The sequence below is a fragment of the Chionomys nivalis genome, chromosome 19, assembly GCF_950005125.1.
Source record: "Chionomys nivalis chromosome 19, mChiNiv1.1, whole genome shotgun sequence".
In the NCBI taxonomy this organism is placed as follows: domain Eukaryota; kingdom Metazoa; phylum Chordata; class Mammalia; order Rodentia; family Cricetidae; genus Chionomys; species Chionomys nivalis.
This window is the reverse complement of record NC_080104.1, coordinates 33,462,530-33,529,290: the sequence shown is the minus strand read 5'-3', so window position 1 is coordinate 33,529,290 and position 66,761 is coordinate 33,462,530. Positions and strand designations below refer to the sequence as shown.

At 45.5% G+C, this 66,761-nt stretch overlaps 1 protein-coding gene across 1 annotated transcript; it reads left to right on the top strand.

Moving 5' to 3' along the window:
- Positions 1–7,977: 7,977 nt before the first annotated feature.
- Lonrf2 (LON peptidase N-terminal domain and ring finger 2) lies at positions 7,978–42,637 on the top strand. Its single transcript, XM_057751413.1, has 12 exons — positions 7,978–8,787; positions 20,554–20,672; positions 23,252–23,374; positions 24,311–24,463; positions 25,208–25,412; positions 25,766–25,859; positions 26,658–26,772; positions 28,405–28,526; positions 29,199–29,357; positions 32,291–32,453; positions 35,986–36,135; positions 39,667–42,637. Exons 1-12 carry the CDS (start codon positions 8,121–8,123, stop codon positions 39,859–39,861), a joined length of 2,265 nt encoding a protein of 754 aa, XP_057607396.1. The 5' UTR covers positions 7,978–8,120; the 3' UTR covers positions 39,862–42,637.
- The last annotated feature ends 24,124 nt before the right edge of the window (positions 42,638–66,761 follow it).

Sequence of the window (66,761 nt, the reverse complement as noted above, 5' to 3'; positions counted from 1 at the left end):
TGGCAGGGAGGGGAGGTTGAAAAAGAGTGAGGAAGGGCAAGTTAAGAAATGTAAAAGAATTCTTGGGCTTTGGACGGCATCAGAGAAAGGAGGAAGAGAAGAAAGGAGAAATTTAGACCTAAGAAAGGCAGGAAGCCCATGGCTGCTCTTAGGGTCTACACAATGGCCTTTCCCAAGAGTAAGGGTTGGGGGTAGGGCATGGGGTGTGGGGCTTGAGGTGTGCATGGGATGTGGAAAGGACTCTTGGGAGAAAAAGAACATTATAAGGTGAGCTGACCCTCTGAAAAGTGTCTGAGTCAGGTCCCTGACTTACCCCGCTGGATTAACCCTTAAAGGACAAGACAAACAAATATCTCCATCTTGAGCAGTGATTCTCAACTTGTGGGTCATGACCCCTTTGAGGGTCACATATCAGAGATCCTACATATTGGATTCATAACAGTAGCAAAATTTCAGTTATGAAGTAGCAGTGAAAGAATTTTATGGTTGGGAAGTCACCACAACATGAGGACTGCATTAAAGGACCACAGCATTAGGAAGGTTGAGAACACCGCTCTAAAGGTAATTTTATTCTTTATATTTCTCTGTTTTAGTCCAGTAGGCCTCAAAGAAGGATTTTTTTCAGTCCTCCTCTTGACAGCTTGATCTTTTTCCATATGCTAATTTTAAATCTCTAACCAGGGCTTCCCAAACCTAACCCTCCAGTCTATCCTCTTCCTCACTTTGTCAGTCAAACGCTCAACTCTCCACCCCAAACAGCCCTGCCACACTAAAGAAAAAAAACAAAGTTCTTTTTTTAATTTTAATTTAATTTTTTTTATTGCTCTCCTCCCTTTCTCTCTCCTCTCTTTCTACCCTCTCCCATGATCCCCATGCTCCCAATTTACTCAGGAGATCTTGTCTTTTTCTACTTCCCATGTAGATTAGGTCCATGTATGTCTCGTTTAGGGTCCTCTTTGTCCTCTAGGTTCTCTGGGATTGTGAATTGTAGGCTGTTTTTATTTCTTTATGTCTAAAATCACTTATGAGTGAGTACATATAATATTTGTCTTTCTGGGTCTGGGTTACCTCACTCTATATGTTGCTAGATCCATCCATTTGCCCACAAATTTCAAGATGTCATTTTTTTTCCTGCTGTGTAGTACTCCATTGTGTAAATGTACCACATTTTCCTTATCCATTCCTTGGTCAAGGGGCATCTAGGTTGTTTCCAGGTTCTGGCTATGACAAACAATGCTGCTATAAACATAGTTGAGCTCATGTCCTTGAGGTAAGATTGAGCATCCTTTGGGTATATACCCAAGAGTGGTATTGCTGGGTCTTGAGGAAGGTTGTTTCCTAATTTTCTGAGAAATCGCCATACTGAAATTCAAAGCGGCTGTACCAGTTTGCACTCCCACCAACAATGCAGGAGTGTTCCCTTCACCTCACATCCTCTCCAGCATAAGTTGTCATCAGTGTTTTCTGTCTTAAAATCCAGATTTCCTATAGCAGCTACAGAGCTGGATATTATCTGGACCTCCCCAGCTCTCTTTCCTTCCCCTGGTCATGTGAACTCAATAATTAATACATTGGCAAAACATTGTGTTAACACATCTTTTATATTTTTAATTCTTCTTTTCAACTTTTTCATTCTGTGTGTCTGTGTGTGGATATTTGTAGGTAAGTGCAAATACCTGTGGGATCCAGAAGAGGATGACCGGTGCCCTGGAGACAAAGCTACGAATGACTTTGAGCCAGCCAGTGTGGGCGCTAGGAACCAACCTCAGGTCCTCTGCCAGAGCAACAAGTTCTCTCCAACACTAAGCCATCTTTCCAAATGCCCTATTTTAGGATTTCCATCAAGAGTTTGTTGTTACCTTTTTTTTCCTGAAAATTATGAAACATAACTTTATAAAATAAAGGCCATGCCAACTAATGCCAACCTTCTTGACAGTATATGAATCCCTAGAAGTAAATTCTGTGTTGTTATTGTTTTCTGGTTCCCACAAAAGTGAACATCCCAACAGGCATGATCCTATCATGCTCATAGGAAATCCTAGGGCTCAGGGAAAGCTGGCGGTTCTGTCTGCCATCAGGTGTAGCAGCGAAACAGGAAACCACGGACAGCAGCTGGAAGCCCAATCTGGTGACTCAGAAGACAGCAACCGTGCACGTCCGCTGTTTTATTTTTGACAGTTTATAAAGCATGGGTTTAACTAAAGCTTTCTAGAATTAGGAGTGGGAAGAATTTTAAGGATGCTCCTCGCCAGTCCACTAACTGTGGGCTCCAGGAGGAGGCCCAACTTTACACATTGCCAGCAGCTAGCAAATCATTCTTCGATCGGCACAGCCATATCTGATGGCAGTGGGCAAAGTCATAAAGCCCGCACAGCTGCTTGGCAAAGATCCAGCGAAGCTGGATGACCAAGCCACATAATGGCTGCTGTGCCCCTTTTGGTTTTGATCTCCATTGGGGGGGAGGAGGCTTTTAATATTCGTACAACCTGGTGATATTGAATTACTAGGTGTACGAGATGGTTTTCTGTGTCAGCGTGACATAAGCTAGAGTCATCAGAGAAAGGAGCCTCGGCTGAGGAAATGATACCTTGCTGTAGGGCATTTTCTCATTTAGTAATCAACCTTCTCGCCTACTCCTTGCTTCCTCTCTGGAACCTGTCAATCACAGCCAGGGCTAGCCCCCCGCAATATGTATCTTTTACCTCTGCTTTAACGTTTTCATGTTGATCCGACTCATATTTACATCTTACACATCCGCACCTGGCTCTGATACTGGTTGAACACCAAAATCACTTGCCAAAATTTGTAGCAGCTGCTGTAATTAATGTGTGTTTGAAATATAATCCAACGAAGTGTTTCTTAGCATCTCCAGTTTTATTCCCAGCAGGATGGGAAATATCATACCTAATTAAATGCACTGACTTGACGTTTCTGTCATCCTGGCCTGCCGGAGCTACAGTCAGCCAGCTACCCTGTAAACACCGCTCTCACAGAAGGCGTCATCTGCAGTGAAGGACTTGTTTTCAACATGATCTTAAGATTATATTAGAGGTCCCAAGTAAATTATAAAAAGGAAGCACTCATAGGAATGTTTTCATAAGAGGAACATGCCGTGCCAAAGCTGATGAGGGAGCGAGAACATTCCGATTGGATCACCATACATTCTTACTATGACTTCAGTAACTGCAGAGGACCAAGTCATGGGCATGGGATTAATGGTTGAGATCCAAGACCGCAGGAGCCTGCCTGCTTGGATGTAGTTCTCAGCACCAGCCTTTAACAGGTCTCTCAAGTGAGGTGCCTTGATTTCCTCAGTTTTACTTTTATCGTAAAATATGTATTAGATTTTTGGTACTGTAACAAAATACCCAAGAGAAACAGTATAGAGGAGGAAAGATTAATTTTGACTCCTAGCTTTAGAGCAGTGATTCTTAACCTGTGGGTCACAACCCATGGGAAGGAGTCAAGTGACCCATTCACAGGGGTCACCTGAGACCATTGGAAAACACAGATGTTTACATTATAATTAATAACAGTAGCAAGATCCAGCTATGAAGTAGCAACAAAAGTACTTTTATTGTTGGGGTTACCACAATATGAGGAACTGTATTAAAGGGCCATGGTATTAGGAATGTTGAGAACCACTCTTACCTCAAGGAAGCCAGGAAGAAGGAAAACAGAAGGGGTCAAAGGCAGACGGACAGTTCCAAGTCACTTTCCCAGTGCCCACTGTTAGTGATTTGGCTTGTAATAAAAAGACACCCTGACAGAGCAACTTAAAGAAAGGGTTTTCTGACTCACAGTTTCAGTGTATAGTTCTTCATGGTGGGCAATTCTTGTGGTGGTTTGAATAAGAATGGACCCCTTAGGCTGCATATTTGAATGGCTAGTCACCAGGGGGAGGTACTATTTGAAAGGACTAGAAAGATTAGGAGGTGTGGTCTTATTGGAGGAAGTGTTGTAGGGGTGGACTTTGAGGTTTCAGAAGCTCATGCCAGGCCTAGTCTCTCTCTCTCTCTCTCTCTCTCTCTCTCTCTCTCTTTCTCTCTCTCTGTGTGTGTGTGTGTGTGTGTGTGTGTTTGTGTGTATGTATCTCCCTGCTGCCTGTGGATCAGGATGTAGACCTCTTAGCTCCTTCTCTAGCACCATGTCTGCCTGCATGCTGCCATGCTCCCTGCCATGATAACAACAGACTAAACCTCTGAAATGACAAGCAAGTCCCTAATTAAATGGTTTTTTGTTTTATTTTATAGAAGAGTTCCCTTGGTCATGGTATCTCCTCACAGCAATAGAACAGTGACTAGCACAAAAGTTGGTATCAGGAGTGGGATATTGCTGTGACAGACCTGATCATGCTAACTTTATGTCAGCGTGACACAAGCTAGAGTCATCAGAGAGGAGGGAACCTCAGTTGAGAAAATGTACCTCATAAGATGAGGCTGTCTTAGGGCATTTTCTTAGTAAGTGATTGATCAGGGAAGGTTCAGCTCGTTGTAGACGGGTTCACCCCTGAGACAGTGGTACTGGGGTCTATAAGAAAGCAGGCTGAGAAAGCCATGGGGAGCAAGGCAGTAAGCAGCTGGCCATGGCCTCTGCCTCGACTCCAGTCTCTTGTTGTTTCCTGGCCAGCTTGAGCTCCTGCCCTGACTGTTTCTGATGATAAACCATTATAAGGAACTGTGAGTGACACAGATCCTTTCCTTCCCATGATGCTCTCGGCCATGGCATCTCACACGACAATAGTCAACCCTAAGACGGTCATGGTGACAGGAGTTACAGGCAGCTGATCTCACTGTGTCAGAGTCAGGAAGCAGACGGAGATGAATGCTGGTGCCTAGTGAGTGTCTCCTTTTTATTCAGCCCAGGACCCCATCCCATGCAGTAGTGACACCCACAATGACTGTGGTTTTCCATGTTTCTCTTAACCTAATTTAGAAACTCCTCCACAGACGTGCCCAGAGGCATGTTCTCATGGTGAGTCTAAATCTCCCTGTGTTGACAACGTAACCACCACCCCTACTCTCTCCAAGTAGGCTTTGCCTTTTACTTTCCACCACTTCTCAATAATACCCTCAGATTCTGAATCCTTCAGAGCTCCAGAACCCAGCCATGTCCTCAAAGCCCAACAGCTGGCCTTTAGCATGTGAGCCTTTGGGGACCATTTCAGATTCAAACTATCGCCTAAGAGAAGTATAGGGGACAGTGAGGAGGGCACGGGGGCTCCTTTGTTCCTCTTTCCAAGGGAAAGGAACTTGTCAACACTGGAGGAGGTTTGTGAGCCCAAAGATTGTGCAAATGGAGCTTTGCCCATCTGTAGCAGGCTGACACAGGTGTTGCGGTGTCCCACTGTGATGCCTGAATATTCATGTCTGAAGTCTTAGCTAAGGGATTGGTTCAGCTTGGCCCTGGGTGCTCAGCTGCTTATAGACCTGGGACGGAGACAGCTTGCAGACCCACATCACCAGTCCAAGTTGGCTCATGGGCTCTTTGGTCTGGCTCCCCAAACCATTATTTCCTCTTGGAAACCTTCAGAAGTAAGAGAGCCAGGTGGCTTGGCACTGCTGGAAGAGTGCTCTCTCCCCAGGTCTGAGCATGGTGGGACTGAGGCTCGGGTGATGGACTTACGTTGATAAATTCAGGAGATAATGCAATCTCCTGCTCAAGTCGGGATCACTGGACATAGCACATCTGGGTAACAAATTCATTTCCTCGACACCAGCCAAGCTGCAAGATGGACCAAGGAGACTTCATCATTTAGTCCTCTCTACTCCAGTATTGTGGAAGGGTCCCTTCAGGCTTTAAGGGAGGCAGGGAAGATGATCAAGGGGAGGTAAGAATAAAACTTGGAGCTGGGCGGTGGTAGCGCACGCCTTTAATCCCAGCACTCAGGAAGCAGAGGCAGGTGGGATCTCTGTGAGTTCGAGGCCAGCCTGGTCTACAAGAGCTAGTTCCAAAGCTACAGAGAAACCCTGTCTCAAAAAACAAACAACAGCAGCAGCAACAACAACAACAAAAAAAGAATGAAACTCACATCAGCCAGATGTTTGTAGCAGTGCTAAGCCAGGACTTCTAGAGTCTGGCCCGGATCACTTACCCATATTTAAGCATAGCACAATTTGGGGAAAGAGTTTTCTGATAGCAATTCAGTCCCAAGTGCACAACAAATTTAAGACGCATTTACACTGAAATTCTTCACAGAGTACATCTGGCTTCTTTTTCTAAGATGGGCATTGCTGACTCAGAAATAGTGCCCAAGATTTGGAGTCCAGGGAGATTGACTGAGGCAAACATCATGCCTGTGGGTGTCAGGATTGGCCTGCCCCTGGGATAACATGAAAGTCTCTTAGGCTGTTGTAAAGTACAAGTGAAAATACTCATTTGAATGAGTTTTATGGCCTAGGAGCAATGCTTAAGATTTAGGGGGAAAGGGTCTGGGATAAGTAAACACATATTCTGGGAGATACAGGTGGAGCCTGGCTCATCAGAAGGCAGAGGATTGCCAGGTTGTAAACTACTTCCTTTTTACCAGCATTCCAAGAGGAAGACAGGCTAAACATCTCCTTCCTTTGGATGATGCCCGTGTGTGTGTGTGTGTGTGTGTGTGTGTGTATTAGAGTCAATTACTTTGGGATTCCAATGTAGACTGGAGATCAGAAGCCTTCCAGAACTTATGGGACTGCAGAGACATACAGCCTCATGGAGCGAACAGCTACAGGACTTCCGGCCTTTCCATCATGAGATAACCATTATTGAGCTACCAGATTATGTGCCATAAGCCAGACTATGACTTTGAACATAGTCATTCTATCAGTTCACCCTAATGCAGTAGATTAATGGACTCTCACTTGATCATCTCATTCAGCCAACTTCATGGTTCTTCGCCCATTCCAAGACAAAGATTTCAAATCTCCAACCAGGGGTCTCTTCTGGTAGGAATCAGTCTGCTTCCCTTTCTTCCTCTGGATTTTCTAATCCCCTGCTATAGCCCAAACCAGACAATTCTGAGGGAGAAGACCCCTATCCTACCCACAGACATGAAAGCTTTTTGACTTTGCCAGACAAACACAGATTCTAGAGTTCAGATCCCCTCCTCCCTAGGGAGTCTGTTCCTTTGCGGGGCTCTGCATTGTGCCTGGGCTTTTGCTTTCAACAAAACCTGCCTGGGCCTGAAGTCTTGCTTTTCCTGCGTTTTTTTTTTATTCTTTATATTAGCAGAGAAAAAGATTCAGCTCTTGCCAACCTCACTGACCTCATCATGACAGCATCACTTCCGGTTTTTTATATATAAATTTTTAATTTTAGCTTTTTCTTTAATTCGTTAATGCACTCGCGTGTGGGAAATGTCCGGGTGCTTTGGTTTTTCATTTAGTGAGAGCAAGAGCTGTGGTTTCCTTGGTTACCTCGTCTGACTGCTCTCTTACCTGTTATCAAGACCAGCACGACCATCAAGATATGGCCCCTAAAGATTTCCTCATGTGACTTTGCATACACGTCCTTTCTCCCAGTCCCACATGACCTTCAGTCCGCTTCCTATTACTGTAGCTTCATTTGTACTTTCAAGACATTTAACGTAAATTGGATTATTTGTGTGTGTGTGTGTGTGCGTGTGTGTGTGTGTGTGTGTGTGATCTTTATTGTCTGGATTCTTGTGTTATTGGAGAGCGCAGGGGCAGGATCTCTTTTGCAGGGTTTTATTCTCTTGGGGATGATTGAAGGGTTTGGAAACTTCAGGAGCCCAGGGTCGTCTAGGCAACTGAATCCTGGGAAACAGGCAGGTTCGGAGATGCAGGAGGACACTAGGACATTCGCATGAGCACGCGCAGTGACTTGGCGGCGGCGGCGAGATGCGCGTGCACAGGCGCGGGCCGCCAGCCGGGAGCAGAAAAAGGTTCAGTCAAGAAGCTGTGAGGGGGTCGCCAAGCTCCCACGGTCACTTCGCTGACGTGAGCCACTGGGGCGCGCACGGCGCCTCGCACGAGCTGGGGCTGAGCCGCGTGCGCTGCGCATCCTGCGGTTCCTGCGTGGTCACCGCGGCTCGGAGCACCCGATCCGCTGGCGCGCGTGTCTGACAGCAAAGGCGAAGGCCGTGCTCTCGTCGCCGGACACCCCCTCTTCGCACGATGAGCCCCGAGCCGGCACCCCAGCCTCCGGAGCCCCAGGGCGTGCGCTGCAGCCTCGAGGAGCAGGAGCTCTCGGCTGAGAGCCTGGTGGAGGAAGCCGAGGCCTCCCTCATCAAAGAGTACCAGGCGGCGGCCGAGCTCCTCCGCTCGCTGATGGCCGGCCTGGCGCAGCCGGACCGTGCCCTGTGCCTGCACCTTGGGGAAACGCTGGCTCGCGCCGGCCTCCTCCCCGATGCCATCGGCGCCTTCCGCGGGGCCGCCCTGCTCGGCCCCCTGAAGCCCGAGGAGCTGGATGAGCTGGCGAGAGGCCTGGCGCGCGCCCAAGGCCTGCACAAGAAGCGGCTGCCGGAGGTGGCAAGGTCCGGTTGCGCGGCTGGCTCCCCGGGGCCGGTGGCGCCCCGCGACCTGCTGGGCTGTCCGCGCTGCAGGCGGCTGCTCTACAAGCCCGTGACGCTGGCCAGCGGGCTCACGGTGTGCAAGCGCTGCGTGGAGCTGGTTCCCGGGCGGCCGCAGGCCCGGCGCGTGAACGTGATGCTGAGCGGGCTGCTGGAGAGATGCTTCCCCGCGGAATGTCGGCTGCGCAGGATGGCGTGTCAGGCGCGGGGGCTTCAACGCCAGCAGCAGACCGAGGCCGCGCTGCTCAGGTGCCAGCAGGCCCTGGACATGGGTGAGTCAGCCTCGAGGGTGACCACGGGCTGGGCGGTGGCCGGTGGCGTTTTAATGTCAAAGGTAGTGAGGTGCACAAGGCTAACCAGCCTCACCCTGCAGGGTGAAGTCACATGCCAGGTGAATCGTTCTTGTGACTTTTCCAAGACTGGTGTATGATGTAAAGCAATGTTAGTCAAAGAGCTGTAGTGTTAGTCATAGAACTTTTAAAATTTCTGGTAGGTATGTTAAATAGGGTGACGAAAAGCAAGTGATATCTATTTTAACAGTGCTTTCCACTCTATATCCAAAATATCCTTTACATATCTTCAGTATTTAAAAAAAATCAATATTTATCTTTTGTCCATGTGGTTTTGAATTCACTGCACTCCCCAATTCAGACATGATTTTTTTTTCTTTTGAAACACTTCACCCGTGTTTAGATGTTGGAGAAGATGAGAACTGTCCCATGCACATACCCTGGAAATCTGGTAGCGTCCATGTGTTCAATAGGACTGGTTGCTAATAGTTTTAAAGGTACATATACATGGGCCCCAAATGACTGTAAAGTTACTCCCGGGGCTGGGGAGATGGCTCACTGATTAAGAGCACTAGCTGCTCTCCAAGGGGACCTAGGTTTGGGTCCCTTCATTCACATTGGGGAATACAACCTGCTCCAGTCCCAGGGTATCTTGGCGCCCCCATCTGACTGCCTTGGAAACTGTGCAGGCTCAAAGTGCACACGAGTAGGCAAAGCATTCATACACATACAATAAAAACTAAAGCAAAAAGCAACATTTTTTTTGAGTGAGAGCAGAACGGGTCACTATATCCTAATACCTCCATAGAATACCACAGGAAAGAAAACCAGCCAGCTGCAGTTACAGACTATACATACGTGCTGAACCCACAAACACAATGCAAAGTGAAAGCGGCTAGACTTGCCGGGCCTGGCAGAACAGATCTGTCTGTAATCCCAGCTACTGGGGGACTTGGCTAGTTCAATATCTGCCTGGGCTGTAGTGTGAGTTCGTAGCCCTGTCTTAAAATGAAAAGCTGGTGGGGGGAATATAGCTCGGTGTCTGAATGCCTACTGATCGTGTGTTAGATTCAATATTCAGTACCACCCCCCTCCAAAAAAAAAAAAGCTGAATAAAGAGAAGAAACAACAACCAAACACACAGGCACCTTTACTGTGTGGTTCCAGTTGTTAGAAGGGGAGCATGCAAATCACTGCAGGGCAGTGTTTCTCAACCTGGGGATCATGACCCTTCTGGGTGTCACCTAAGACCATCAGAAAACACAAATATTTATGTTAAGATTCAAAACAGCAAGATTACAGTTACAAAGTAGCAAGGAAAATAATCTTACGGTTGGGGGGTCACCACAGCATGAGGAAGTGTATTTTAAAAAAGGTACCAGCATTAGGAAGGTTGGAACCACTGCTATGGTGTTAGAAGCAAGAATTATGGTGATTGAAAGGGACTGTTGATGGTGAGGAAGCACAGGAGGACCTGTGTGGGTAGTGACGCAGTATTTCGTGACTTTGGGGAGGGAGACATGTGTTAACTTTCTGGTAGTTTCGTAAAGTCTGTGTCTTACGCTGTTTATGTACGTTATACATTTTAGAACTCGACCGACGACTGTAAAGTTTTGGCTAGTTCAGTCCTTTCATGTGGCAACTTATATTAAACACGTCCCATATTTGCTTTCTCTTCAGAGTAGAAGATTAAACTTGGGTTTCCTAGTTTCAAAGATTATGAATGAAAAAGGAGATTGAGGCTCAGTGGTAGAATGAGTGCTTCTCATTCGTGAAGCCGTGAGTTCAATTCCCAGCACTGCACAAGACACACACGCAGGCACGCAGGCACATACACACACAGACACACACACATACAGACACACACACACATGCGCACTGTTACATTTCATGATAATGTTAGCTCAAATTAGAGGTTTGGGTTCAGTAAATAAGGTCATAAATGTTTGGAATTAGAATGCTTGTGTTTGTAGTAGTCATTAGCACCGTGTCCCAATACTTCTTTCTTGATTCCTTTCAAAGACAAGAGCGAATGTTCTGATTCACCCAAGTAGAGGCCTTGTAAGTAATCTTTGGCAATAACTTGTGAATGAAATTAAATAAATACATATGTTAAAGAGAACAGATACATGTAGGAGGAGAGAGCCACTTGTTGGTTCCTGGCCGCTTAGCCCTGAAATAATTACACAGAAACTGTATTAATTAAATCACTGCTTGGCCCACTAGCTCTAATTTCTTATTGGCTAATTCTTACATCTTAATTTAACCCATTTCTAGTAATCTGTATATTGCCAACCAGCATCTGTCTCTGGCGGGGCTACATGGCTTCTCTCTGACTCAGCCCTTCTTTTTGCCAGCATTCAGTTTAGTTTCCCCTGCCTACCTCTATTCTTTTGCCCTATCAGGCCAAGCCAGTTTTCTTTATTAATTAACTAGTCATATTCATAGCATACAAAGGGGAATCCCACATCACCTCCCCCTTTCGGTTTAAATTAAAAAGGAAGGTTTTAACTTTAACATAGTAAAAGTACAAAAAAACAGTTATCAAATAAGAATTACAGTTACATCTATTTTATCTTTTATCATAACTAAGGAAAACTATAAATTCTTCAACTCCATCAAAGACTCCAGAAGGCTATAATATTACCTAGGTAAAGTGCATTGTAAGCAACTTTCAAAACTCTAAAATTGACAGAGATTTCTGGCTACCTGGACAGTCACCCAAAGTTCTTCTGTACCCTTGGGGCATCCATATTCAGCCTACAGGCCCATAGTATTCAGCAGACTTTTCCATGAAGCAGGAAATTTCAAAGACAGTTCTGCCTGTATTGGCAGTTTGTCAGTCATTTTCTTTTGTGTCCTGTAGAATATCTGGCAGACTCTTTCATGAAGCAGGAACCCTGAAGGGCAGTGGTCTCACCTTTAGGCAAGTTTAGCAGTCATTTCTCTGTGGATCCTGCATGTGCAGTTCATCAGGAAGTCCAGGCAAGAGCAGTTTCTTGCCCAAATGGCTAACCAACTCCATAAGGAGCCGCTTTGATGCCCATCTTCCTCTTGAAGTAATTGGTGCTGCCAGGAGCAGATGTGTCTCATTGTCATGAAAAGTCCTAAATTCTTAAAACATTTTAAATGCCATATTCTGTAGTCTTTGAAAGGTTTGAAGAATGCCTATCCATCTGAAATACATCTCTATAAATCTAGAAAATCTAACTAACATGACTACAAGCTTGACTATTATAGATTACTATCTATTAATCTATATTTCTTAATTATACATTACATTTTAAATGAACTACACAGTCATGATAGTTTAATAAAGAGCAGAAATACACACACACACACACACACACACACACACACATATAACAAAATTGACCTAAAATTTGTATCAGTAAACCAAGATCCATACCAATGCAAATCTCTATAGCATATCCCCTTTAAATGCAAACAAACATTTATAAGTAATATTTGGGAATATGGATGTAGTTTTTCTCCAAACTGCTTCCTGCTTTTTTTTGGCAAAGTAATTTTTTTCAGGGGTGTTTATAGCAACCTTTAGAGGAGTCTTGGTTCATGCTCCCCCCCCCCCCCAGTACAGGGTTTCTCTGTGTAGTCCTGGCTGTCCTGGACTGGAACTCACTTTGTAGACCAAGCTGGCCTAGAACTCATAGGGATCCACCTGCCTCTACCTTCTTTTGTTTTGTTTTGTTTTGTTTGTTTGTTTGTGGCAATACACAGATTACTAGAAATGGGTTCAATTAAGATGTAAGAGTTAGCCCATAAGAAGTTAAAGCTAATGGGCCAAGCAGTGATATAATTAATACAGTTTCCGTGTGATTATTTCAGTTCGGGACAGTCAGGATGAATAAGCAGTCCTCCCACCAATAGATATGAGCTAGGCAGTGGTGGCACATACCTTTAATCCCACTACTTGGGAGTCATATACGTTTAATCCCAGCACTAGGGAAGTAGAGACAGGAGCTCAAGGCATTCAGTCTGAGGACTTGCAGAGACAGAATACCCCATTTGGTCTGAGGATTTCATAGAGGTAAGGACTGACTGTTCTGTTTCTCTGATCTTTTGGTTTTTACCCCAATATCTGACTCCAGGTTCTAGTAAGACCAATTAGAATTCACACTACAAAATTGTATGAAAGATAATGAATTCGGCAGATAATTGGCTTCTCTCTCTCTCTCTCTCTCTCTCTCTCTCTCTCTCTCTCTCTCTCTTTCACACACACACACACCACAAAGGTGGATGTTCTAAGATTTTGTTTGAAGTTGGAAGTTAATTAGATGTGTTTAAAAAAAAAAAAAGCAAAAAGCAGACTGCAAACATTGGAAGTTAGGATGAAAAATCGCGGGGACAAGCTATGTAGGTTTGGGTTTTTGCTGACTTACTTAACAGAACTAGAGTTGTCTGAGAAAGGGAATATCAATTGAAAAATGCCCCCATCTTGGTCTGTAGGCAAGCATGAGAACATTTTCCAAAGTGATGACTGATGTAGAAGGGTACAGCTCACTGTGGGCGGGGCCACTCCTGGGGAGGTCATTTTGAGGTATGTAAGAAAGAAAACCGAGCAAGCCAGAGGGGAACAAGCTCGTAACTAATATCCTCCACTGTTTCTGCATCAATTCCTGCCTTGAGTTCCTGCCTTGGTCCTCAATGGACTGTGGCCTGGGATATGTAAGCCAAATTAACCCTTTTCTTCCCCACGTTGCTTTTGGTTGTGGTGTTTATCACTGCCGTAGAAAGCAAACTAAGACACAAACTAATAGAACATTTCTGTGCTGGATCACGAGACAATGATGAAACAGAGCATAAGTTTACGGGACACAGACAAAGGTTCTGAAGTCTCTGAGGTCAGAACCCAAAGGAAGAGGGAAAAGAAAGGGAAACATTTAAAGGGGGGAAGAAAAGGGCCAAGAATTTTCCACAGAAGATGAAAAATTGTGACTCACTGAATCAAGATTCCCTAAGTAATGAAGGAGAAGTTTGGAATCAGAGAAGACGGACTAGGCTTTTGTTAGATTGCTGAAAGAATAAAATGTAAAATTAAGAATAAAAAGGCCTATCCAGAAGTTGTTTTCCATCTCAAATACCTTTCACAGGTGAAAGGGACTCAAGATGCTATAGGCCAAAGCTGTGGGCAACACCAAAGGACATTTTTGGTAGTGGGATTATGCCACGTAGACTCCTAAGGGAAAGGCTTCACTGATTAAAAAAAAAAAAAAAAATTACCCATGTAAAAGCATGGGACCAAGGAAGGAATGAAGACCAGAAATGTAACCCTACAAATGAAAGTGGCATCTCAATAAAATGATGTTTTGTGGCATTTATAATTTATATAAAAGCGAATCTGGGAGGTAGCACAAAGCTGGGATGAGCGATAAACATTGTGTGGCGAATGTGTGTCTTGGGTGTGGTAAAAATACTGGAAGTAATACTGATAGCCTTTTATGTTGCATTCGATTGAGTAACCAGCAAAAGGATTAATAGGTGAAATGTAAAAGCTCTAGTGAGATAGCAGATATTTGACCCATTCAAAATATAGAGGACCCCAGGTGGCTCAGCAGGTAAAAGACATCAAAATCTGAGTTCTAGTCCCAGAAACCACCTGAACATAAAAGGAGAGGACTAACCACAAAGTCAGTCGCCTCCACAGCAAGGCAACCCCTCCCCACCCCCAGTCTAAACACACAATAAAATTTTAGAAGTGAAAAACAAAGTAACGGAGAACAAATGAGACACCCAGAAAGGTGACGATTTGCTTCAGCGTTAAGTGATCTGAATATCCCTCTAGAATGGTGACAGGCTGGACTAAATGAAGCATGACTGTGTGGTGCCCCCAGAAGAAGAAGAAGAAGAAGAAGAAGAAGAAGAAGAAGAAGAAGAAGAAGAAGAAGAAGAAGAAGGAAGAAGGAAGAAGGAAGAAGGAAGAAGGAAGAAGGAAGAAGGAAGAAGGAAGAAGGAAGAAGGAAGAAGGAAGAAGGAAGAAGGAAGAAGGAAGAAGGAAGAAGGAAGAAGAAGCAACAGCGTATAAAGACTGAGAGTGCTCTGATGTGTATTAAGAGGGATGGAGATATCTAGGATCTATGATCTGGTTAAACAGAAAACATAAAAGCAGCGCTCCCGAGCATTCTGAATCTAATGAGTATGTAAGCACACACACCAAGAATATAAGGTGATAGAAATACACTTTTGTTTTAAAGAATTTAAACAAAACTTTTAGTAATTGATAAAACATGAATAGAAAAGTAGTTAAGAATCCATGTTGGAATAGATACATTGGCATTTTTATTTCATAGTGTTGGACCCTAAAGCCCACTTTCCAAGGAGGGGGTCACCCCAAGAGACCACTCTCACACTGCAGTTGCTGCAAAAAGCAAGAGGAATTTTATTTACTGCCATGACAGGGCCCCTCAGCCTCGGGAGGAGAAGGACCCTGAGTGGCTGTTACAGGCTACTTTTAAAGGAAAAAAACCGCAGAAGCAAAGAGGGAGTCCAGGAGTCGCTTGTCAACTATTGTGACTAGCTCATTTAATGGTCAGCTAACTATAATTGATCAATGCCATGGCGGCTGCTGGGTTGGTTGAGCAAGGAGAAACACTTGCAGGTCATCTGCTGGTCGTTTTTCCCCAGTTCTAGGGCCTGAGTTTATTGAAGAAAAACTGCAAAGGGGATAGAGAGTTCCAGGGGAAAGTACTCAAAGTTCCAGTGCATGCGTGGGTGATTATCAGGTTCCTGGTTCCGGGGCGAGGGGCAGTAATGCTGAGATGCCCAGAGTCTTTCAATAGGTGTTACTACATGGAGTACCCACAGAATATATCACTTGTTTGAATTCACAGGACCTGTTGCTGTGTAGGCCAATGCCTAGGTTAGACTATAAAATAAATGCAATAAATTAAAAGGTTGAAATCAAACAGAGGTGTTACTCGAACACTAAAGGAAAATTAAGCAATGGGTAAGTAGGCAGTCGCCGATATTTGGAAACAAAGCAATGCATGTTTAACGTTAACATGTAACGTGTCTTAGTCTGTCTTCTGCCGCCATAACAAAATACCACAAACTGGCCAATTTATAAAAGAAAGACACTGATTTCACTTAGTTGTGAAGGCTGAGAAATCCAGTATCAGAGGTTCTTGCTCTGCTGTAGCAGAGGGAATTGTAAAACAAGACACAGCAGGGAGCACAGAGCTTGCTTAGATGTCCTAACTAACCTGCCCTTGTGTTAGCCTCTTTAGCCTGTCCATGCGAGCAAAGCCCTCTGGCCTGATCTCTTCATTCAGCCCCATCTCTTAATACTCCTTAACAATACAGCAGAATTTCTGTGTACACCTGGGGAGCTTTCAACCACACTGTTACCAACAGGTCAGATAAAAAAATCACAATTAAAAACCAGGAAACATTTGTCCTGAATGGTAATGAGAACACTGTACTGAGCTGGTGAGATGACACGGTGGGTAGGATCACTTGTGCACAGACCTACTTTGATCCTCCGTTCTTACAGGGTCTCAGGAGAAAGTTCCTAAGAGTTGTTATCTGCCATCCACATGTGCACTGTGATACCCACATTCACTAACTGATTAGTTAGAAAACATGTGTTGCAATACATTGGCTCCTAAACACTACTGCAGTGGTACCCAGTCATGTTGGCATCAACTGCCAGTGACCGTCAGAGTGGTGGTCACTCTTACCAGGGGTCTGCCAAGTGGGAAAGCACAAAGGGAGCATCTTCAGTCCTGGGTATGTCCTGGGTGGTCACTGCAGGTTACACGAATAAATGTCCAAAATACACACGGAAGACATGGAGTCTCTTCATGCGGGGCTCAAGAGTGCAGGATTTTCAAGACAAAACACATAGTTACATCAGTGTCCAGGAGGGAGGAGGGGGGTCAGAACAACATCTGCCTTTTTTGCAGGGCTTAATGGTATTTTCCAGACACTACATGGCAATTATTTCTAATTTTCACTTCCACGTAGTTATTTTAGTTTTAGCCTGCACAGACATCAGCTATTCTGGTTAATATGTCTAGACCATGTTCGAGGTCATGGACAGTCTCACAGAAAGTATTACCAATGTGGATGTGGCTATTGGGGTGGCAGGCAGAGGAATGCCACGAAATAAAGTCAGGGCAAGATGGCATCTCCATTTCACATGTATGAGCATGTTGTGCCACCAGACGCCAGAAGAGGGCATCAGATCCCCCTAGAACTGGAGTTGCAGATGGTTGTGAACTACCGTGTGGGTGCTGGCAATTGAACCCAGGTCCTCTAGAAGAGCAGCAGTGCTCTCAGCTACTGAGCCATCTCCCCAGGCCTTTTTGAAGTCAAGAATGGGAGGGGGGAGATGTGTGGGTCTGTGGATTAAATCCCTACTGGGGGGAGAGGATGCGGATTTGCTGTCAATACTTTTGCAACATGAGAGTGAAGGGACATGGGGGCTGGAAATACAACAGTCAAAGAAATCTAATTATCTGTGTATGATACGGCTGTGTGGGAAACTCAAGAGAACCAGTTGGCAAACCATCGGGATCCATGAGAAACTCATGTAGTGAGCACAGGGTATGAAGTCCATGAATGACTTGTCTTTGAAGCTCAGTTTGCAATTCCAGTAGCTTCTTTTGTTTAGATCTCTCAAAACCTCCAAAGGGAAGATATCAAAACGCACGTAACTGCAGTTAAGGAACTTTTACCTCATCTTTCAGGTAGAAGTTGTTAGTCTGCGGTTCTATTTCCCATATAATGACACACTTTTAAAAGAGGCAGATCCTCTGAGAATTAAGAATAATTTTCTTCCAGGCAGTGAAAAGTCTCCTTTTAAAATACGTTTGTTCATTTTTTTCTTATACTCACTGAATACAATGAATGCCAAAGTTAGCCATATGTACATGGAAGAATTAATAAAGCTGAGAATGATATTAGTGAAGTTGGAGGGGACATGGGGTGTATATGATCTTATTTCACCGTATACATGTATGAAATTCTCAAAAATAAAGAAAGCATATATTTTTTAAAAAAAATAATCATACACTCGGAGCAGGAGAGATGACTCAGAAGTTAAGAGCACTGGCTGCTCTTGCAGAGGACCTGGGTTTGATTTCCAGAGTGCACATGGCAGTGCACAACCGTCTGTAACTACAGTTGCAGAGGATTTGATGCCCAGTTGTGACCTCTGAGGGCACCAAGCATGCATGCGGTGCACAGACTTACATGTACGCAAATCACCCATACACACACAATAAAACGTTTTTAAAGATCACACACTTATGAGCTCTGTCAGTGCCTCTCAGTCTGGATGTACATTTTCAAAGATGGAACATCTAAGATCTCATTATGGATCATAGCTAACAGATGGACATATTCACTTGATGGTGTGGATGGGAGAGCTTTGAGCCTTAAGGGAAATATTCTCCCTTTACCAAAACATTTCATAATAGGCCTGTGTTACCAGAGACGAACAAGAGAGTGACAAGACTTTCCCTGGGGAGATGTAACACACACCAAAACACAGATACAGTCAAAGTTCAAATCGTAGAACCAATGAGTTTTACTTAAAGGAGGCGTTACTTACAGTAGCAGAAATAACTCAAAGACAGGTGGAACACGAAAGCCCACACTAGCTTGGGTGACATCTCATAAAAACTGGATATTTATACTATACTGTACAACTCGAAGGCAGCTCCAGGTGGCTCTGTCTACATCTCTTCCTGGCAGCTTGACTAGTTTCTGATCCTTCCAGGCTTCTTGGCTGATTCCTGTTTCTTGCTTGCAGCTTGGCTCATCTGAGAGTCATCATAGCTTGTCTGAGAGTTCTGGCAGCTTGGCTCTCAGCAGTCTTTATTGTTTACTATTGAGAGGGAGGGGTTAGCGAGTCTTGCCAGTTTCAGGAACTTCCTGAAGATATTTTGTGTTGTTTACCTTGTCTTAAAAATTACAACAGGGTGTTTCAGTCACAGTTCAGTGAGAAACAATTGCTGTTATGTTTTGATTTGTTTCAGTTAAAAAAAAAAACCCAAAACCTTGTGAATATCTTCCTGTGGCTCCTGCTCCCCATTGCCCCACCCTTTCCCTGCCACGCCTCTCAATAGCATGTGTCCATAACACATTTTTTTTTGCAGCTTACCATGCCTTCAGCTCTGTCTTGCATGAGTTTTTCCCTGCACATTTGCTTGGTTATCTACATAAACTAATAGGAAGCCTGCTGACCTTTGCAAAGGCCCAGGTGAGACTTTTGAGGTCAAAGTCAGGGTTTCAAGGCAATCCACAGCTGTGTTCAGGAAGAGAGAAAGGAATATGTCTAAGTGCTCAGCATAGTTATCAACGGGAAAGGGCAGCTGCTAGGATCCTGAGAAGATGGGGGTGGAGTGAGCAGAGTCCAGAGGTGGAGTTTCAGCTTTTGGAGGCTCTGGCCTCTTCGAGTTTCCACGGCACCCTGCCACATCAGCACTTGGTATGTGCTATGTGACATCCCACAGAGAGAATCACTCCTGGACTTCTCTGAGAGCTGTGTTTGACTGTAATGTCACAGGAATGGTCATCAGTGTATCTTCTGTGTGAGGAACATGGGGAGGAGAGTTGAGAAGGTTCTGAGGTATATATAATACAGTTGCATAGGTGAATTGGCATGCACATGGTTAGGTAGGGAAAAAGTTATGTTTTACTCTTCTGATCCAGTTTCTTGCTGTGTGGCACGTGTGTATGCATGTGTTGCTGTGTGTGCATAGTGTCAGTGCGTGTGAATGTGGAGGCCGGAAGCTGGTGTCAGGTGTTTTTCTCAATTGCTCTCTACCTTAGTTTTCATCCATGGCCTCTTACTGAGCCTGGAGCTCCATTTTGGCTGTATTTGGTGGACTGGAGAGCCTCCTGCCTTTGCTTCTCCAGTGTTGTGATGCAGGAATGCTCCACTGTACCTTGTGACTTCGGTGCTGGGGTTCAGACTGAGGTCCCAGTGCTTGGGTGGCAAGCGCTTGACTGACCGAGCCATCACCCCCTCCCTCTCTATTAGGTCTTAAAGCATGGATTTCTTAGTGTGCTTCCCATGAAATGTATTTCATATGTCCCTTTTAAATACCTACTTTTACACATGAATTTCTGCAGTCCAAAAGAGCTGAATCTATAAGTGTTTCACGTTTTATAAAGGCTCTCTTTTTTTTATATTTATTTATTTATTTATTTATTTATTTATTTATTTATTATGTATACAATATTCTGTCTGTGTGCATGTCTGCAGGTCAGAAGAGGGCACCAGACCTCCTTACAGATGGTTGTGAGCCACCATGTGGTTGCTGGGAATTGAACTCAGGACCTTTGGAAGAGCAAGCAGTGCTCTTAACCGCTGAGCCATCTCTCCAGCCCCTCTCTTTCTCTTTTTGAGTGTCTTCCAATTCTAATTTAAAAATTCAAAGTCTGAAATACCCCCCAAACCCAAAACTCAGATTTGAAAGCTTTTTGGATTCAGATTACTGGATTACAGGATTACTTGATTTGTTATTGGAGATTGTTCTAGTGTGCTTGAAGGATTAATGTTATTTTTCCCTGATGTGTTTTGAAGACTAGTTAAACTTATTTCTGTTTTCCTGAAAGGAACTCTGTGAATTGTATTCATCTACCCAGTGAACTCAACATGTGATCACTGGGAGTTGTTTTATGTTTGTCTTTGTGCTAATTTCCCAATTTAATATTTTAATATCAGAAAGCAGTGTATCTTTAAAATGCAGTCACTTATATCTCTCCCCTGTCTTTCAGCCCCCAATGACAGCTCACTCCTGCTTCTGCGAGCTGAGATATATCTAACCACAAAGAACTATGAGCAAGCCCTGCAGGATGCCGATACGGTCTGTCAGAGGGAGCCTCTCCTGACTAAGGTGATTTATGCTTCTTCATTGGCTTTGGAAAGAATCCATTTGATTAAGGTTATGGTGTATGTACGGGTGTGTGTGTGTATGTGTGTGTGTCTATGTGTGAGGGTGTGTGTACGTGCATATGCGTGTGTGTGTGTGTATGTGAGTAGGCATATGTGTGTGGGGGTGCACATTCCTGTGTATGAGAGTGTATGTATGCATGTGAGCGGGGGAGTCTGCATACAAGGTGTATGCATGTGTGTGTTTGTGCCATTGCACTCACCTATATAAGTACATGTAGAAGCCAGAGGTTGACATTGCAGTGTCTTCCCCAATTGCTTCTCCGCCTTATGTTTGGATTCAGGGTCTCTCAGTGAACCGCTGGGATCCGTCTGAGTGTGTCACCCTCCCAGCTGTTTTCACATGGCTGGTTGGGATCAGAACTCAAGTCCCATGGCTTGAGCATATAGGAAACCTCAAATCCCACTCCCACGGTGACACACTTCCTCCAACAAAGCCACACCTCCTACTTGTGCCCCTCCCTGTGAGTTTATGGGGGCCAGTTACAGTCACACCACCACAGTCGGAAGCATTCATTTCAGATGCCTGCAGTGAACAAGAAGCCATGCAGAATTAACTCAAACCACAACCAATCTGCTGCTTAGGCCCAGAGTTGTTAAGGAAGTCTTGAAAGTGACAAGAAAACGTGCCATATAGGGAAATAGCAAGATGGATGGTTAACATCTCGAGACATCACGGAGGCCAGTCAACATGGGAGCAGCATATTCAAAGTAGGAAGAGATGTCAGCGTGCCTGCAAAGCAAGACCCACAATACAGTATCCACAAGAAATTCACTTTAAATGTGAAGACGTGAGCATGTTTAAATGACTGTAAAAATGTATTATGAAAGCATAAAGTATGCAAAAATTAAATGGCCATATTACTCTCCAAGACTATCAGTAGAAACTTAAGGAATACTTTAGAGACTTAGGAGAAGATGTCATCTCACCCTAACTGGCACTTGGAGGACAATGTATTAACTATAGCGTACATATCTTTTTCAATATATGTTGGATTCAGTGTGCATTAAACAGCGTCAAGATTCAAAATATTGAAGTCTTCAAATGAATGTTCTCTCAATGCAGCTTATTTCTTAAGCAGTCCTCTGGACAGAGAAGAAATCAAAAGAGAACTGTCAAATATTTAAAATTAATGATAAAAATATTATACATTTAATTTCTTAAATGTACTTAAAGTCATTCTTAGAGGGAAATTTATATTATTATCATCTCCTATTAAAGATCAAAGGTCCCAGATCAGTGATCATTTAAAGTTAATGATAAAATACATTGTACGTTTGTTTTCTTAGATACAGTTAAAGTCATTCTTAGAAAGAAATTTATAGTATCATCATCTCCTATTAAAGGACGAAGATCCAAAATCTAGTTTCTATCCTAAGATTAAAGCTAGATCAAGAAGAGCAAATTCAAACCAAAATGAGAGACTGGAAAGATGATTCAGTGGTTAAGAAGGCTTGCTACTCTTCCAGACAACTTGAGTTTGGCCATGGTGAGTGGCTCACAACTGCCTTCAATTCTAGCTCAGGGGCATCCACCATCTTCCTCTGGCCTCAGCAGAAACCTGCGTACAGGTGACATAGACACTCAGAGAGTCACACACAGACACAGAAATAAAAATAAATCTTAAATAAAAGCGAGGTGAACAAAAGAAAGGAAATAAATGTAAGATCAATGGCCAACAAATGGGACCAGAAAGTACACACTACAAAAGCAAGAATTTGGTGAGTAGGTCTTCACCAAACATTTGAAACTCCTGATCATCAAAAGATATTGGTGCAGAGATGGAAATTAAACACAAATTAGGAACAGATAAGACTGCATGATAAGGGGAAGTTGTACTCAGCATATGTGAAGTGATCTTGCCAATTCAGTAAGAATCCACACAACTGGTTAAATGGTTAAGGAATTTGAACAGTATTTTACTAAAAAAGACATGAAAATATCAAAGAAACATAAAAAAGTGCACTGCCTCTTTAGTCCCAACACCTTCTTCTGACCTCTAAGGTCACCTGTACCTGTGGCGCACACACACACACACACACACACATGAACACATTTAAGCAAATGATGATTGCTGGTATATAGAAATTGTAACTGTTTTGCTGTCATAATTTATAGTATATTTTGAATTCAGATTAATTCACGTGTATACCTGGCTTTGATCTTTTGTTCAAGATAGCTTTAAGAGTAATGATAAATATATTATAAATCTAATTTCTTAGCTATTCAACAGTTTTTTGTAAATTATATGGATTTCTTAAGTATCATAAACAATAAAATTAGGTTGATAGGTTCCATTTCTTTCTTAGCATGTCCTCTAGAACTTCTTTGGGCACAAGCCTCAGTTACAGTGATCAATGCATTCTGATTGTAGACGTATTTATTAAACAGTGAATCTTGTCTTAAGAACTGTTTCCATTCACCTAATCTGAAGATGTAGCAAACCATTCTAACACATTTTCCGGGGCTTGATGTCTCCAGATGTAGATAATCTTGCTGTGTTTGTCTTTGGGCAAATCCAGGGGCACCGTATAAAAGCTCAGATTCTTTCTGGATTGGGAAGAAGCAAAGAAGGGCTGAAGGAATTTATCTACTGCCTTGCTTTAAATCCTGGATGTAAGTCAGCAAGGAAAGAAACACAGAAGGTATGCGTTCTCGTGAATGACTTCCTCCTGCTGGTGTTATGTGTGGCTTTGTGTCGTGCCGGGAGCCCTTGCCTCGAAGAGCAACACGTGTGATTTCAAATGCCCACAATAGAGCAGTTAGCGACACCATAGTCATACGCGCCATGTTTGATGACTGACCTCTAATTAGATAGATATGCAGCAGAATGTCTGCTGAGGTGATGTACACATGCCTCAGTTGTGCTGAGAGGCTGACAGTGAGGCCAGGTTGCAGCACTCGGCTGTGGAGACAGAGTGTTGATCCTAGGGAGAGTTCTGCCCCACACACTGACCTGGGATGTGCAGCAACGCTTCACCAGCGTGGTCCAGAAGGTACTGAGTCACACTTACTTTAGGAATCGATCCTAGCCGAATGCCTAGACAGGACTCACCTGGTCTTTATGTAGCATTTCCAGGGACTAGAAGTTTATGGTTTGCTTTTGTCAGTGTTCCCTGTTTGAACACGGTTTAACTCACGCGGCGACTGACTGCCTGCACTATGATCTCTGCTGATGAGCGCATTCTGCTTTGTGCTACAGTGGAACATGGGTCAGTTTTTCCTCCCACGGTTGTATGAACCCGCCTTAGGGACTTAAAGACAGCTTGCTTTCTTTGAGGCATGCTTTTCACGCAGAGAAGGGTCTCTGGGTTCCCTCCTCTGGGCACATTCCCGTATTTTACCATTGGTAAGATGGGTGGAAATGGGCTAGAATCTACAGTTCTTAACACATTGTGTATAGTTTCAAAATGTTAGTATTTTAAGAGATTAGTGGCTGGAATACATTGGTTGTTCTTTGCCATTTCTTTACAGACCTGTTTGGCTTGTGTTGACTCTGAACCTCTAAAATATGTTAGAGATCCCCCCACACTACCCAGTGGATTTTTACAACGTGTTTTCTCTTCTTGAAAAATTTACAGGTAATATGTGAGGTGTTCTTTTCAGCTTCAGAAAGTGAGCATCAGAATTCGACAGCTTCTACCCAAAGTGGACCAGAGGCCCACTGTGATGGCCAGATGAATCCCCAGTGTCCTGTGGAAGAAGGCAGGAACGCTAATACGGGCAGTCCTGAGGTGTGGATTGCATGTGTCTGCCGCTGGGTGACGTTACTCTTTGGCAGTTCCTGGGGCATCATGGATCCTATGACTAGATGTTCATTTAAAGCTTTTAAATGAAGTGGGCAGAACTAACGCAACAGCACAGATGGGAGCCCCGGAGCCCCTCCAAACTGTTTGGGAACACCTCCAAAACATCAGGAGACCTCATATTATTTTGTCTTGGGGAAAAAAAGAAAGCAGAGACAGATCTGGACATGTGATATATAATGTATACATGGATGTATAGGTTGTAGGTTTGAAGATTGGTCTTCTTGGAAAGAAATTATCCCGTGTTCTACCACGAGAAGTGTAAAGCACATCTGATTACCTGATTGACAAAGCCAGTCAGGTTCGAAAGCACGGGCACTCTCTTTTCCTCAGAAATTGATTTTGTGTGTGTAGAGACTAGGGGTAACCATTGGGTGTCATCTTCTCTTGCTCCCACTTACGTTCTGAGACAGGACCTCTCGCTGACCCTGGAGCATGCTGTTTCAGCTGGCCTGGCTGTCTCCCCTCACACGTGACAGACATGCCCAGCTTTTGCAAACAGATGCAAACCCAAGGCTCCAAGGCTCCAAACCCAAGGCTCACGCTTGTACAATAAGTACTTTCCCCACAGCCCTTTCCAGAGAGTTTTAAGAAGGCTTACTGCATGTCGGCTTCCTTTGTTTTGTTTCCCGTGGCTCTTCAATATCCAGGATTCTCTTTCTTTCTCAATAGAATCCATCTGAGAAGTCTGATGCAGTCAAGAAGGAAATCGGTTCTTCGGTTTTGTATTTTATTATGGGCCTACACCGTGAAGAGGACAAAAAGGCTTTGGAAAGTGTCTTTCCAGCAGCACCGAACAGCACTTTAAAGAGACAGCTCCCAAGTGACACAGAAGATGAGTGTGACGGGAACACCCCCGAGAAAGTTCCCAAGAAAGGTCAGCTAAGTGTTGCTTGCCATGATATTCTGAAATCAAAAGAGTAGAGTGTTAGTTAGTACTCTGATGAATTTGTAAAAGATCTTAACACAGTAAAATCCATACAGAAATGAGTATACCAGCTTTTTTTTTTTTTTTTTTTTTTTTTTTTTTGCGAATTTTGCTGGGGCTTTATAGTGAGGAAGAGAACAAACACTTGGATTCACACTGCCTTGGTCAATTCTTGTAAGAATTTTACTTCAGCATCATTTATTAACACTGATATTGAAACATTGTGTCCAGAAGAAATACGTTTGTCATAGGGTGTTTCTCAGAAGTTTGGATGTTTGTTACAACATTTGAAAATTTTTCAGATGTGGATTCCTCACCTCAGGGGAACATGAACTCTCTGGAGGAGCCAGAGTTCACGATTGACCTGGCTGACTTTGAGTGTGCTCTGTGTATGAGGTGAGCTGGATAGAATTCATATAGGTCTTTAAAAAAGTGAGTGTTTGTGAATTCTATAACCGCATGCAAGAACTGCTGTTGAAGATGCACATATACACCTAGATATGCGTGTGTGTGTGTGTAAGTGTGTATGAGTGTGTAAGTGTATGTGTGTGTATAAGTGTGTGTAAGTGTGTGTGTGAGTGTGTATGTGTGTGTTAATATGAGTTACTACTGCTATGATAAAACACCATGACCAAAAACAGTTTTGGGGAGGAAAAGGTTTATTTGGCTTACACTTCAACATCCGTAGTCTGTCAATGAAGGAAGCCAGGACAGGAATTCAAACAGGGCAGGAACCTTGAAGCAGGAGCTGGTACAGAGGCCGTGGAACGGTGCTGCTTACTGGCTTGCTCCCCATGACTTGCTCAGCCTGATTATTTTTAGAACCCAGGATCACCACCCCAGGGGTGGCCTCACCCACAATCAACTGGTCCCTCCTACATCATTCATTAATTTAAAAAATGCTCTAACGGCTTGCCTATAGCCCAATCTTATAAAGACATTTTTCTCAATTAGGGTTTCCTCTTCTTAGATGACTGTAGCTGGTGTCAAAATAACTTAAAATTATCCAGCATAATATATATCAGTAATAATTGATTTATTTTCTAAAAGTTTAGCAAGGATGTACAAGAGAAGTGGATACAAGTGACCCCCACAGCTGGATGGAAACTGCATAGGGCATCCTTTGAAGCAGGTGGCTTTTTTGAACGTCTGTTCTGGATATATCCTGGTGGAAACCCATGATCTTCTTTCTAGGTTGCTCTTTGAACCTGTCACTACGCCCTGCGGACACACATTTTGCCTGAAATGCCTCGAGCGCTGCCTTGACCATGCTCCGCACTGCCCACTGTGCAAAGACAAGCTTTCAGAAGTAAGCGGTTTGTGAAATCAAAAGGCCCTTCTTGTGCTTTGATAAATATTTCATGCTTCTCTTCTACCGTCTACTTGTTAAAAATCAGACTTTTTTTTAAAAAAAATCTAATATGGGTCATTTCCCACCTCTTTCGTCAGCCAGAACATATAAGGAAGCATTAGATGCAGAAGTAGCCAAATAAAGTAATTTTCAGGTATAAATCATTGAGTTAGATTGAAAAGAGCTCTCAGGATATACGGATATATATTCATACCAAACTGTTTGACATACTGTGATACACTCACGTGTCCGGGTTGCTCCACTCGGCTGTCCAGTCTCTTTTTTGCTCTTTCCAGTCATCAGTCGCTACTGCCTTTGGTCTGAAACCAAAGCCAGTAAAATGTAGTGTATAAATGGAAATTATTTATTGATATTTAACTCAAATCAAAACTCTGGAGTCCACTTATACTGAGCGTGTAGATAAGGTCGATGAAATGCATAGCATTGCAGAGCTGTGTGCTGGCTCTGTTCTCACTGGTAACCTCTGTTTTAATTATCTTCCAGAAGAAACATGCAGTTTCTAGATAACATGCTTTCTCTTTTCCTTTCTCGCCCTCTTGCGCACACTGAAGCATACTCCTAGGCTAAATTAACTTTTCAAAAGTCTGACATGGCAGGAGAGGATATTAAAATGAAATAAAATTGAACTTAGACAGCAATGAGGACACTAAGAGAGACTTACATAGATCTAATCTACGTGGGAAGTAGAAAAAGACAAGATCCCCTGAGTTAATTGGGAGCATGGGGACCTTAGGGGAGGGTTGAAGTGGGGAGGGGGGAGGCAGGGAGGAGAGCAGAGAAAAATGTAGAGCTCAATAAAAATCAATAAAAAAAAACAACCACACACATATAATAAAAAAGAAAACAAGTATAACTTTTTAATTTGTTGCCAAAGCATGTTAAAATATGTCATCACCATTAAAACCTCTCTAAAACGTGTGTACACACTTGCCTTATGTTGCATGATGCACTTGCATTATTAAATTGCATTCACATTGCAGATTTTTAGACTTTTCAGGGGTCGCAGGATAGTTATCAGTGCTGTGCTGTGCCTTATGTTCTGAGTGTACGTGGCAGTTCACTAGGGAGCTCCTCCGTGGTCTTCCCCATGCTAGTATCGTCTCCCTTGTTCTCTGATGCACCCTTGTTTCCAGGATCTAGGGACCTGAGGACGGCTCCCTACGTTCATGAGAACAAAAGCTGGCCTCTGTGACCGTTTGTAACACAAGCCTTTTGCTTGTACTTTTCCCGCTGTCTCACGAGGGCTGGGTGAAGAAGCAAAACCTGTACATCATGTACGTGGATGAAAATGTCACAGTAATACCCATCGCTCGGTGTGCTGACCAAACAATCATAATGGAATGAAAAATCCAGGAACATCCTGGACGTTCGCTAAATATAAGCCCCTTGAGGACAAAAACTTCAAGTGTCCAGTTTTTATTGTATTGCCAGGGAGCACTAGACACCCAAACAGCAAATGCCCGGTAACCCCTTTCTCACATGTACAGAACAAGAGCCAGCTCGGTGCTTGATCATTGTCCTGTAGGAGTAATTGCCATTTGGTATTATTTAATATACCTTTTATTACAGTTGTTGGCAACCAGAAACTTTAATGTGACTGTTCTGGCTGAAGAACTGATACTCCGGTACTTACCAGATGAGCTGTCTGAAAGGAAGAGGATTCACGATGAAGAAATGTTGGAACTATCGGAGTAAGTGATTCTATCACATGAAGTCGGTCTTTGGTGCAGAATAATGAGGACAATCTTCATTGACACCTTATCTTAGATTTTGTTTTGTTTTTTTTTTCAAAACAGATTTTTTTTGGCCTTTAAATAGAAAAAGTTAGTTGGAAAATATTTGTGGGTATATAAGTGTAAGTCATAAGAAATATTTCAAAATCTATTTTGTTTGAAAGTTGCATATTTGTTTTCTGTATCTGAACATCTTTCTAAATGGAAAAGCAAACACCAGAACAGGAAGCAGGATTGTGACTCATGGAAATTTCCTCTCTCCAGCTGGTTAAAGTGTGTGTTTCCATGTAGACCCGGTCGATCCTCCACGTCTTAAGTAAAACTTGATGCCTTTGTCTACTGTGTACTTTTTGCTCTGTGCAATATTTTAAGTATAATACAAAGCTGTATGTTTTACAAGTACAGTGCTATAACACGGGATGCTCTAAAATCGTCAAACATGACATTAAAGAGGACAGACTGGGCTGAAAACTGGCTGAGTGGAGACGTCATCACACACTTAGCCCTGAGTCAGGCTCAGACATTGTTCCGCTGGCTGCTCTGGTTGCTATAGCAACTGCTCGCTTCTGTTCTGAGCTTCTGTTCTGAACAGCTTACGCATCGAAGCTAACATTTCCCCTTGCTCTGCAGTCTGACCCGAGATGTGCCCATCTTTGTGTGTGCCATGGCCTTCCCCACGGTTTCCTGCCCTCTCCATGTCTTTGAGCCCCGCTATCGGCTCATGATAAGAAGATGCATGGAAACCGGCACCAAGCGATTTGGCATGTGTTTGTCTTCAGAGAATGCAGGGTAAGAAGCAGCGTCTCAAGGCTCCTGATTAAGGGCAAACTTCCTCTTCGTCCTGAAGAGCAATTAAAGGTGACACCTGGAAATCGTTAGTCGTTCAGATTGCTTTTCAAAAAGTATAAGCTCATGGTTTTTGGTTTTATGCAAACCAGGTTTTTACTTATTTTTTTTAAAGATTTATTTATTTTTATATACATTGGTATATTGCCTGCATGTGTGTCTGTGTGACTGTGTCCTCAGGTCCTCTGGAGCTGGAGTTACAGACAGTTGTGAGCTGCGATGTGGGTGCTAGGAATTGAACCCAGGTCCTTTGGAAGAATAGCCTGTGTTCTTAACCACCTGTTTTCACTTCTTATTGCTTCACCTCAGCTGTCTGGAGAGGATGTTGCGAGGCAGCGGGCTGCTGGGGCTTGATTTCAGGACTTGAATCCCTTCTTGTCATGAGAGGTTTTTCCAGTGCATCGTGGCCATGACCTTGATGTTGTCGTAGCCAAATGGCAGCTGGTGGTAATGCACCCTAGAGGATTCTGGAGGGAAAAAAGCCACCTCCTGTATGCTGTCACCTGCTGTGAAGGAGGGCAGGACACATAGTCTGTCCGTGTGCCTGGGAGGAAGAGGAGAATGTGTTTTAAGAACCACTCAACAGATCCTACCATAAACACCCAGGGGTAAATCAATTTTTAAGAGAATACACATGTATGAAAAAAAAATCCTAAAACTTGACCGATTCATATCTATGAAGCTGTACCTGAAAGGCCAGCGTTAGTGGATGCTAAGACTCAATTTCCATAGGAGGACATTTCTATACAGCTCCTTCATTTCATTCATACCCCAAAAGTATTTTATTTATCCGTTTTAGAATCAGCGTGACAGCAAAGGACCAGATAGTTTTGAACAAATCAAATGGCCAGAAAGAAGGACAGTCCCCCCCATATCAGAATTCTAAGCTGCAGTCAGCAGAGCTGTGGAGATCAGATCTGCTCAAATATGAACTCCAGATTCATATATAATTGCATGAAGGAGAGAGAACACCAGTTAAAGCTGCCAATCAAAATAGTGGGCAGTCTAAGTAGGACAGCAAATGCCTCTTCCCTTCTTTATGTTATTATGTATATGTTTCTAACAGATTCCTGTTGTGAAAACTGTGAATCAGAAAATGTAAAAGAGAGATTAAGAGAAAATATTAGAGATAATTTTCACAATTGGGAGCAGGCAAAGATTTTTTAACATAAGACGCTGACCATGCACAATCGTGTGCAAGGGCTTAGTATGTTAGCATATGTTATGATTTGGTTCATCAGAAGTCAGTAGAAGTAGGGTGGCGAAAGCTACAGCAGTTACCCCAAGACTTCTCAAACACACCAGAGGGCAGAGGGCACCTGAGTCCCTCTAGCGTAGGGCAGGGAGGGAAGCCAGAGGAATAGCAGTGTGCTTGAAATCAGGTAGTTTGTAAAAGCACACCAATGGCCCTTTGTGGAGCAGCATGAGGCCGCATCTGCTGGGAGCTGCAGGCAAGAGGCATTTGCCTCACTCACAGGTTCTTGTCCACAGACCAGGTAAGGTGCTCCTAGATGGGATGGGCTCTGCAGCTGAGGCAGACATGGGAGAGCTGAAAAAGCTTGTTTGTCTATAGCTAGGAAAACACAGGACATCTTCTGGCTGCTTCTACGTATGTGCACACCACAGGTGGGAATGAGAGTGTTCTGTTAGAGAAGCCAGGAAGGGAAGATTTTATTAGATGGGGAAGTGGTTTGTGACTTCAGAATACACAGTCATCTTTAGTTTAGGAGATACATGGTGCAGTTGCTCACTGTAAGAACTTAGGAAGCAGGCATCTTAGGTTTCAAATCTTGACTGAAATCATAAATAAGCTCCCATGTCCCGTGAAGCTGGAGCAGGTACATATTACATACCCCTGTGGGTACCATCATGAGTATCACAGAAACACTGATGAGGGTTAAGTAATGAACACTGGAAGAGCTCCAGGGAAAGTGTTGCTGTGAGAATACATGGGGCAGCTAAGGATGCCATCCTGGGTATCCCAGCGTGTGAGAAGAATAGATGATGTGGCTAAGGGTGACATCCTGGGTATCCCAGCGTGTGAGAAAAATAGATGATGTGGCTAAGGGTGACATCCTGGGTATCCCAGCGTGTGAGAAAAATAGATGATGTGGCTAAGGATGCCATCCTGGGTATCCCAGCGTGTCAGAAGAGTAGATGGGGCGGCTAAGGATGTCATCCTGGTTATCCCAGCGTGTGAGAAGAATAGATGGGACAGCTAAGGATGCCATCCTGGGTATCCCAGCGTGTGAGAAGCAGGCAGGGAACGCAGTGTGGAGGACCAGAGAGGTAGGTCACCGAGTGTAGAGAAGCATAGAGGGTGTTAGTTCAGCGGCAGGACGTGCCCACTGACTGTGGCCACCTGGAGGGTATCTGTAGCTTCTGTTGGGATCATACGGGGAGTGGTGGGATGTAAAGGTGAGGCAGAGACACAGGCAGTGACTGTAGACCGCCTGCCTCAGGACTTTGGTTGGGCAGTGCACATGAAAGTGGGGAGATTCTCTGCGGGCCGGGAGCAGAGTGCCTGAGCAACACCAAATCTTGTACGTACTAGACCCGCAACATGGCCTGGCCAAGTGGCTAAAGCACCCCATTTAATATTTGGTCTTTCCCATACCTCAGATCCTTCCAGAGCTCCCGCTCATTTGATGCTGAGGCCTGAGGCCTCTGTCAACGCATCTCCATCTCTAGTATAGGCAGTACTCAACAGAAGGACGCATTATCACATTGGATGGATAATCTTGCAGACCCGATGTAGGGACACCCACTGTTCAGTCTGGTTCTGCGTTCCTTTTGAAAGCCAGACTTTAGAGGAAAGGAAGGCATCTGAATTTAAACACACAGTTGCCTCTTTCCCCGCCCGCCCGTCCTTTCAGGATTTCGGAGTACGGCTGCATGCTGGAGATAAAGGACATCAGGACTTTCCCTGATGGAAGCTCCATTGTGGATGCAGTTGGGATTAGCCGCTTCAGAGTGCTCAGCCACCGCCACAGGGACGGCTATAACACCGCGGACATCGAGTACCTGGAAGACGAGAAGGTGAGGGTCATTTTACAGGGCCTCACCAGCGTCGCTCATGCTGTTTTCCTCTCTGCCGTGCTTACAGTGCTATTTCTGTCTTAATCCAGCACTTGACTTGTTGCATTTTCACGTGAGTTAAAGTTAGTAGAGAAATCTCCTAAATTGAAATGCCCTTAGGAAGCCTGGGCCTGTGGTTCCGTGTTTGATATTCGAGTCTAGGGACTACCACACTTTTCCTATAAAGACCAGACATGTATCAGGTGACAGTTGTCTCTGGTTTCTTCTTAGAGTCAGTTGATGGTGCATTGAGCATTACAAAAATAACTATGCCTCTAAAAATGTATAGACATGTTTGTCTTATCATTATTCCCTAAACAGCAGGGTATAGCTGCACGTAGCATCCACCCGTAGTCCTAGATGCTCTAGACTGAAGAAAAAGGAATGTGTGAGGCCAACAGGACAACATAGCCTAACACTGTCTCCAAAACAAAACAATAGAGTGTAATAACTGTTTCTAGTAGGTCAAGTAATCTATAGATGACTCAGATTATAAGGGAGATGGACATGTGTGGGCTTTATGTAAGCGGTACATCATTTTATTTGGACTTGGGTATCTGCGGGAGATATTCTGGCTCAGTTCCCCATAGACACTAATTGATGATTGTGCTTTAGACCCTGCAAGACATGTGGTCTCTGCTGCAACTAGTTTTTATTCTTAGGATTAATAAGCAGCAGTAGGCCATGTGTAAACGACTGTGTTAGACTGGTTTTCACTGCAATGTTATTTATTTATTTATTTATTTTATTTATTATGTGTACAACATTCTGCTTCCCACACACCAGAAGAGGGCGCCAGATCTCATTACAGATGGTTGTGAGCCACCATGTGGTTGCTGGGAATTGAACTCAGGACCTCTGGAAGAGCAGTCAGTGCTCTTAACCTCTGAGCCATCTCTCCAGCCCCCTGCAATGTTATTTATTAAGACATGATGGGAGTTGCCAGGGAGATGGCTAAGTGGTTAAAAGCATTGGCTTCTCTTCCAGAGGACCCAAGTTCGATTCCCAGCACTCACATGGTGGCTTGTGACCTCCTGTATCTCAGGTTCCAAGGAAGCAGATGCCCTCACATGGTGGCTTGTAACCTCCTGTATCTCAGGTTCCAAGAAAGCAGATACCCTCTTCCGGCCTCTCCAGAAATGCACAGACATGCATGTAGGCAAAATACCTATACATATAAAATACATACCTCGGGGAAAGGGCTAACAATGTGGTGACGGCCAGCGTTTGAGTCCCAGCAGTGATTCCTCGTATGGTGCAGAGTGAGGTAGAACACAAAACAGTCATGCTTGAAAGTGCCTTCCAAAGCGAGTATAAAAATCTCTCACCCTTCGAGAATTATTTTTATCTCACAGAAATACCAGTACACATATTCTGACAACTCAGCAAAGTGTTTTGTACACCTTTATTTTTTTTTATATTATGTATATAATATTCTGTCTGTGTGTATGTCTGCAGGCCAGAAGAGGGCACCAGACCTCATTACAGATGGTTGTAAGCCACCATGTGGTTGCTGGGAATTGAACTCGGGACCTTTCAGCAAAGTGTTTTGAACAGGTCCTCATGAAGATGTTTAGAGATGTCCATACTGCCTCGCCAGTAGCTGACAGTGGAGGTGGTCTAAATGCCCCTCGGGCAGATGGATGAGCTCTTCCAGTTCATCCTACAGTGGAGACGTATCAGAGGCAAAACCTAATGAATTAGTGCTCTGTCAGCACGGGTGAGTCTACAGCCAGGCAGAGAGGGGATCCAATCGTAGGAGGCTGCACACTGCATATTCGCTACACACAGACAGCAGGCAAAAGCCTTGTCTTCTTGACCACTTCCAGAAACAGGAAACACATGGCCTGGAGACAGAAGTCGGAATTGCAAGGTGTACTTTTCACCTGACTGGGATGGGTCTGGGGAGTCTTTCTGGGTAGTAGCAGTGTTCTCTGTCTGGTGTAGGGTGCTGGCGTGGTGGTTGTGCTACCTTGTGCAGTTGACAGGATTCCTTGAGCCCCACCAGATCTGTGGCAGAGGGGGAGGGGTGCTTTTTGTCTATAAGTTACGTTATAATGAAATTAGGAATGCTTAGTAAGAGGAAATACTTTGGATTATTGTATCCCTCTTTTCCATTTTTGCTGGAAATCTGAAATGTGGATATAAAAGCATGTACCCTCTCACATCACACTAGAAGTCACACTGGAGATGTAGACACATGTTCATTCAAGTGGGATCATGCCCAGAGTACTGGTTCCATCTGCTCCCAGATGCCACTTCTGGTGGCTAAAGGCCCTGAGAGCCTCAAAGATCAAAGTGACCTCAGGGTGCCCAACTGCAGGGCCCCTGGACCATGGGGCTGGCTGCAAAGATTGATCCAGTGTGGAAGTTCTCAGGCTCGTCCTACGGAACTGACAACAGATCTAATGAAGCGTTATTGGTATTGTCCTCGATGACACCTTATTTTTAGTGCGGTATGGATTTACTTTAAAACTGGCTTTAAAAGATGTTTATGAAGTAATTTTAAAGAAAATCCCAATTACATATGAACGGTGATCTGCGTAAGTCAAACCTATGATGGTTCTTTCTGTCTGTTACAATTTCTGTGGATTTTGTAGCTTCGAGAGTTTTCTACCCAGAAAAGTCCTGGATGGTTTATTCTGCTTTACAAGGCTGTGGTCTTGACTGACACACATACGTGATAGCCGACAGTGAAGCTAAGACATGCCCAACCACTAGTCCCATGCTCTGCCAGATCATCCTAAGCAGGGTTGAGGTGGAGCCAAATGATTGGCTGGACAGTGAGGAGGATCAGATGCCAGGCACATCGCAGTATGGCTGAGCAGTTACTAATGTTGGTGGTCATGGTGCCACCCAGCACAGCTCCTGGAGTGTGATTTGGCATTAGGAAAATGGTTTGTAAAATACTAGCTCTGATTCCTTGTTCTGAGATACCCAACAAAAAGTTCTCTTGTGTATATTTATTTCTTGTTGTATTGTGTGCGCACACACAGTGTGCATGTGGAGGTCAGAGGATAACCTGCAGGAATCTGTACTTTCCTTCTACCACGAGGGTTCTGAGGACCAAACTGAGGTTGGCAGGCTTGGTACTGCACATTCTTACTTGGTGTTGCATATTTGGTTACTGTGTATGCATATTTATATTACTAGCATTTTAAAAATCATTTTAAAAATAAAATGTCAGGATATTCAAGATGTATCTTATGTATGTGAGTAAATAACTTATTATATATCAGATACATAATCTGTACCCATGGACAGTTATTTATAACGTTGGATACGTGCTCACATTAGAATCTTAAGAGAAGAACCAGGGTGCAATTCGTAGATCTCAGACTTATTAAAAAGCAAATATTTCTATAGTAAACATGTCATTTTGTGTCATTAGTGAAGGAGTAGATGTCACAAATCCACCTAGCTGTCAGAGGTCACCAGTGTGCAGAGGCCTGTGTCTGCATGGATTACTGAAATGTCTCTCTTCTCTGGCCAGGTGGAAGGCCCAGAGTATGAAGAACTCACCGCCCTCCATGAGTCAGTGTACCAGGAGGTTGTTTCCTGGCTTGCTTCTCTCCAGGATCACATGAAAAAGAAAATCCTAAACCTTTTTGGGTCGATGCCAGACAGGGAGCCTGAGCCGCAGGTAGGCTTTCTTCCCTTCTCTGGTCATGCTGCTGTTTCCCACGGTAATGTGACAAGGCTCCTCATTCTGTGATAAACTCAGCAGCGCAGCACTGTGTGCCGTCGCCAGCTTGAGTCCTAGATTCCCAAAGAAGACTTAGTACAGCAGCCTGTGCCTTGTGTAGCAGAGTAGATAGATCAACGTTTTCTATCCGTGCACGAAGATCGCCTCAAACAAAAATCATTCCGTTAGCTCAGAACACCATGCTTCATCTCTGTCTTGCGCATGCCAAGCAAGATGGTGAGCGCCTGAAGAGAAAACCCCACAGCCATCGCTGTCTTGGAAGCCTTAGGTCCTTACTGACCGCCCAGTAGTTTTTGTTGCAACTGACCCTTCAGGAAGCAAATGCGGCAGCTTGTGGTGTGTATCTAAGCTCCGATGCATCACCTTCTAATGACAGAGCTGCTCAGGTGCAGGATGCTTACAGAGTACATAGTTCCTTTCAGCTGTTCATATGTGTGCCTCTGGATGGCAGAAATCGTGTATGTAGTGGGAGGGACCAGCTTTCAACATGTTTCGTATAAAGTGAAATGCGTTTTGTCTTTCCCCATCTGTTTCCATCTTCCGGCTCTTGTGTGCCTCTTTCTTTTACCCTCTGCTTCAGTGCTGTTTCTCAAACTCAGAAGAGTGCTTTAAAACACAAGTTTCTTGAACGGTGCCTTACAACTCTTTACGGGGGTCACACAGCTAAATGTGAGGGTTAAGAAAAATTTGCCAGCAGTAAAGGTTTCTGAGCGCACAATGATCTAACATTAATTCAGAATTCAGTGTGTAGCGAATTCGAGGTGTTTGGGCAGCATTTGCTTGTGCTGCTGCCCTGTTGCATAGACTTCACTGCAGCCTTGGCTCTGACACGCAGCGTGTGCGCTGCACTGCCCGTGCTGTCGTGCCACACAGTGCCAGGGGATGCTACCTGAATCCGGTTGACTCAAGAGCCAAGACTCATGTATGCTGTATATTGCAATGTCCTTTCCTGTGTATATTATGTTCTGCGTTTTACAGCGTCATGGTTTAATTTGCAGAAAACGAAGACTCGGTGCTTTCTCACCACCGCTCCTGGTCTCTGTCACATTAGTATGTCTTTGGTTAGAATGCTTGACTTGAAAAATGGTTTGAGTTGCTGTTCTAGTTTCTTTCCTGTCGCTTTATGAAGTCCGCTGGCCAAAAGAGACTTTGGAGGAAAGGATTTATTTGGTTTACACTTCTAGGTCCCAACTCATCACTGAGGGAAACCAGGCAAGGAGTCGAGCACGGGCTGAAGCAGAACCGTGGAGGAATAAGGCTCACGCGTTTCTCGACTGCTCGTGCTCACCTGATTTCTTATATAATTCAGGCCACCTGCTTAGGGATGGTGCCACCCACAGTGAGCTGGGCCCAGCTGCATCAATTAATGCTCAGAGACAGTGCTTCAGAGACTGTCTTGTGGCCACGGGCCACTCTGACTTAGGTAATCCCTCAACTGAGAATCCCTCAGACAACTCCAGGAGACAGGTGACGCTAACCAGGAAAGTTGTTAGCTTGAATCTCATTAAAAAATAAAGATCAATAAATAAATTTTGGCTTGGAATTAGGACAGTATTTCCAGCATTTTCTGAAATGGCCCCAAACATGCTGTATTTATATGAAGTTGGCTTTCTCAACATTGATAACTATGCAAATTCAGAATTTCATTTGGTTCTGAAAAACATTGACAATGCCCTATATTCAGTATTTCAGCCAAGATTTATTTATTGTGTATAAAAAATAAGAAATCACATATATCTAATTAGTGTTGAATTTACTTTAACCTTTAATAAATGATACAATTATGTATATATAAAAGAATTGTTTAAGAATAATTGTATTTATAATTTATTAGTAGTAAATGTTTGATTTGTATTAGTAGATGCAGGGTACCTCTGTGCCTAGAGTTGTAAAAAATCCTTAGGTTAAAAATGTCATGAGTAGCTCAAGTTTAGGAGGCCCTGCTTTAGATTCTAAAATCACCTCCATTCCTTCCTGGCCACCCCTTCTTACCACTCCCTTTTCCCACTGTACTGTCTCAGATTCAAAAGGAAAGTAGTTACACTCATCAATTCAAATTAATCTCTAATTGGTGGGTGGAGTTACTTCCTACCCCTGCTGTGACACATTGTCACTAACATGGTGGCGGCAGCGGTGCCAGTGTATTACCAGACAGAATGTGTGGGTCAGAAGCCCTACACGTTTGTTGGTTTCGCCAAGCCTGACGCAGCAGCAATAGCAGTGCACATCGCCCCCTGGCGGTTATAGGCGAGACTGCTTCTGGCATCCTCAGCCTCTGAAGATGGCCTTCCTTGGCATTGTTAAGCCCGCAACTCTCCAGTTCTAGCCCTTTCTTCTATGTTACATCTCCCCTGGCCACAGTCCTGGAAGGACCCATGCGGCTCCATCGATCCACTAGGGTAATCTTCCCACTGTAGTAACTTGGTCACATCTTCAGCAGCCCCCATTTCCACTTACAGTCACAGACACTGAGATCTTTGGAAACGATTATCCTGCAACGACAAGGATTTTAGTTAAGAGAGGATATTGTTCGTGAGGTGCTTCTCATTAAGCATTTTGTCTTGAGCGATAAGAGAAGGGGAGAATTGAGATTATAGGTCACCTCTGAAGGGCAGGCCAGGATCTTCTTGGCAGTTACTTGAGATGCCTCTTTGAGCTTTGGTTCATGGTTTATTTCTAACCCTCCAGTGAAGTTATCGAACTCGAAAGCTAAAGCCACTGGAGTCCATTCTCCCTAGCTCCTGGTTGGTACCTCTTTAAAGGGAATAGAAGAGAATTTGAACTTTGTAAGCAAACGGGCTTAGGCTTAAATGTCTTTATTCCAGCACCATGAACAGAAACTGGTTGAGAATCAGTGTTGGCTTAGAGTTCAGCCCAGAATGCTCATTTGATTATGTGAAGTAAAGGCTAACGTGCATATACATATGTACCTAAACAAAACTTAAGTGTATTATCCACACATAAAAGTTCACAATAGTTACCACATACAGTGATGTGTGCATACGTGTGTTACACACTTTGACTTTAAGTTCGGTTTTCCCATGGCACTCAAACTTGTGCAAATACTTTTGACCTTTATAACATTGTGCCTTAGCTAGCCCACTTAAAACTTGAAAAGCAATAGCATACAACATTGGCACCTGGAGGTAACATTTAGGATCTTTCTTTCTGGTGGGTATGCATCGTTATCTGAACACTTGGGAGAACAGAGATGGATAATCCATGGAGTTTCTCTGTGGAACGAGCTTCTCTCAGCAAGTGTCCTTTCATGTCCTTTCCTTTTACCTTGGAATATGTGGCTCACATTCAACAGGAACTCTGCATTCTCAGGGCCTGGTGAACTCTGACCTGTTCCTACAGCAGAAGGTGGCATCCTTGCCTTTATTTGCTGGTTACACAAAAAGCTGAATGAGGGAACAGCCTATGTTCTGGACATTAATTTTGCTCATCTCCTCGTGTCTTTGACAGAGCAGCTCTATCGGCCCCGCCTGGTCCTGGTGGATTCTGGCCGTGTTGCCTTTGGAACGCAAGGCTCAGATGGCCGTTCTCGGCATGGCCTCCCTGAAAGAGCGGCTGCTTGCCATTCGGCGAATCCTAGCCATCATTACCCAAAAGATGAACAGTCGCCAAGAGATGGCCAACAACGCACAGGGAGATAACTGAGTTTCCTCTGTGTCAAGGTTGCTGGAAGCCCCTGTGTGTTTCTGAGTTCCAGGTGGGGACAGGTGCCCCTCCTCCTCACTGCTCTTTGTAAAATGCTTGTCAGTAATGTGATAAATGAGACAGACGCCAAATACCAGTTATCTTACACATTCATAGTCTGCCTGCGGGACTCTGGCACTGTTCAAGGTTAGTCTGAACCCCCAGTGGAAGGTACAGTGGGGAGCCCCGTGAGAAAACCTCTTCAGAGCAGGCATTTCAAGAGTCCAGCCCACTACCAGCATTGGACACACACACGGTTGACATGTGATGTAGGTGTTGAAGCTGATGACATTTCTAGTCAGTGTCTTGAGATGATAGATGGAGAATGTGTGTGCCAGTGGCCAGGCAGTGAGTGAGAGCCACGTTTTCCACTGGAAACAGGTCTATTGAATTCAAGCACGCCAAAAATGGACTTGGGCTCTGTTAGCTGCAGTGAACTCATTTGCAAAAATTAAGTAAGTGAATCATTGTCCAGTCTTTCCCCCACGAAGTCATAATTACTGGACAGAGCTGTGTTCGTGTTTCATGTCCTGCTATAATTCCAGGTGTTATAAATTGCATGTCGTAATTAAATGAGTGTTACAAATGTAATATGTATCTTGTGTATAGAAAAGACTGAGAATAACAGCTATTTTGTGACTATATATTTATAAACACCCCGAAAGTGTAATCAAAATGCATTGAAACTGTATGTGCATTGGAATGTCAAACACACAGCCAAACTTGTTTTCTAAGCAAAGTTTTATGTGTACTCAACTGGGAATTTCCCGTCTGATAATGCTAGGTGTAATTCCCGACCTCCAGCACAGTTTGGGAATATGGATTGGAATACCCAGACATTACTGCTGTGCTGAGCTGGCTGCTTAGTCTGTAAGGTGAGCATCCTGACAGACAAGACCCTGCTGAGCAAATCCCAGTGACGAGTTCTGATTCTGCTTCACTCATTCAAAGGGTGGGGTTTTGGTTGGTTTTTTTGTTTGTTTGTTTGTTTGGTTGGTTGGTTTTTTTTAAAAACTATATTTTATGTTGTGAAATCTTGATGGTTTATCAAACCCATCAAGCATTTTATTAGGAAGGCCTTATGATTGCAGTGTTAATGTATTTTATTGTGCTTGCCAATAACTGAAATTCAACTTCACCGTGGGACTTAGAATACAACACCCATCTCGTTTACTATGAATCTTCTCGGGGAATCTGGTTGTCAGAATGTTTCATTAGCACAGCCTAATGAAGTTAAAGGGCCGCCACTGCACTCAGCCAAGCTTAGGACATGCTCTCTAAATTGTACCCGGGTCTGAATTTACAAACAAGTGAATGACGAATGTCATTGAGAGAAACAGTAGATGCTCCAGGTTCTCTACAGATGAGAGGCCCATTGCCTAGGTCGTAGGGGGTGGGGGAGCACTCAAGTCAGGCATGGAGGTGATACGTGAGTTCTGTTGCATGGGCTAAGGCTTTAACCAGTGGCGACTTGTAATAGCCTCAGACAACAGGAGACCCTCCGCTACCCTAGATGTGCAAAACCTGTTTGCAGAATTGCAGACAGTCCCAAAGCTCATGTTTTAGCTGTGTAGCTGAACTTTGGAAAAGCAGTTAATAGGTAGGCTGTAAAGCTGCATGCTCACAGCTCATCCATTTACGCTGCACCATGTTGGCAGCTGATTTTGTACTCGTGAAGTGATTGTTACCAACTGTGACTTGTGTGTGATTTATTTCAGAACAGGTTTGAATGAGTGAAGTCCATATCAATGAACGTCAAGACTTTTGCCTCTTTACAGATCAGTAGTGAAATATTCACATAATATGGAATATTCACCCAGCTTCTCTCTTGTTTCTTGTTTGAGACGGGGGCAAAGATGTGTTAGTACTTTTCTTACACAAGGCCAGTTTTAAATGTTGTAATGTTTACCGCATTGTGTTCTTTGCCTGTTCATTTTAATTAATTGAAATTGTGTATCTAATATGTGATAGTTGGGATAGATAAAACGTACAATGTTGTAACAGTTCTTTAGTAAATAATCCCTCCCAGATAACGAGGTAACTGCTAGATTGTGCAAGATATTAAATTAGCTTTCTGGTGTGGTCCTAACAAACCGCCAGAGACTTCTGGCTGAAAACATGAGAAATACATGATTCCACAATCGTAGAAGTTAGAAGATGAAGATCAAGGTGGTGGTTGGAGCCATGCATCCTGTGAGTTTCTGGGAAAATTTCCCTTGCATCTTCCAGCCGTCCCCCATGTGCCCTGGCTCTTTGATAAACATCTAGGACTACAGTTCATTAGTGTGTGGCCTTCTGCTTGCTATGTGCTCGCTCCTACGGCCTTCTCCTTACAGAGCAAGCCCTCTGACTTGATCCCATCTGCAAAACAGCGGTGTTTTCAGATAAGGCCGCTGTGTTGGTTGTGTGTGTTTGTGTTTGTTGGCTTGTTTTATAAATACGACACAAGCTACAGTCATCTGAGAAGAGGGAACCTCAGTTTTCTTAATGGCCACATGAAAATGCCCTGTGGGCAAGCAAACTGATGTTTGATATGGGAAAACCTGATCTGGTGGTGGTGGTGCCACCCCTGGGCAGGTGGTCTTGGGGATATAAGAAACCCAGCTAAGCAAGTCATGGGGAGCAAGCCAGTGAGCAGCATTCCTGCATGGTTTCTGCTTCAGCTTCTGCCTCTAGGTTCCTGCTCTCGCTTCCCTCAGTGATAGACTGTAACCTGTAAGCCAAATAAACCCTTCTGTTCTAAGTTGGTTTTGGTTGTGGTGTTTTATCGCAGCAGTAGAAAAGCTAACCAAGACAGCCACATTCACCGGTTCTGTTTCGACATGAATGCTATTCAACACAGTAGAGATGTGGAACCAGTCCACTATTTAACTACTACTCCATCTACCTAGGGAATATGCTACCAGTGATTCTTCATCGTACACAAAAAAACACACTCTATTGGGCTGAGAATGGAGCTCAGTGGTAGAATGTTTGCCCGGCATCCACAAGGCCCTGAGCTGATCCCCAGAACCACATAAACTGGGTATATGGTGTGTGCGTATGGGTACTCCCAGCACCTGGGAGATGGGGCAGGAGGCTCAGACATTCAAGATCACACTTAACTATAATGGTGAATTCAAAGCCAACCTGGGCTGTGTGAGACCCGGACTAAAGAAAACAGCAATAAAAAAAACATTATCTTTTAAGGTCATTTCTGTGATGAAGAGCAGATGAGATTCAGTGGCATGGGGCAGCAAGAATCCATCTGAAGATGGAGAAGGAATATCCAGTTGTACACAGGCAGAAAAGGAGGCTTTCATGGACCAGTGGCACTTCCCACTTCATAGCCATGCTATGTTAGGGATAAGATCAAGACGAAATGACCAAGCTGAGTTTATGTTCCAGTGGGCTTTGTGTAGATATGTCATCTAAACAGTGACAGCCCCATATGGCCTCACTCATGGTTAGTCTTGAAAGGATTGTGTAGGATAAGCCTCAAAGTGGGCAGAACAGAGGGCAGGACACCTGCTTGCCCACTCTGGGTGAAGGAAAGCAGGCCAAATCAGAATACAGATGGCCTCAGGCAGCACCAAATAGCTCGCCTGGTGTTTGGAACTTGGAAGGCCTGGAAAGCCTGGGACGGGGTCTGATGCAGAGGCATGTTGGAGCATCTGGACAACAGGCAGAGAACAATGGCTGTCATATTTCGTGTTGGTTTTCTGGAAACCATCCTCCCCCACAGAAGAGGTGCCTGGCGACCTAATACACAAGATGTCTCAGTCATTGGCCACCCAGTGCTGGCTCAATGGTGGGAAGGGTGGAGGCTGTGAAGGGATCCGATGGTACAGGCATTCATTTGCCAAAGTTTTCATAATTACTGCTCTACCATACAAGCCCCCAACTTGCCACAACAGACAAGTCTGAGCTTGCAACAAAATGATCACAACAGATTCCTTTCACCCTATTAAGGCCTGTGACTCATTCTAATAGAAATAAATAGATACCCCTGCCTGTTCTGACCACAGAGATCTTCAGAAGTGCCACCAGAGTACTCCCAGAGTGCTTCTCCATCAGCACTGGGTATCCTGTGTCACTGTCAAAGGACTGGAGATCTTCCTAATAGAATAAAGGTATGAGACTTGGCTGTGACCAGGGGACTACATCATGGGACCCACCTAGGCTCACAGAAAATCAGTGTGACCTATTAAGGGCACAGGGACAATTCAGAGATATAAGAACAGAATGCCGGACTGGAGAGATGGCTCAGAGGTTAAGAGCACTGGCTGCACTTCTAGAGGTCCTGAGTTCAATTCCCAGCAATCACATGGTGGCTCACAGCATCTATAATGAGATCTGGCATGTAGCCATACACAGAGGGAATGTTGTATACCTAATAAATAAGTCTTTAAAAACAAACAAGAAGAACAGAGTGCCACTCTCCTGGGTGCAGGAGACACTTAGGGTTAATCAACTTTACAAAGTATTCTGTCCCCGTAGAGGAGGACTTGAGGGTCTGAGAACCAACGAGTGGTACTTCTAATTCCCAGAAACCCCTTGGAACATGCGTGCTTCCCAAAGCCCTTGATGGAAGCTCTCAAGATCGAGGCAGCTGCTTCTCAAGGGAGACCTCTGTCTGAAAAGATGACAAAAGCTAGCTGAATCACACATCCAAACTTAAGTTTCAAGCTGGACATTTAAGGATGACCAGGAGCAGTTGCCCTCCTGGTGTGGGGGAGGTGTCTAACCAGAAAGAGGAAGGGATTGCTCAGCTGCTGTCACACGCTAGGGAAGAGAAGTGTGGAAGGGAAGTGACCCCTGAGATGTCTCTGTTAGGTGTAGAGAGTAATAACCAGGTGTAGTCACCCCAGATGGAAGATGAGGGGCTCACACCTCTCAGTAAAGCCCCCGGGAATAGCTGAGACATCGCTGAGAGCAAGGGCAGACTGGATGGTATAGATGGGAACAGTGGGACACCAGCTGTAGCCCTGGGTCCAGCAGCACAGCCAAAGATGTTGGCATTCAGCCCCCCTCTATCATTTTCTTTCTGTAAGGTCCTAGATCTCAGATATAGGAATTCCCGCACGACCAGGCAGCTGTTCTGCCACTGAGCCGTGTACCCACACCAGCCTCCTTAAGTGCCTCCTAAGAAGGAAGTCAACAGAGATCTTGCCGGAGATTCTTCCAGAATCCACACTTAAAAGCAAATCAAAGAGGCTTAGTGTGGACTGTAGCTAGCCTGAGAATGTACTGCCCTGGCTCTAAGCACTTCCTGCTGGCCACTGGCCGGCCAGGCTGTCTGTCCACAGCCCCTGCTCTCTGTTCCTTCCTAAGCAGCTCACATCTGTGACTGATCGATATGGGTCTATAAAGGCTGGGCTCTGCCTGACATGGGCCATCATTGAGGGATCATTCTGGCTATTGAAGTTATTGAAGGACTGGCATTGTCACCTGACTGCTCTCTTGACCTGCACCTCCTCCCTTTCTCATCCATCAGAGTCAGTTTGGGACTCTCCTTAACAACCATTCTGCACACCACAGTCCAGCTGGTGGTTTTTCAGCTCTGACGTCATTCATAGATGTGGAATAGACAGGCTGCAGACTGTTGAGAGCAAAAGCTAGTATCGATTGGAGGAATATCTAGTGGCCACATCAAACATGGAGGGGTATTGGCAATTAAAGATCAACCAGGGGCACAACCAAGGACTGTTTGGACTTCCCTTAGTCAATGTTAAGCCCTCCAAACCCAGGGGACTGGCCGAGGCAAACAGGGAAGTCCTCCTATGCTTTGGGGTTTCTTTATCTCCAGGCCAGAAGACACTCAAATCTCTTCTTAAAAAGAAAAGAAAATCATTTAGTTCTGAGATTTGGAAGCTGCAAGATCAAGACTGTGCAGGTCTATCTGTATATGATGTGTATATGGCAGACCGGCCACCATTGCCAACACTGTCTCCACTCACAGCAGAGTTTCTCCTTGAGATTGGAGGAGCAGCAGTTGGGCAAAGAAAAGAAGGGTTTAGGGGGAAATAGGTCTTGCTTTTTTCCCCTGTTCTTTCCTTTCTTATTTCAAATAGTGGCTGCATGTCTTCTTCAATTAAGAATGTTCCAGAACATTCCTTCCATTTACAGTTAAGAGTTCACATTTACAACTCTTAAAGGATAAATTACAGCAGTCTGATTTTGGAGTATTTAAATTGATTTTATTTGCCATTTCAGAACAGAACCAGAAAGACACTAGGGGAAGTAGTGGCTCAGAGTTCTCTGCCCTGTGTCTTAGCCAGGTTTTATTTATAGCCAGAGGAATGAATGGAAGTGAGGTGCGGGAAAATAGAAGCAGGTGAGGACATACCCCACCAAACCACCTACCTATGTTCAGGGGACTTAAGATCATGTGTGGGAGGGGGAAAAACCCTTCCTAAGCTGTGTCAAGCTCAGCACGTATCAGCAGCAGCCACAGGCAATTCCTCCCCCATCCATACATTATCATCTGGGGTGGCATTAGGAGAAACTTCTCCAATGCTTCTGGTTCACTTGCACTTATAAACGTGAATGTGGCTTTAACCAATCCCTGTCGACCCTCCCAGTTCTGTGTAAAAGTCCCTCATTTCCATCTCCTGCATCTACAGGTCACACAATTCCCTTGGTCTCACCTGTTCCTAAGGATGCTGGGAGGGGGTGAGAAGGGGTGAGGGTAGGATCCTGCAGGGAAAAGCAGACCCGAGAGTCAGCCACCTTGAACACAGTGATGTTCACAGCTCTCCAGCAGTGGCTGAAGGGTGTGCTCAGACCACGCCGGGGGCTGTGATCTCACAGTCAGGGGGCTAGGGACAAACTGTCCTAAAAGCTCAACACACAGAAGTTTGATGGAGAAATAGCTGTCACACCCTGCAGGCGGCTATGCTTGGCAGTGGCCACATGGGGTCACTGCATCCTCAGGAATGAAGAAACACCAGCCAGGCAGCCTGTCTGGAAGGGTTTAGATGGAAACCAACCACGGACCAGCAGGATTAGACATCCCCCTTTCTGCCAAGCTGAGCTTCTGGGACCCAGTGCCCCCAGCTGTTGGACGTGATGGGCTTTGAACGAGGGAACGAGGGAACAGCCATCTGAGCCTTTACTCTGATTCTCTCTGGCTATTCTAATGACGGGAATTCCTGTACCTGCTGCATTGGTTCTCAGCTCAGGAAGCTACAGAGCCTCTCTCTGGGAGAAGACAACTATCCAATAAATCAAGGTCAAGGCCAGGGAGTTGGGAGTCTAGAATGGTGAATCAGTTTCTGGCTTGATCTGCTGGTGATGGTGTCATAGAACCATCCTTCAAGATGAGCAACCTTGGGCTAGCTGCCTGGAATCCCGTGTCCTTGCTTTGTCTTATTTACACACTAGGGATTGTGACATGTACCTTGGTTTGGGATTGATGCACATAGCATCAGGGAAGCCTCGGGTGAGCAATCTGCCCCGACTTCACTTCCAAGTTTGGGACTACAAAGAGGAGAGGGGAGGGGAAGGGAGGAGAGGGGAGAGGAGAGGCACAGCTCAGAGCAGCCTGGGGAAGGCAGGGCCAGAAGGCCCACCAAAGCCTTCTGATGCTGAGGGAGACCTCTGCTGCCTTCTCGGGTAAGCTGCAGGCAAAGGGGTGGGGTTTTTGTGTCGTCACTCAGTGGGGCTCACATCTTCACAAGTCTGGGGGCTCACTGAAACAACAGCCTTGAATGTTGAGAGCTTCTAATCTGTTCTTTGAGGGTGCACCCCATTCTCTGAGGATGCACCCCATGAGATCTGGACTTACTCTTTTCTTTCCTGCTTGGTCTAAAGTCAAGGGTGAATTTCTGTTTGGTTTGGAACTGGGTCTTGGGAGTGTCCACAGCACACCCCACCCCCCAAAAATCTTCTCATGTCATTGCTTGGTTCATTTGCTCAATTCTACCTGCCGGTGAATTAGTTTGACTGATGAGTTACTGGGCTTAGAACTGCAGCAGTGTTGCTCAAAGTCTGTTCTCCGGCACCATTGGCATCACCTGGAATTTCACGTGGCAGACCCTGGGCCCCTCTGGCAACCTAATCACAAGCTCAGGGATGGAGTTGAACAGGTGTTAGCTGCTCACAGGGAGATCCTGAGATTTCCACAGTTACTGTTACACTTCACAGAGGAAGGCAGGAAGGAGTCTGGGAGAGTCAGGCGAGCTTACCTATATTCACTCACTGGGGAAAAGAGGGGCAGGCCTTTTACCTCACCCTAGACAACTCTGCCCTGGGCCAGTATCACCCAGATCCCAGGACTTTAGTGCAGGCCATTAGCAGTTTGCTTTCAGGTTGACTGGATCAGCACAGCTTGTCTACACGCTCATCGAGTGAGCGGGCACCCCCTCAAGTCTAGAGTTATTCAGCCTCTGGAGGTGAATCAAAAAACCACATTGGGGTGTCTTCTGTGACTTGGGAGACAGAGAGTCTCATTCATTCTGGGGCTGCTGTGAATGTGGGTGAGGCACAGAACATGGGGTGAATGTGGGTGCCCAGGAAGCCCATCTTTCTGTGGCAGGAGCCTGCCACCAGGCTCCACACCCCAGAGGCTTGTGGGTAGGCAGTTCTCAGCCCACCTGAGCTTTCAGTCTAACTTCCTGGAAAAGACAGGTGTGTCTAGCCACAGGGCTTCTTGGAGCCGACCCCTAAGAGTAACCCCTATCCCACAGCACAGCTGGCCTAGCCCAAGGTTGGGGGATGGGTTATAGGTGTTGGCCGCCATCTCCTGTGTGGACTCTGCCGGACTACAGCCACGATCCGAGCCTCCAGTCATTGAGCTTGGGGCATGGTAGCCTAGATACCGCGAAGAGAGCAGCGAGCGAGAGGGAGGGAGGAGACTGGCTGGTGCATGGGTCCTAGGAAGGGCCGACTGTGACTTTGGACAGTTGTCTCAGGCACCTTCCACCTGCAAAGACTTTTTATTTGCCCATCGGCTCATGGAGAAAGTGTTGGTGGGAATTGGTGGTGTTGGCAAGTTTCTGAGATCTGAGTTCCAAGCCAGCGAAGTGGAACCTCCCTGCACAGCCGCCACGGGTGACACAGCAGGGGTTTCCAGTCGGCCTAGGCAGAGCTAAGGAGGTTGACAAGCTGAACTCCACTACGTCCAGTCCTGTCCTTTCAAGGTCATCTACTGAGGACCTGGCGCAGTTTTCTTGTCGTCGCTTCCACGTGTCACGTGCTCTGGGTGCGCGAACTCAACTGGAGCTTGTGCCGGACTCTGCCTTTGAAGATCGTCTTTGCATTTCCTGCAGGGCTACAGACTTTTTCCCTGGGAGATGCACGTGCGTGCGTACACACACACACACACACACACACACACACACACACACCTACTCACCCCAGAAAGGGAGCCCACAACAGACCAAAGGGACGATTGCACTGATGTCCAACTTGGTGAGCCAATGGGTTTTTAATTGAGGTTACTATCAAGGATGTGGGGGAGGGGTGACTTACAAGAAGCAGAGATGACTCAAAAGCAGGGCCTCTGGGAAAAGCCCACCCCCGCATGGTGACCACTCATGAGAATTGCAAGCCTAGGGCTCTGCACGGCTTACAGGAAGCTAGACAGCCAGAGAAGCCCCTGCTCCAGCTCAGTGGTCAGAATCTCCGCACCCAGCAAGTGTTTACTTCTGTTTATATGGCCAGGCTAGGGCACCCCCCAGAACCTTCCAAGTTTTGTTTCTCTAGACATGTTGCCCTTTGCTCCTGGAGCCTCCCCGATCTCTTTCTCCGGAAGGGAATGCTTCAATTCTGAGGAAACGGCCAAACAACAGGCCCTCACAGATAAGCCTCTGGAACAAAACTGAATCTTAGTCGGACCTTCACTACATGAAGGAGTTCAGCAAGGTGCACCACTGAACTGTGGGTACCCAGGTGCCAGGAGGCAGTGACCAAGCCTGTGTCCATCTTAGGGGTGTTTGGTGGAGCCCAGTTGGCCAGCCTTTACAGGTGGGATGTCGTAAAAGCCCGTCTTCAAGGCATAGCAGGGGTTCTCAACCTGTGAATCGTGACCTCTTCGGCATACCTCTATCTCTAAAAATATTTACATTGCAATTCATAATGGCAGCAAAACTATCATTGTGAAGTAGCAACAAAAATAGTTTTACGGTCGGGGGTCACCACAATGTGAGGAACTGTAGTAAAGGGTCTCAGCACTAGGAAGGTTGAGAAGGAACGCTGTGTAGGAGGAAGTGGGGGTGCATCCAGCGCTGCTCGGAGCTCTTGAGAGCTCTCCAACTGCAGCAGATGCTCACTGCAAAACAAATAAATAAGAAAAACGGCATTTAAAAATATACTATTTATTATATAAAACGCACATGACATATTTATGACATATTACATGATTAATGTATTATCTGATATGTTAAGTAATTTATACGCACACAAATCATTTCTTTTATTTTTATTTTATTTATTTATTATTTATTTTTAGGAAATCCTCACTAACTTTTGGTGTTGAAAATATCTTTGCTCTCATGATGTTGCAGAAGGTTTTGGTTTTATCATCTGTGGAACAAACCAAACACTTCCCAGTGGAGAAACAGCTCTGGGGTAAGAGAGGTAGGTGATCTTTCCCTCTGAGGCGCTAGAGTGGTGGTTCTCACCCTTCTTGATGCTGAAATTCTTGAGTACAGTTCCTCATGATGAGGTGACCCCAACCTTAAGAACATTTTTGTTGTTACTTCATAACTATAATCTTGCTACTGTTATGAGTTGTAATGTAAATATCTGTGTTTTTAAATGGCCTCAGGTGACCCCTGAGAAAAGGTCGTTTGACCCTCCAAAGGGGTCATGACCCACAGGTTGAGAGCCATTGCCTCAAAGGACGCTGTGGTCTCTGCTTCCACTGTTCTGTATGCAGTAGGTACTCAATAAATACATACTGCCTCGTAACTTGTCATCAACCCAAAGCTGGTGGGCTGTGAATCCTGTAGTCTGTTTTGGTTTTATTTTTTAAAATTTTGTATTTATTCTATGTGTGAAACTGTTTTGTCTGCATGCATGTCTGTGTACTACATGCAGGCATGCCTGGTGTCCATATAGGTCAAAGAGTCCTAAGAGGGTATCATATCATCTGGAACTGGTGTTATGGATGCCATAGGGGTCCTGCAGTAGAGTAGCTGGTGCTCTTACCTGCCTGCTGAGCCACTTTTCCAAGCGCCTGTCATCTGTTTTCTGAGGGCTGTTTGCTCCTTTGCTGGTAGATACCCAAGTGTAGCTTGGATTCACAAGGACTGTAGCAAATTAATGCCTGGCCAGGAAGAGCGTCAGTTAGAGAGTGAGCGCAGGGCTCAGCATTCTGGTAAAATTCAGAATCTGGCCAGCCCCAGGGCCCAGGAGGTATGGGTCAGGGGATGGCTGGGCCTTGTAGGGAGGCATTTCTAGCATCCTGGGACTCTGACCCACATACACATAGTTAGTTAGTTCAGAAAAAGCTGTGTTTGTGATCTGATGAGATTTTTACCCGTAAGAGGTCCCGTGTCATAAAGCTAAAATGCAATAAAAAAGATAATAAGACAAAGCCATGGGAGTAATTGGAGTTTTCTTCGGGAGCCTTGGGTAAGCCTGCTTTAGTTTATTGTTTCCCTTGATCAGAAATGCTCCAGCCACCTGGGACAGGCACATGTGCACGCATGCGACACACACACACACACACACTCAGACACACACACACACTATAAAGCCACCAGGAATGGCATTTAGGGAACCAGTGCTTTGCACATGCGAGCTGGGAGCTGGGTGTTGGCAGAGCCCTGTGAGATGTGAACACAGGGACAGAGAGAGCCCCAGTGGCCTGCCCAGGCATAGGTAGTGTTGTAGCCAGGGATCTGAACCATACGGTAGGGCCATCAACTGATCCAGCTCTTCCCTCGCCCCGTCTCTTGCACGTGAGGAGCTGTGTTGGGAAATTTTATGTCACTTGATCATGTGTCTGGGTGTCTCTGTGAGAGTATGTTGAGACGAGATTAACACATAGACCAATGGACCAAGTAAAGCAAAACCATCGTGTCATGGGTCCCAGTCAATCAGCTGATAGAGTGAGAAGAGCCCGGATGAGGGGGTAGGGCATCTTTCACCTAACTGCCTTCATCGGAACTGAGCTATTGACTCTTTTTGGTCATATAGTCTTAGAACTAGGACATCCCATCTTCAGAGTTCAGATTCATCAGCAACAGGATGACTGCATGCTAACTCAGAGCAAAGGTAAAATCTTCACCTTAAAGAAAACTGCCACAGGGCATCGTGGTGCACATCTTAAATCCCAGCATTCTGGAGACAGGTGGATCTCTGTGAGTTCAAGGCCAGCTTGGTCTACAGAGTGAGTGCTGGGCAGCCAGGGTTGTACAGAGACACCCTGTCTTGAAAAACCAGGAAAATGAAGGAAAGAAGGAAGGAAGGAAGGAAGGAAGGAAGGAAGGAAGGAAGGAAGGAAGGAAGAATTGCCAAAGAGTGGTCAGGAAATGGGATCCAATGCACTCTGACCCTCGGCACCTCTTCAGAGAAGGACACCCCAAGAGCCACACACAGGAACAGCCCTGGCCTGGGTATCCTGGCAAAGAGTCCTGGTGTCAGTGGGCCTGTGGGAACTCTGTCACCCACTCTGCTCACAGTAGTGACCTGTGGGGTGGCGAAGGGCCCATGAGCTTGAGCTTTGGTGCCTGTCCTGGAACTAGCTCTTGTAGACTAAACTGGCTTCAAACTCGCAGAGGATCTCTGCCTGCCTCTGCCTCCCAAGTGCTAGGATTAAAGGCGTGTGCCACCACCCAGCAGCAGAAGAAATCTTAATTGCTCATTTTCACCCTTAATCGTGTGTGTGTGTGTGTGTGTGTGCTACATGTGCGCATTTATATGGGTTAGGCATGCGTGTGGAGGTCGGGAGATAACCTCAGATATTGTTGGTCCTCAATTTCCACCTTGTCTGATGCAGTGGTTTTGTTTGTGTCTTGTTTTGTTGTCGCTCTGATGCTATCTTAGCTGAACTAGCTAATCCGTGAGCTTCTGGGAATTCTTTCCATCTCCCATCCCAATAGGAGCCCTGTTTACAGAGGAGCTTCACCCGCTTTAGGTGGGCTCTGGGGATTTGAACTCTGACCACTGGCATTAGCAAGCACTTTACCACTGAGCCATCGCCTCAACACCTTTGTCCTTAATCTTGAGTCCATCCTTCCCATTGTCTTTCTGTTGTCCTTCCAAATGAACAAATTAAAAAAAAAAAAAACAAATCCAGTCTGAATTGACTGTGTGTCATATGCTCTGAGTTTTGGAACATTCAGAAGTAGCAAGATGAGTGATGGCCAAGTCAGGCTCAGAGAGGGAGGAGGCAGAAGCAAAGCCAGAGTCGTTAGGGGGGGAAGCCACCTTGTATATTATGGGATGGGCCCATGCCATCCTACATTGGTCCAAACACAGACTGTCCAACCCCAAAAGCAAACCCGGATGACACAGTGGACCTTGGGTGGTAAGGGTGTGTCCTGGGGCTCGTCAGTTATGAGTGGACCACTCTGGTGGAGGGTGTTTGCAGTAGCGAGACTGTGCAGGGAAAGGCCTTGGGCACCAGGCAGATCTCTGTACTTTCCTCTCTATTTTGCTGGAACTGAGAGCTTCCTAAGAAGCAACAGCTCCTAAAAAGAGATTTGAATACAGAGAGGCATCAGGTAAGAGCCGGCAGAACTTTCCCCTGAGAAGGGACTTTCTCGCTTGTGAAAAGAGAACCCAACTGGGGTTGCCATTTGAGTAACTGAAGTGAGAAAGCCCAGTGTCCACTTGAACCATTATTGTCACTCAACAAAAATAGCCTTGGGGTTGATTTTCTTCTCTTCGTCAAATGAGTCTCTGTGGGTTTGCGGTTTGTCCCAGTCAGAGTGTGAACAGAGCTCTCACTGCTGGCTTCTTGTTTTCACCGGGGAGCGAGCTGAGGTGTCACTGGAGGTGAGGTGGCCATCTGTCCCAGGTGTTTGAGAGCCACATCTGGGCCCAGGCTCTTTTCTTCCAGCAGTGTATTAGTCCTGCCTGCAGGGGTGGACAGTAACTGTGTTAATGTGCTTCTGTGACCCTGAGCTGGCCAGTGTGACCCTCAAACACTGTGCAAGTGGCCTTAGAGAAAGTGGGGGTTATTAGCGTGTCTGGGCAGCTGGAAGAGGTAGAGAGAAGGGCTTCTTTTCTGCTCCCTGGGACCTCGGACCAGGCTGGGAGTGCTTTGGTCTTGTCATGGTGTCAGTGAAGGGCTGGCAGGATGGTTAGCGTGTCTCCAGAGCTCTGGTGTTTTTGAGCCAGAGGAGGAGCAAGCCCAATAGGGAGCAGTTTGGGCTCCCACAGTGGTAACAGACCCTCACTTACCTCTGTCTCACGGTCACACGCCAGGTCACCAAGCCTGTCTGGAAACCAATGGCAATGTAACTGTCAAGCGGTGTGTGTCTGAGCTTCTGGACCCGGTGCGCCCTCTGACTAGTGGCGTTCTATGAGTCTGCTTTGTCTCCAGGGGAATAATTAACTGGTGTTGGTAGTATATCAGAAAATTGCTAATTACGGGAATGAGTTAACTCTGCTCCCTGGGAACTTGTGGAGCCATCATTAATGGTGACAGGAAAAATATTTCACTGTTTTGTGTACCCGGGGTCTCAGGAGATAGGGGAGGATGAGGCTTGGCAAGGAGCTATACCAGGAGCCTCTGTTCCGGAGACCCCAACTTCCTTTCAGGAGGTGGCTGAGGAGGCACTCGCCAGCATTCTGTGTGGAATGAAGAAGGTATATGGGTGTTGAAGAGTTGATCTGTCCATTCCAGCCTCACACTCTCTAAAGCTCACACACACATACACACTCACACATCTTAGTCGTGCACACTAATTCCTCCCCACGTACCTACCAACATTCTCTTGTACATCTGTTCACGCCTCAAAACTGAAGTACACACACTCATACTACTTGTGTGTGTGTGGTGTGTGTACTCAGTCATACCTAGTCACTCGCCTTCCTACACACACACACACACACACACACACACACACTTCAAACCAAGTAAGGTCTCTCTTGTTGGTTTTGGAAGGAATTTGGACCCCTCAATGCCTTGATCTCCAATGTCTTCGATTAGATCCTCTGGTCTTGGTACCTTGAGAGGCTAAAGTCTTTACTCTCTATATTCTCTTGGTGCTAAGAGGACTGTGCTCAGAGAGAGGTTGGCATTAGAACATCAATTCTGCTAATACTTAAACTACAAGAAGTATCACCGTGAATGATGCATAGGTATGCCTTTGTAAAAGCCAGTTTCCGTTGATGTGTGTGAAAATGTGTGGCTCCTATCTGTAAATAGTTTGTGACAGGTGGTGGAGTTCTGTACCATGCAGAGCTTGGTGAACCCACAAGAGCCAGCTGATATCAAATTAAACTCTCATGGGCAACAGAACCAAGGCACACCGTGGCTTTAACTCACTGGGTCCTGAGCCTTGCTGTGAGTTAGAATGAGATGTCCTAGTATCTAACCAAGCACCAAAACTTGGATTCTAATCCCATCTTTCTAAATAAATAAATGGATAAATAGAGCGATAAATCCAAGGCTTTTTAGAGCAATAGTTGCATCTAGGGCAGAGTTAAGAAATAAACAAGCTGAGCCTGACATGTTGTGTGATTAGGAAAAAGGAAGTAGTCAAAGAACATAAAGATGAGGGTATCCCAAAACTACACAGGCGACACCTAGTTGAGTTCCCAGAAGAAAAACAGTGTATAAAATAAATGGATCCGTGCCGATGCAAGCAGTGACTGAATAAAATTAAGTGGGTAAGAAGAGAAAAATTCCTTGTCTGCTTTTTCAATAATGCATGTAGACACCCTTCCTTCAGGGAGGTGGAGGATGACTCCCATCACTTATCTGTGGGCTGTGTTTGGTGCCTTCTTGTGGTGGTCTGAGTGAGAATGTCCCCAATAGACTCAGGTGTTTGACTACTCAGCCCCCAGATGGTGGCACTGTTTGGGTAAGATGCAGGGTCTTGATGGAGGAAGTACGTCATTTGGGGCAGCCCTTGAGGTTTCAAAGCCTCTTATCCTCAACTCCTTCTGCTTCCTGCTTTAGTTTAAGATGGGCTTCTAGTCTTGCCATGATGTCTGCTACTTGCTGCCACTCTGCCCTATCGTGATGGAGCCCTACCCCTCTGGAAACGTAAGCCAAATGAACACTTCCTTCTCTAAGCTGCTTTGGTCATGGTGTTCTTATCACAGCAGCAGGAAAGGAGCTAACACGCTTTCCAAGACTGCGAGAGAACAGGAAATTACAGCTTTACAGTGCAGAGACTGGAGAAAGTCAACCGCAAGAAACTGAGGCAGGTGGATGTCTGTGAATTTGGAGCAGCCTGATCTGAAGAGTGAGTTCTAGGATAGCCAGGGCTACGTAGTGAGACCTTGTCTTAAGGAAAGAACACACACACACACACACACACACACACACACACATGAGAGAGAGAGAGAGAGAGAGAGAGACAGACAGACAGACAGACAGACAGACAGAGACGGAGACAGAGACAAAGATAGACAGGCAGAAACAGAGAAAGAGACAGAGTGACAGACAGACAGAGGTCTAAGCACTGACTAGGCTTCTCAGAACTCCTATGCACCATGAAGCAGATGTCCCGTAAATGTCTGACTACCCAGACACCATTAAGAGGCCAAGTCTGCTGGTGGAGAGTAGCGTGGAGGGGCATCCCCATCTGTGATCTGCTGGTCCAACTCATCCACATGAGGGAATGGAGAAACCTTTAGAATGTTCTAGCCCCACCACCGTCTGCCTGTAAATGTAGAAGACCTGAGCAGGAGCTGCCCACGTGAGGCTGGTTAGTCCTTGGGGTTATGAGAAATAGCCATTGGTTACTGCTTTACACCAAAGTGTAGGGAGGGTGTTTCTATAGTGAGGGGTAGCTGTAGAAGGGAAGTGCAGGGCTGTGGCAGTCCCAGGCAGAGCCCCGGCATGTGGGAGAGGCTCTGGAACTTCCTTAAGAGATTATGGCTTCTTTTTTTTTTTTTTTAAAAAAAAAAAAAAAGATTTATTTATCTTATATATGTGAGTGTTTTATCTGCGTGTACACCTTTATGACAGAAGAGGGTATCAGTTCTCATTACAGATGGTTGGAGCCACCATGTGGTTGGTGGGAATTGAACTCAGGCCCTCTGGAAGAGCAGCCTGTGCTCTTAACCGCTGAGCCATCTCTGCAGCCTGAGAATATGGCTTCTAAAGGCTTCAGACTCAGCTGCTCACTTCCAGCTGGAGTGCTTGGCCTCTGGGCATATGACAGAGAGGAGGTGAGGGAGTAGTGTATGTGGGAAATTCATTTTTTCATTCTTCTTCATTTTTTTAAAATTAAAATATGACTTCATTATTGTCTTTCCTTTTCTCCCTCCAGTTCCTTCCATGTACTAACCCCCACCTCCTCACTACCTCTTAAATCATTGCTTTTTGTTAATGTTGCTTTTGTGATGTATATGTATACATAAGTGTGTATATGATTTCAAAACTGACCACTTGATATGGGACAGCCAATTGGGGCACTTCTTCCATGGAGGACTGTTTCTTCTAGCTTCGGCATCCCTTGCTTGCCTATAGGTCATGTGCTTTCCCCACTAGGGGTTGGGCCCCCACAGAATGCGCCTCCCTTTTAGAATGCCTATTGGTGTTCAGGTCTTAAGGCAGCAGCCATATTGTTGAGGTGTCCTGGGTGACGCTCCCCTGCCATTTCTAGGAGACAACATCCCGCAGCAGCCTTTCCCGTATTCTGGCCTTTACAATCTTTATTGCCCCCCCCCCCCACTCCTTGACGTTCTTTGAGCCACAGATGCAGGATTTATATTGTATATGTAGCCATTGTGGAGGGTAGGGGACGCCTAGAACTTTTTAACCCACCCCCAAAAACTACCTGGCTCGGAGAGAGGTGGGTGACTGGCTCACGCATTAGAATCCCATATGTCACCTTGTGTATGGGCTCATTCTATTTCTTCTGAGAAGAGGCCCCCAGAGTTGGGAGTTTTAAGAACCAGTGGTTTCAAAGGGACTTTTCAAAGCCACTCAAAATTACACAAAGCGGCTTGTAAGACACTCCTGGCTGAGGGCTAAGGAAATTCTTCAAAAGAAGAATCAAGGGAAGTAATAGAATTTGAGTCAAGAAGTGCAGGTTTTTCTACTTATTCGATGATGTTAGTTCATAAAAGTAACATTTTCCCTCTTAAGTTCTAAGGGTAGAGTTGAAAAACATCTGGCAAGATTAAATGTGAAGAAAATAAAACCTGCATTCCAGAGGAAGCTGCCAGCACTGCCTTTACCAGCCTTTCTCTCCAGATTGCCTTGGAGTCTGAGAGAATGACTGACCTGGCCTTGCCAGGTGTGAGGTTGGGCTTCCCAGGCCTGCTCATAGCAAGTCATGGGGCCTTGGTAATAGGCTTGCTTTGTCCCCAGTGCACAAACGCTGGCTTCCCTCTCAGCACCTAGGCGGTCTCAGCCTCTAGAGACAATAACTGTCTTAGGTCAGGGTCTCCTACACCCCTGGGCTAAGGGTGCCCTGTGTCATTTACGGAAGTCAACAGGAAGTTTTCCAGAAGGGGGAAGAGAAAATCAGCACAAGGTCCCCAGCTTCCTTCCGAAGGACCTGACCTGAGCCTGGCAGTTGAGATTTCTCTCAGGGTAAAGTAACTCGTATCTTACACTCTTCCCAGTCCAAGAAACTGGAATACATTTGTAAAAGGGACTCAGCTTGTCAGGCCTTTGCTTACCTGTGCACCCCAGTAAACTCTCTCAGAGTAGAGGGTGCAGGAGTGACGGCCCTGAGGGTTTTCCCCTTTCTTTTCCCTTTCTTCCCCATCTTGTTCTTTACAAAAGGTCACGGCACTTGTTCCTGGGGAGCTGAGCACATAACCACACCATCCAAACGGCTGTGTCTTCCCTTTGTGGCTCATCCTTTGAGGCAGGAAATAGCTAGACAGGGACTCTCTTCCCTCATCCCTCTCGCCCCCAGCACTGCTTGGAGAATGTTTCTGCCCCGTGGGGGATCCCTTTTCAGCTCTGACCCAGTCAGGACACAACTTTTCTCTACAAAAAGGCGGGGACTGAACCTCCTACTTAGTTTCTGTAGCAGGTCAAGCCAGGAGCTAAGTATCAGAGATGAGTCCCTCGCCTCCAAGACCAGAGCTCGGCAGCCTGTAGGGGGCGCCACCATCCAAATAGAGAAAGAGTTTGCAGAGCTTTTTGAAAAAGTGAAGCTTTCTCCACAGGTAGATCAGTGATATTCCGAGGCTTAACTTTGATTCTAGAAATGACTGTGCAGATTGTCTAAGGTAGGAAAATCTAGAAAAGAAAAAAAAAAGGCCCAAAGGACAATAGGTTCTCTTCTTCTCAAGCAGTTAAAAACGTTGTGCTTGGTGATGTGGGTAACTGAAAATTGCTGTCAGAATTTCTCTGTGTTGCCTAACAGGTACGTCCAACCTTTTGTCGTGGTGACAGGATGTTATCTACCATGTAATACAGTGACAAAAAATCACCACACACACACACACACACACACCCCTTCATCACATTGTAAGCTGGTTTAAGAGTTTGTGTGTGTGTTAGGTCACACCCATAGCTATCTTGGGGTGCATGTTGCCTGTGGGCAGCAGGTTGGACACACCTGCTCCAAGAACCGCTTTTATGCACCTGCGTTTAAGTTCCCTGGATAATAAACTACCCTCATTCTAGAATATCCATCAGGAGTCCTTCCCTATCTTTGTGGAAATGTGTGCAAACGGGAACTTCTCTAGGCGTGTCACCTATGAGTGTCTAGTTTGAGCACCTAGCAGAGCAAAACTAATCCACAATCTTGCTGGCAGGTTGCTCCTCTGAGGAGATACTCTCCTCCTGGTTTCCCAGGTGATACGCATGTGTGCAGGATGGAAACCATTTAGCGGCGTTCCAAATCTATCCCAAATCAAGGGCCAATGAGAAGGTGACTTACTCAGGGATGCAGCATCCCAAAATGCATGGGGTTAGGGGATGGAGGACAGGGCGTGGAATAGCACTCCTTGGGACTCTAGGTAGGATGTCCTGGGCTGAGACTTTGGAACCCTTCACCTGAGAAAGAGAGAAGACTCACTGATTCCCCCCTGCTAAACATCTCAGGGTGCTACTGTCATGCACAGGAAGGTGACAAATCTGTAAACCAGTTCCCCTGGGCTGACTACACCTCAGCCATGAGACAGGAAGTCTTGAGGAGCTTTGGTGTGAGCTGCACAGTCGGCTCACATCTGTGCAAAGACCTGGCTTCTGTGGCAGGACCTGGATTAAAAATAAGACCAGTAAGAACCTTAGAGGTTCACAAGAATGGCCCTAAACCTGCCGGCCTCAGCAGAGAACTGGGTTGTGATTCCCACGACAATCTGCCATACATGAGCAGAACACTACACGATCCATGGCAGTTTACAGCCTGCTGGACCAGTCTGCCTGCAGCTTGACCCCTCCTCTAGATGAGTTATACAGGGCCAGCAGTGCCAAGGTTTGGTTTTCAAAGTCAGCAGACAACTAATTGGGTTGAGTACAGCCGTATGTTCAAAGTTCATTTCCATCAGTGTGTGTGGGTTGGTTTTCACTATAGAAGCAGAATGAGAGACAAGAACGCCGTATTCAGGAACTTTCCCCGAGTTTCGGAAACGGAGGGTACCGGAGCAGCTGCTTTCCCCTCCATGGCAAAACACAGGCACGTGCTTTGCCTTCAGTCAATCACCAACACCAAATAATCCTGAGGTTTGTTGTATGTGGTCTTAAATGAAACGTGAATAAGATTTTCCCAGAAAAAAAACAAACAAAAACAAAACAAAACAAAAAAAAACAAAAAACACGCCGGAGAGTTGCAAGAGAGTCAAAAGGGAGAACAACACAGAAAGGAGCTGAGTGGGCGCGCGTGCGGGGAAAGGCCACAGTGCCCTTAACCAAGTATATAATGAGCTACTGCACACTTGGAGGTAGGGTGCAGCAAGGAGGAAGGAGATGCAAGAGAAAGTGGTCCGACCCTTTAAAAAGAGGAAGCTTGGCGCGCTGAGGAAGCAAGTTCTCACTCCCTGGCAGTAGAGGGCACTGTCGAGCAGAGTTTGGCAGCTGCTTGGCAAGGGGGCCTGCAGGGAGCCATCCAGGGCAGGAGCGGGTCATTGATCAAGCAGAGGGAAACCATGTTTCTTAGGATGCCACTCGGAGTATGTGGATACCAGGGGCAGATTTGCATTTTTAAAAATGTTATGCTAATATATTAATATCTCATAGCAACAGAGGAAAGGCTTTGGACCTTCCATGGAGTGCGTCTGGATTCTCTCCACAAACCCTTCTGACAGGTAGCGATTTATATAAAATGCTCAGAGGAGGCCGTAATAGATTTTGATACATATTTCATAATATTTTCTAGCACAGCACTTGATCTCACAGGCAGATTCATGAAAATGCAGTATTTATTATACAATATCCATGTTTTATTAAACCTGGTTACATAGCAAGGGAGACATTTGTGGCAGAAGCCTCAAGGCTAAGCTGGGGCTGAGCTCCCCCCTTCACCTCACCCCCCAGGAGCCCGAGAAAGAACCCAGATGTGGAGTGGTATCCTGGGCCCTCAGCTCTGTCTGTATTCTCCCTCCCACAGCCCCGGGGAGGCCCTGGTTCTTCTGATGAAAGGAACAGGCACACCACTCTTCCCCTGGCCATAGGGCTGAGCAGGGTATTAATAACCCGTTCAAAGAGAGAGGCCCTCTATCTTATCAGAAGTAGAAGGGAGTCTAGCTTGTTATCCTGTCTGCCGCCCCCAACTTATCTTTAGAGCCACATGGCAGAATGCATCCTTCAGCCTCGGCAGCACCGCAAGGCTCCCAGCCAACCTGCCCTCCTGGAAACCTTGGAAACCTGAGGAGGGCTCGCTTCACACAGGGCCCTCTGGGCCAGGAATCAATCGGTCTGGCTCCCCTCTGATCTCCCAGGGCTGTGCACAGGGGGTCCTGGCAGCTGGAGTAACTCTACCCCCGCACAACCGTTCTTTTCTTCCCCCCGGACAAGATTTATATGGCACGGTTTAGTCTTACACAGACAGACATTCCCAGGAGGGGCCCTGAACTCCCATGGACCACAGCCCTTCTGCTCCCTGCAAGTCAGCTTGAAGATGGAGAGTTAGATAAAGCCCGGTTGATACTCAAGGAAAAGGGATTTTTCTTTTTCTTTTTTTTTTTTTTGTATGAGACAATGCATCTCTTTAAGTGACTTGATTGATTGTGTTGACCCCAGAGAGCCGGGGAAAGGAGCAGCGGTACAGCATGGGTAGGTGCTTGTCTGCCTTGAGACTATGGAAATTGGGGAAGGTTTGGCTTTGTCGTCCACCAAAGCTACCATCCAATCAAGCTGTGTGACCCTGGAACAGGTTGCTTAACCTCCCCGTGCCTTGGCTTTCTTACCTATAAAGTGAGGGCATTAACTCCCGCACAGAGCTATGCTGAATTGATGAATATTAAGCAGCCTCGGGCACAGTGAATGTCAGCCATTGTCGTGAGACCGTTTAGTTAGTTCACTTAAGCCACGGTCCCAGTGACCTTACTGCTATTGTTGATTCTGTCCCGATAAGTGGGTGGACAGTGTCACTATGTAGAGGGGCCATCTCCCAGGAAACAAGTAAACAGTCCTTTCCTTGGAACACTCCATAGAGGCTCAGTGCGTGACTGCTAGGGGTGGCAGGGGTGGAAAGGAGGCTGAGTGACAGCAGATATTGAAGATGCACCCATTACTGCTTTGGTCGGGGTGGGTGGGTGGGCGGGCGGGGGTTAGCGTATGGCATTTCACAGACATCAGACACACTCGCTATGGAAGCAGCCTATGCCTGTTCCACTCTGAGGGCTCAGGATGTGCTCAGCCCACAGTGGTCGTCTTTTATTTACCTGGCAGTGCCGGCCCAGACAGCCCTGGCCTTGAGGCTGATCTGAATAGCAATCAGTTCCTCCTGTCTCCCTTTCTGTACAAGAACCTGGGACACTAATAGCATCCCCGGGGAGGGCTGCAGCTTGGAGGTGTCTGCAGGATCTGTGGTGTTTGTAGCTGATGCCCGACTCACCTCATTCCTCCTCCTGAGCAGTAGCCAGGATAAAAAGGATTTTTCAATTTTGTTGGCAGGTTTGTTTTTTCTTTAAATAAAAAAAGAAGAAAGAAGAAAGAAAAGAAAGAGATAAACATTTGATTCTGTCGGTAGCAATGTGACTTTCGTGTCGTAAACAATTGCTCAAAGTTACTTTCTATAGGACCTTCATTTTACTTTGTTTGCTTTCGAAGTTACCTTGGGAAAATGACTAACATCTACTGATATGTAAACTCAGGACCTCAAGAAATTGTAGCAATATCCCAGACACCACTCTAAGTTTATAAGTGGATGACTTGCACTGAGGGAAGTCATATAAATACCCGAAGTTCTGGCTCTTCTAAATGAGATTTTAACATTCTTTAAATTTAAAATTGGATGGCGCATTCTTTCACTGACTGGGGGTTTGCTATTTGCACATCTGGATATGAGTCCCATTCACCAGAAATGTTCTTCCAGGTCAAGAGTCTCAGTGGTTTCAGCCTATGGTTTCTTTGGGTCTTGTGTGCCCTTCAAGCCCAGCACCTAGTGCTGGAGAACGACACAGGAATAAAGGGGCAAGAGAAGCAGCCAGGGACTTGCTGAAGTTTGGGTATCCATCCCTGTGGGCTTCCCGTCTGCCCACATCTGTCCCCCAACCTCCTGAGAGGAGGCCACAGATCATTGCTTCAGGGTCTCCTGCAGAGGTTTCCATTCCCGCAACTAAATTTATTCCATCAGGGAGTTTCCTTTGCCCAAGTCTCACTGATGCCGTCATTATGTCGGAGGGAATGTTATGATTTTAGTCAAAACCAGTAAACTAGAAAAGACAGGCTGCATCGCAGCCTTTCACTTTGTCCCTCAGGAAAGGGCCAACAAAACCTGACTGCCAGCATGACCCGGCAGGGCCCTCAGAGTACAAATGGAAAACTGCCCCTTGCCCCAAGCCATCTTAAATGAGGCGGTGGGGTCCACAGATATCAACTAAGTGTGCGCAGGGAGAATAGCGTTGTATTACTTCACTGCAAGGAGACGTGTTTTTGAGTGCATGGGTGAAGTTCCTCCAGGGCTGTAACCAACCACGGGAATACGCGGCTTCTCTGTCCGTGAGCTTGCTCCACACAGTCCTTAGGCTGTTGGGGTGACGTGGGAAAAACTTCAAATATGGAATGCATGTTTCTACTTTCACCCAGCACAATGCATATCAAATTACAGAAAAATCAGAATGTCTGGAGATAAAATTAGAGTGCGGAGTTTAATCAAGTCATCAGAGTAAATTGCCGCGAGATTGGGAATGTTCTCATGGCCCTAATTCTGAATGTGTTCCTTAAACAAAGGACATCATGGTTTGATTCTGTTTGTTTGGAGGCCTGTATTCTACAAATGCGTGTTTCTCCAATATGATTTAAGACATAAGAATGGTGAGTGAAAGTTAGGTCATTTTGTCAGATACGTTGATTTTCCAACTGGCAATTACAGAGCCGAGCAAAGCACGGCTCGATGTAACCGATATGCATTTAATCGAGTTACCATCTAGTATTTGGGATTTTGTGCTTAGAGTATCAGATCCCTGGGGTTTTATGCTTATTTAAAGCCTGTCAATTAAGACACAAGTATCTTCTCCAGGAAGCCCAGTGCTGCCTGATCCTCCGGAAGGGAACCAAATGCACCAAGACCCAGAACTGTGTTTCGGGCTGAAAGCACATGAGTCTCCCCTTGCCATATTAGTGCAACTAAACACCTGAGGTCAGAGGGAGGAAGTCCAGGACTCTGCAGGCAGATTTGGAAAATGAGCATTTATGTTTGTTCCTGAGGATGGCCATGAAATATCACAGATTGCTTCAGTAGCAGGAATTCATTCACTCATGGGCAGCCGAGCACAAGGGTCCACTCCGTGCTTTTCTCGGTGCCTTGGAGGTGGATACCTTCATGATCAAATGCCATTGCCTCTGTGTGTGTCCAGATGTTTTCCCCCTGTAACAAGTGTGCATGTATGTGTGTGTATGTGCAGGTAAGCATGCACATGTATGCACACGCATAAGGAGGTCATAAGACAACCTCAGCTATGTCTACCTCTTTTGGGATAGGGTCTCTATTGGCCTGGAGCCCATCAATTAAGCAAGGCTGGCCTGACCATCAAGCCCCGGGGATGCTCCTGTCTTCATCTCCCCAGCACTGGGATTGCCAGTGTATGCCACCACACCTGGCTTCTTAAAGATGACTTCTGGATCCAACAAATGTGCTTGTGTTTGCAAGATAAGTACATTCCCAGTCGAGCTAGCCTTTCAGCCCCCAGATCTCCCTTTTTTATGGATAGAGTTCTGCATTACCAGCTATGTCTACACTGACCCTGTTCTAAATGTGATTACGTTCAGACGTTCAGATGTTCAGGGACACTGTCAGTTGGCTCTTCCCCGACTGCAGCAAGGCACCTGAGCCGATCAACTTATAAAGAGGAAATGAACATTTTGCTTCGCAGTTTTGAAGGTTTCCATCCATGGATAGTCGGTGCCATTGTTTTGGACTGTAGTGGAGAGAGCCTGGCAGAGCTGCTCACCTCAGGAAAGGACAGCGGGAGAGGAAGAGGGAGCCTGATGTCTCACAGTCTCCGTCAAGGACACCTCCTTCAGTGCTCGAAAGGTTGCCATGGAGTTCCACTCCTTAAAGATTTTCATTATGTCCTGTCTTAGGGTTTCTATTGCCGTGATAAAACACCATGGCCAGAAGCAACGTGGGAAGGAGGTGGTTTATTCCAGGGAATAACTCTCGGGTCACAATCTATCGCTGAAGGAAGGGATGGCAAGAACTTAGGGCAAGAACCTGGAGGGTGGCGTTAATGCAGTGACCACAAAGAAACACTGTTCGCTGACTTTCTTCCTGTGCCTTGCTCAGCTTTCTTTCTTATGGTACCTGGGACCACCTGCCCAGGGATGGTGCTACCTAGAGTGGGCTGGGTCTTCATACATCATACAGACTTGCCTATAGTAATCCTATGGAGGTATTTTCTCATTTGAGAGTCCCTCTTCCTAAATGGTTTGTATCAAGTCTACATAAAACTAGTGAACAAACCTCCCAATAATGCCATGGGCTAGGGGTCAAATCTTAAATCACATGAGATTTCCAAGGACATTCCAGATTCAAATTATAGAAGGGTTTGGGACATCGGCATGTCGCTGAGGGGTGACATTCTTCAACTTATAACATCAGTGAAGCCTTCTTCCTGGGCTACATGATTTTGGAAACTGAGAACCACCCCAAGCTCCTGCCCTCTGTCCCCTCCTAAAGCCCCCTCTTCACCCTCTTCCACAGGTTTCCGAAAACCCCTTTGCATCTTAAGATAGCTTCAGTTTCCATAAGAGGCAGCAGCTAACTCCCTCAGGTAGTGTCTCCCAGACTTCCAAGTTCGACCCATGTGTAATTCTCTTGTATACAAAGTTTCATGTAGAAATGCCGTAACCTTGTCATCTACCAGAAGGTGGGAGGGGCTCTGCTCCCCCCCTCCCCCCAATGTGACTAGTGCTGGCATAACCCAAACGAAGAAGAGTGGAGAGGCAGGAATGTGAGGCCAGACCAGCAAGCTGAGCCCTCTGAATGTGTAAAGTCTCACTCATACACACGGTGACTCACAGCGGAGAGCTTAGCAACTACAGCTGTTGTTCTGATAGCTTTGTGATTACCACTAAGGTTTCTCATTGGCTTTTGAGTATGTGTTAGGATTGACCTCTTGGTGTATTCCAAGGAGCATCATGGAGAGAGAGAAGTAGAAATCCTGCTTTGGGCATA

Coding starts and splice junctions, on each gene's coding strand:
- Lonrf2 (XM_057751413.1), top strand. CDS start 8,121: ATGAGCCCCGAGCCGGCACCCCAGCCTCCGGAGCCCCAGGGCGTGCGC. Junction 20,673..23,251: donor GGGAGCCTCTCCTGACTAAG/GTGATTTATGCT, acceptor GGGCAAATCCAG/GGGCACCGTATAAAAGCTCA. Junction 36,136..39,666: donor ACAGGGAGCCTGAGCCGCAG/GTAGGCTTTCTT, acceptor TGTCTTTGACAG/AGCAGCTCTATCGGCCCCGC.